Source organism: Phytophthora infestans, genomic scaffold, assembly GCF_000142945.1.
Source record: "Phytophthora infestans T30-4 supercont1.39 genomic scaffold, whole genome shotgun sequence".
Classification (NCBI taxonomy): domain Eukaryota; phylum Oomycota; class Peronosporomycetes; order Peronosporales; family Peronosporaceae; genus Phytophthora; species Phytophthora infestans.
In genome coordinates this window covers 606,512-674,775 of record NW_003303720.1, presented here as the reverse complement: position 1 = coordinate 674,775, position 68,264 = coordinate 606,512, and the positions used below count along the sequence as shown (strand labels likewise).

Here is a 68,264-nt window from a genome sequence, read left to right as displayed (position 1 = left end):
CACAGTTGCCCAGCACAGAGCCGCAGCCTTTGGCTACCTGCACTGCACGTGTGTTGTCCTCTTGAAGCAGCATGTAGAACGAGCATTTCTTCTTGTCGAACTGCACTATGGGGGTCTGTAGCACTAGTACTGGGTGCTCAGGCCCCGCTCCAATGGTGCATTCGCCGAGCTTAAGGTGTGACTGGATCTCATGTTTGCTCACACTATCGGTCTGCACGAGTGACACAGCGATATTAGGCTCCAGTTCGAGCTGACGACGCACAGCGTCCACCATTTCCTGTCCAGAGCTCGTCAGCGCAAACGGCAGCGTGAATTTGATGTGCTGCGTCTTAGACAGCGCGTAGAATGTGAAGAGCGGCACCGCAGCTACCAGGTCCGAGTGGACATAGGCATGTCCCCATGGAAACTCGACGTGTGCGAATCTCCGGCGCGCATTGGGGCTTGCATCCTCGGGTGACGCACTCTGTGGCTCATCGTCGTGCAGAGATCCGTAGCCGAAGGGTGTGGCCACGCGCTGCAGCGTAGGAGAACCCGGAGCTTGAGACGCCATCATCTTGAAGCAGTTGACTGTCAATACTGAAAATGCCGCTAGGTCGGAGTTCGCACTTATTCAGGAACATACTTTTCTGAAGATGAGTCAAAGACACGAAGCGACACACTGCTACACTTGATACTATTCCACACGCGCCGCTCCAACATCCCTCTTTTTCTAGTTTCGCGCCCTTGTTTATTTTATAACCTACTTTGCATCAGACATTGTTTAACAGCATACCCTTGTTGAAGTCGTCGCGTCTTGTTGAAGCTGCCAACCCTGTTCTCCTGAGCCCGCATTCACTCTGACAGAATCCTACGGCTAATGGGCGGCTCGTGCTGCAGGTGCCAGCACTTGGACGACCCGTTGCTGTCATTGCCCCGCGTGTCAGCCTCCGCTATGAGCGCCAACTACAACCAGTTCTACGTGCCTGCACCTCTGACTGCGTCGACTTCCGACTCTTCCTCCTCACTAGCTAACTACGTCGCCTTCCCCTTCCCATTCGTCTCTAAACCCAAGACTGGCACCCGCAACACACGTATTAAAAGCAGAAGCAAGAGTCACGACAAGAAATCGCACAACAAACAAAACGGACAGCACACAAAAGCCATTGCTCCTTACGTAGGTGAGCATTGGCGTAAGACTCCAAGGGGTAGATTCGCCCATCTTTCTCTGTTGGAGCTCAGTGTACGCAGTCTTAGTGCCCAACTATTAGTAGACCATCAAGATGCACTACGAGCTGGAGTTCTACCGCCTGAATTGGCCCTGAGTGTGTTACAATGGCTTAAACAGCACTATGTGCTGGACAAACCGCAGTTCCAGGCTTTAACGCCGCTCTTATTGCTAGAGTGGAACTTGGCAGACCACCAGGACGTAGAGGACTCGTGGTTCGATGATATCCCAGAGAAAACGCTCGAAAGTGTGAAGAGTATCGATGTCTCGGGGTGTATTCATCTGCAGCAGCTGGGATCCGAATGGGGGCGACATGTGAACAGACTGCCCGAGCTGCTAGTGGCGTCATTCCAGGGATGCACAGGACTGTCGAAGGAAACGATCGAGATGCTCAAGCTGTCGACGAAGTTGACGACGCTCAATCTTTCTGGCTGTGCTAATGTGGATGACAAGTGCGTGAAGTCGCTTCGCCAGCTGGAACACCTGAAATCGCTGCAACTGGTTGGGAAAATCTATGGACTGTACATGTTTTGGAGTTGATTGGTTGTTTACTGGACGAAATACACAGGTTGGCTGCCGCAGGTTGACGGATAAAGGGGTCAAGCGACTTTTTAAGCTGACAAAACTGGAAAAACTGCGTCTAGGGCGCTGTAGAAAACTAACGGACGACGCGTTCGGTGGATTTGTGGACTCGTTCCCGAAGCTGCGGGAGCTGGATGTTTCAAATTGTCGGTTGAGGTAAGTCTTGTTCTGGGACGTGGCTAGGAAACGCTGTTGACGACGGCAATGATGGCGAAACAGTGAGAGGGCGATGCAACATATTGGACAGGTCAAGAGCTTGGAAGTCCTGGTGATCCGTGGCTGTCAAGACATTTCTGACGTCGGCATGGCGTCGCTTGCTGAGCTGACGAATCTCAAGTATTTCGATGCACGCCACTGTGGCAAGATCCATTCCATCCCAACGGAGTGGACGCAGCTCGAGGTTCTCCTGCTTGGATACACTGCTTTTGCTGAGTCAGATGCAGCGGTCTTACAGTATCTGACCAAGCTGCAAGAACTGGAGCTCCGCAAGTGTCGAATTATGAAGAGGTAATTTCGAAAACCTACAAAGCGCTGGAATGTTCTAGCTAACGTGTGTTTGTTTGCTTTACCACAGAGGATTTCAATTTATTAGCCGACTAAAACACCTTGAACGCCTCGAGGTGGCAGAGACCGCCCTCACTGACTCTAGACTGCTGGAAATCTGCAATAATGCGATAAATCTGAAGGCACTTAACGTTTCCAACACTGAGATCAGCGATAGCGGGACAACAGGACTGACTAAACTCAAGGAGCTGCGTATTCTTGGCCTGGATACGTCGGGCATCACCAACAGAGCGTTGGCGAACTTGTCGTTTCTTCCGCAACTTGAAAGACTGGACCTGTTTGGCGCAAAGTGAGTGGTGTAGCTAGGATTAGCCGGGTGATGACTCGTTCTAACGACCTTTTCGGTGGGGTGGTGTTTGCAGCATCACAGATAATGGGCTCATGCACCTCATTCCATTGCACAAACTCCAGGAATTGGCGATATGTGGAGGCAACATCGGTGACCGCGGGGTGGGACTCATCTCGAAATTGACGTCGCTGACGTCTCTAAATCTGAGTCAAAACAGGTAAGTGCGCTGGGCTTTGGTCACCGTTTGCTCTCACACCGTACCGGCAATTCGAACAGAAATATCCGGACCAAGTCTCTGTTTTATCTGCGGTCGCTTACAAGTCTGCGATGCCTGAATCTGTCCAACACGGGGATCTCGGCGCTCTCACTTCGTCATCTATCTCGTTAGTTTGTGTTAGCCTTGTTTTGGTGGCCAAGTGTTGACAGACACTGATTTCGTAACTCGCGTAGCATTGAAGGAATTACAGTCTTTGTCCGTCTACGGGTGCTCGTTGTCACAAGGCCACATTGACGTCTTGAGAGGTGTGACACCTTATCATTGTCTTACACAAAATCTACTAACGATTTTATGTGCAGAGATCTTGCCCGAGTTGAAGTGTTTGCGGTGCTCCTGATGGGAACGATCTCTTGTGTGAAGTTGTCGTGACGATGCTTTTCTTCTTGGGTTCGAAAATGTGTGTGTGGACTCAGGTGTATTGTATATTGAGATAACTTTGGCGTGGAATGCATCATTGTGCCGTAGTGGTTTCGAGTTTTTTATTTTATTTTTGACGTGCTGCGTGAAGCGACGTAAGCCACGGTACCCCTACTGATGAACTGTGGTTACAATCACGTGATACTTCCGAGGTGAACTAGCAGCGGTGCGCTTGACGCCTGCAACGATGCAGGCCCGACAGGAGAATGTGCTCCGACGTATGGAGCAGGATTACGACAGCCGCATGGAGGAGCAGGTAGAAGATCTTCGTGACAAGATGCGACTCCTGCGTACGAGCCACTTCAACAACAATAGTTAAAAGTTGTGGCCTCTTGACTTACCATTGCAATATTTCGTCTTGTATGCAGAGGTGGATAGGAAAAGCAACATCGACGTACTCGAGTCCAGCAAGCAAACCAACAAGGATTACATTCGCCAACTGAAAAATGAGAACCGGGATCTGCGTAAAGCTCTCGCCGACATGAAGCGGTCTTCTTCGGCAGGTGCTGTTGGTTCACAGGGCTTAGGACTATCAGCATTAATTGGGATGACAGATGACTCGGATGAGATCGCGTCGGCAACGCAGCAGGTGAACAAAGTTCGCAAACAGCACGACGATCTGAGGCATCGTGTGCAGTCACAAACAGCGTTACTGGAGGAGTTAAAAGACGAAGTAAAAGACCTCGAGCTGGAGTCCAAGAAACCAAGTCTTGAAGATACACCGGAGACGCGCAAGATCCGGATGCTGGAGAATCGCCTGGACAAGGCCATGATCAAGTTCAACGAGGCTCAGAGTATTCGGAAAACGTACGAGCAGATCGTCAAGCGACTCAAAGATGAACGCATCGGGTTCGACAACCAACTGGCTGCTATTGAGCGCGCTCTAGCAGCCAAGCAACATGACTACGATGAACTTGTGTTGCTCTCAGCAGACGCCGCTCATGCGCGTGAAACGATCCTGCTGGAGCTGGAGAAGGCACGAAGTCAACACGAAGACGAGAAGCGACATCGCGAGAAGGAACTTCGAGAGAAGCAGCAGTACGTGAAGATTCGTCTGGAAATGGTCAACCGAGTGGACAAACGAGAGAAACACAAAAGCTCAGTCATCGCACGAGGTTCCGTAGACTTGAGTTACGAAGGTGAGAGTCAGCTGAAGGCCTCGTTGATGTCGACTATGATACAACAGGGCGTTGTAGGTGAGGAGAAGAAGGAGCATCGCAGTAAGATCGACATCTTTGAGAGCGCCTTCCGCAAGATCAAGGAAGCCACAGGTGTCAGTGATGTGAACGAAGTCATCCAGAAGATCACCAGCCAGGAGAGCACTACCGACAACTTGTTGAACTTATCAAAGGAGAATCAAGCGCGACTGGAGCGACTGCAAGCAGAACATTCAGTGCTTAAGGCTCGTGTCGAGGAACTCAAGTACAGCGGATCAGGTGGTGGTCACAGACGGAAACTCGTGGACGATCACGAGCAGAATTTGGTCTTGGCGAGCACGAAATTAGAGCGTGCTAAACTCAAATACGAGCGGTTGGCTAAGGTGCTGATTGGTGTCAAGGCTGGCGTCGAACATCTCGTGGACAAGATGGAGAGCGTCCGTGAAGACGATCAAGTTGTCGTCGTTACAGACGACACTATTGTGGAGGCCTTGCAGGAGAGTGAGATCACTTTGGCACATTTGCTAAGTCAGATCAAGCTCGCAGGAGCTGCATCTACGTCGTCGATGGAGCTGTCAGCTATACAACACAAGAAGATTGACAGCACACGTGTACCCGTGGCAGCGTTGAAGAATGCGATGGCAACAGGTAGTCTCATTCCTGAAGGACTGGGGCTGGATGCAGATGTTCTCGTCGCTCGACCATACAATCAACGTATCGCGTTACCAGGCACCGATGGTCTCACTGCAGAGGAACTAGAGATGGACGATATGGGTGCAAATGGAGGCATGTTACTGGACGACACTGAAGAAGCTTTGAGTCGCGATCGTGTCAAACGAGCGTCTTCTCAAGTGATCATGGCCCAAGATAAGAAGAAGCGCGTGCTTAAGAAGAAGTTCAAAGAAAGTGGTAACGATTCATCCGACGAAGAAGGTAGCGCTGTCGTCGCTAGTATCAACGGTAGTGCCACAAACCAGGTCGATAGTTCATCCAGAGGGCCACCTACACAACGCACATTACCCCCGAGGAAGAAATAAACACTCGACGAATTTCAAATCTGTTGTCTTCACATTTCTGTATTCCTTCATTATCTGCTTCTAGCGTATCTAAAAACGTACATTTGGAAACTGAAATTAGAAACTGAAATGCTGATCTGGTTTAAATCCCAGCTCCTCGAGCGCTGGGAGCACTGCGAACTTGAGCATCGGCGGAGGTCCGCACATGAAGATCTGGACATCCGGAGCTGCAGCAGGCAGGTGCTTCTTGATCATATCAGCCGTCACGAAGCCCGTCGAGTACTTCCAACCATCCGTGGCCTTGTCTACAGTGTACCAGAACTTGACGTTGGTGTGGTTGGCAGCCATACCTTCGATCTCCTCGCGGCACAGAATGTCGGCCTCGGTTTGATTGGCGAAGAGCAAGTAGAACTCCGTCTTGTCCTCGGGATCCTGCAGCGCTCGACGAATCACTTGCAACATGGGGGTAATACCGGTACCACCGGCAATCATACCGATCTTTGTAGCTTTACGAACCTCGGGCACCACGTCACGCACGCGGTGTCTGATGTGGATCTCGCCCTTGCCCATGTATGAGAGCTTGCCCTTAGGGCCGGACACCTCAATCGTGTCGCCAACAGCCAAGCTCTCAAGGTGCTGACTCATCTTGCCTCCATCTGGGAACTTCGGATGCACGTTTTTGAAGTAAACCTTAATCACTAGGTCAACGTAGCCCTTGGTGTCATCCGAACTTACTGGCGTGTACGAACGCATCACCAGTTTGCCCTCGTTGTCCTTGAAGCGTAGAGAGATGTGCTGACCCACAGGTAGTCCCAAAATGTGTTGCGGAGACGGGAGAGCGAAGCGAAAGCGACGCGTGTCGTGCGATAGCGAATGCTTTTCGACCAGTGGCAGATGCACGGTAGGGGGCAAGTCTCCCGGCTTCGCGGGAGCCTGCAACGTCACGGGCGTCATGTCACGTGGCTTGAGATTCGCGAGTAGCATCAGGATCGTCGTGCCTGCCACCAGCGCGATGCCCAGCAGCACGCGGAAATCCCCGTCCACTAGAGCCAATAGCGCGTCCATCCTCTTAACTGGGTCCGAGCTAGATTCCGAATGAGCATTGCGTCATTGCCATGCGGCAATCAAAATCTGTAGTTTGTGTGTTTGTACATAGCTGCAGAAATACTTGTCATATGGCGTACATGTATTGTATGATGTTGAATGGGCAATAATTCCTGTCCGCAGAAATGGTCATGAGCGTCCGCGTGCAAGTACTTGGAGGTTACCGCCGCTTGTTGCGGGCGAGTCGCCAGGCGTTCCGTGGCGATGCATTCGCGATGCAGCAGGCGCATGTGGCACTCCGCGACAACTTTATGGTCAACAGTCAGGTGACCGACAAGGAGCAGCTGGACGAGCTGGTCAAGGGCATCGACGAGGCCGAGGGTATGTTGCTGCACAACATTGTGCAGGGTCGTGCCAAGCAGGAAGAGGGGGATGTTGCACCGCGCTTCGAGGTGAAGCTCACAGACCCGCAGCGCCAAGCCATGCGGAAGGACGAGGAGATTATGCCCCTGACAGAGAAGTCGGCCAGTGAACCGCTCGTCATGAACTCGGGCAACGTCTGTCAGCGACCATCATAGACGAACGGGTACAAGAGAAGAATGTATACGTCAACCACCTTGGGAATTCTTATTCTCGCTACGACATTAGCGCACTGCACTACTGCTCTATCACTTCAGCCTTCTCCAAGCCACGCGTACATTCACTCATTTCTTGAACGCATATCTTTACATAAAAGTCATCTATTCTGTGAGCTCCGGCCCCGTCATGTCCTTCTGTCTCAAGATCGTGGTTGGATGGACTGTGCCGCTTGCTCAACTTGTTCAGTCAGCCTTAATAGCCGCCGTTCCCCGGCTGACTTTGTATGCGTCGTACAGGTACTTGCCGTTGAGCATGTCGACGAGAGTCCGGAAGGTCGACGGCTGCTTCTTGCCCTTGCCACTCTTCTCCTCCTCTCCGTCCTCTGTGAGTGCCGAGACCTCCTGGTCCGTCATAGCTTGTGACAGGCCAATCATGGCCACCAGCAGCGAAAGCAGCAGCAGAATGTAGCGGAGCGGGCACATCGTAGTCAGGTTGAGGGCGGAACAGCGTCAATTGCGAACTGGCAAATTATCACCGACGTAAACTGCTTTTCGATGTCCCACCCCATCGTGCAGGCTGTAAAACCTGGAATATCAAAGCGATATATCCCATACCTCCCAGAGACGATAGCACCGGTTTTGATAAAGCATCTATTTTGGAAAGCAAAAAGGTTTCAATAAACGAAGCCCGCCAGTACCGATACGAAAAAAAACAAGTAGGTTTAGAAAGTATGCACGGATTTCACCGGCTGAAAATCCAGACGCTGCCTCACGAAAATAAACATGTATGGCCAGACACACCCAAGCTGAACTGTTTGTACTGGGGCGAGTAGGAATCCTTCCGAAGGAAACGGTTATGAATACCTTAACTTACTTGCCTGAGCTCTCAGGCACTGACCAGATCCAAAGCAGAACTTACACGTTCCTATTATTCTTCCACTTTAATAGTATAAATCGTGTTCAGCTAACACCCGTTGGCGAAGATAACGTGCAGGATGGGTTCCCTGGGACACTGTTCATGTACAGTGTACATGTACAGTATGCCTGTTGCGTCCACAGTGGACACAACATGCTTGCGTAAGCTTTCGGCGACCGTACATGTAGTTTACGAATCACCCCCAAGCAGGGGCTATTAAGAATGGTAACCAAATATCATATGATATTTTTGATAATAATAGTACTATTTTTGATATTAAATATAAATAGTACTTCTGTACATGTACAGTATGCCTGTTGCGTCCACAGTGGACACAACATGCTTGCGTAAGCTTTCGGCGACCGTACATGTAGTTTACGAATCACCCCCAAGCAGGGGCTATTAAGAATGGTAACCAAATATCATATGATATTTTTGATAATAATAGTACTATTTTTGATATTAAATATAAATAGTACTTCATTTTTGCAAAATTTAACATAATATTTTAATATTAGCTCGGAGAACTGAAAAATATTAGATACTACATGATATTTTATGATATTTTCCCACTTAAGTACGTTTCTTGCCACCTTACCCTCTGTGAACCGAGCGGAGCCAAATAACTTTTTCGATCAGGTTCTAGAAAAGCAGTAGGTTTTAAGACTGACGAGTATTTGCACTAGTATTTCACTGTGACACAGACAAAGGCGGAAAACTGCAAACGCTTGCAGCTGTTTAACGTTGATAGAGCGAAATCAAGACATTTGTTCTTGTTCTCTACCGATCTCCTTATCCACATCGTGCGTATAATAAACCTGCTGCCTGTAGATTCATGCGCTGAGCAGTGCCAACACACGACGCCAACCTTGCCGTCACTCTCACAATTGTCCTTCCCTCACGGTTGATTAGTAATACTTCAGCTAGTCGAGCGTTAGCGACATCTGATTGGTGAATTTAGCCTAATTACGCAATCTTTTAAAAAAAACTTATCGTATTAACTAATATTAAGCTGATATTTAATAATATCATATTGTCTCAGAAGAAAATATTAGGTGATATTTTTTATATTAACTGGTCTACAGGTGATATTTTTACAATATTAACTTCACCGATTTTGGAGTTACCATTAACCCCTGCCCGGCCAAATTGTGCACGGGTTGTAGCGGACAAATTTGGGTCAGAATGGAAACCAACTCTTGGCCATGTGCACAGTCAAGTTCCGCTGGACCATTTACAAGGCGAGTTTGATACCTTTGTGAACATACCCGCGGAGAGACAAGTGACGCCAGAACAAAATGTATTCCTGACAGCAGAGATAACCGAGGAGGAGGTGCTAACGGCAGTCACAGCTCTCAACAGACACAAGGCAGCGGGACCGGATGGGTTGAACAATGACTTCTTCAAAGACGCCCAACCGGTACTCGTACCGACTAGGAAATGAATTGCTTAAAGGTGCAGAGCCGCCTCCTTCATTCCTTGAAGGACTCATCATCCCGTTGCGAAAGAAAGGAGATTCAACAGACGCGATGGACTTCCGACCGATATCCTTGCTGCAGACAGGATACAAAGTATTCATGAAAGTCATAGCCGCCAGGATGCAAACAGTATTAGGGAAACCTATTGGGGATTCCCAATAAGGTTTCGTGCACGGCCGTCAAATGATGAAGACGATCATGATGATGTTGGCTATTATTGCCACAGCGAAGAGCGAACCGGATCTAGCAGCACGGCTAAGCAAGGTCATTCTCCTGCTGGACTTTCGGAAGGCTTATGACACAGTTTGTCGAGAATTTCTTTTTCTAGCCGGGCTCAGATTTGGATTCTCGACAAACTTCGTTAATTTGCTACGACGGCTTCACGACGGAACCTCAGCGAGGTAAATGGAGAGCTATCGCGGGCTCAATCGGTAGTGTCAGGTATTCGCCAAGGATGTCCAGTAGCGCCTCTACTTTTTTATTATAGCAGCGGAGGTGCTAGCACTGGCCATACAGCAAGATCCAGCATTAGAAGGTATTCAGGTACCAGGAACAGGGAGGCAGCGGCACCTATTCTCAGCCTTCGTAGATGACTCTACAGTCTTCCTACAACAAGCTCAACAGATTCCCCGAGTAATGCATATCGTGGAACAATTTGGCAAATTGTCTGGCCTGCAAGTTCAACCAGCAAAAAGTCAGCTTATATTCCTCAACAAGGCGGTGGAAATGCTTCAGTTTAACGGACTACTCGTATTGAAGCATGGAGACACGGTGCGGTACCTGCGTTATCAAGTAGGATCTGGAGCTTTAACAGACGTGAACTGGGCAACTCGTATCCGTAACATCCAACGACGACTAGCCACAGCTACCAAGTTAGCGACTAGTGTGGCTCATCGAGTGTTGATCTTGAACGTCATCATGATGCCGTCCGTGCTGTTCACAGCGGCAGCATTCGAGATGCCCCTATGGGCTGAAGCCCAGATCCGGAATATCCAAAAGCAGTTCTTGTGTAGACATAGTACTGCAACGGATAAAGTCGTCATAAACTCAACCCGGGACTCGTATTTACACCGAAGCAAGCGGGGGGATTGGGTCTGGTATCGACCCCGATAGCATGCAAAACTCAGCGCGTAAGGCAGACAATTCTGTGGCTAGTACAGCGGAAGGACACCTACTGGTACGCCTGGAAGGAGTGAGTATTCAGGGGAACGAGCGAAGAGTGGGGTGAAGTAATCTCACCCACCCAAGTGACAGCACGAGAGACTAGCACACCCACAGGGAGACCAGGTGAGCGCATACAGCAACTAATCAGTAGTTGGATGCAGCCCGCGGAGGAACTTACAGCGGGCTCCATCCTGGCGTACCAGAAGAACATCGATAGACTGGAAGCGGAACCATTAAGTTGGACGGTAGCGGAGAGATGGATCATAGAGTTACCAACCAAGCTGGAGACACCGTGGCGAGCGATGACAACCGATGAAGCAATATTCTGGCCAGCCTTCATCTGGAATGCCAATCCGTGGATTCTTGACAAAAGAGGTCACACCCTGAGTCGAAAAAATTCGACAGGATACAAAGCTGCACGGTGGAAGCACTACATATCACACGTACCACTGACAATACCTACGAGTTCTCAATTCCCGTTGAGGGAGAAGCGAAACATCAACAAGCAAAGCTGCGCAGGTGGGGTCTAGCTATCCTACTCAGTGCGCCATCGATCGCAGTTGGGGCAGTACTCCAGGTGACGAACAAACTCACATTGCGGCATCCACCCACGCTCGTGAAGGGCTTTATCTGGCATAGCTTGCAGGACGGGAGAGCATGAGGATCGAGAGCTTCTGGTACAGAAGCCGAAACAACAACAATCACGTTGGAGCAGATGCCCAATGGCATAACATGGATACCAGTAACATCGAGTCCAGCGGAGACCCAGCCACAGAAGGAATGGAGAGAGCTAAAACGATTAGGAGAGACTGGTTGTTTAGTCTTCTTCGCGCACCCTAGGATTCACAGTTTTCCATGGACTGTTAAACCCAGCGTCGCAAACAAACATGTACTGGCAGTGTTGAAAATGCAACCCTTCAAGAAGTACAGAGGAGACACTGGCTAACTACGAGGGCACGTACAGCGCCTCCGAGAAATAGTAGCAACGAGCGGGTGGCAAAAGGCAGCAATGCAGCAAACGCCGACGCAAGTATGGTCCCACAAACATCAGCTCACTGAATACCAGGTACGGGTGAAATATCGTGTAGCAGTCCGGCAGCTTAACTTGTATCTTGAAGGCCGTCGTCAAGACAGCAGTTGGCCAAAGCTACAAGCATGTCAAGGGACAAAGGAGACAATAAAACATATCTTCTGGGAGTGTCCGTGCGCACAAGCCTGCTGGAGCAAGCTCCTGCAGCATTGGACAGGGGAATGCTGGCAACCAGGTAATATTGAGAGGTTTCAGACGCAATGCGCTAGCCGCAAGGCACCGCAGATATCACAACACGTCCAGAAGCAATTGTGGCTACAATTTCCAGATGCGGCGAAGGAGACTACGGCCATCTGGTTGAGAATATGGGAGATACTCTGTAGCATTTGTCTCACAAGCTTATGGATACAGAGAAACAGAGTGGTCTTCCAACAAGATCAGACCACCGAGGAAGCAAGTAGCCAGGAGTTTTGGGCGACAGCCACGAGACAACTTCAAGCACTGGGGAAGCGAGAAAGCCGACGTCCTGAATCTCAAGAGCAAGGAACGCGATTGCTATTATGCTTACGGGTACTAACAAAAATACCAAGAGAGCATCCCAGTCCTGGGGTGAGCCTCGTACAACCACCGGACCTAGAGGCACCGGCGTTGCTAACCAGGCTTAGGCAATACCAGACATCTAGTCGTCTATAAGACCAAATAGAATAGTCTGCGTCTCTCTCTCACAAATTGTGCACGGGTGGACTGTACAGTACAATCGAAGCACCATAAGAAATTTTCATAAAATGGTACCAAAAAGGGCGCCTTAAACATTGTTCACCCTTAATGTTTTATAATTTTTATATTTTAATGTTGCAAATTCTCACGTGGATTTTTAAATTCTTTAAAACTACCGATACATACAGTAAATATACCTTAAGTACGATTAATACTGGCCGTTGGATTTAAAGGGCAAAAATGAACTTCAGCTACAAAGTGCTTTGATGCACCCACGGATGCCCGCAGAAGTCCCGCGGTAAAGACCAGCGAAGTACTCCAAATCGCTATACTGGATGCAAGGCCCGGTTCACTGCTGCATCGTTGAATATCGCAGAAGAAGGGCAAACTGAAAAGTGGCGAATCTTTCTACGCAACTGAGTAAGATCTACATGTACGCCTTGCAGTTTATCCATTATCGGCGAATGATCAAGTAGATAACAATAAACGTTTAGTATAGACATGGACGCACAATCATCGCACGAATGCATCTATTTATGCCAGCTATTTCGGAGCTGGATCAAAACCAGTACATAGTATGGTGTACGATCAAGTCGGAGCTCTAACTGATGCCAACACTGGATCACATCACATCCAGGAGTTTTTGTCAGTGGCTCTGGAAAGGCATGTAACGCCCCAGCAAAACGCAACTGTGGTGTAGTAGAACACACAAATACCGTCAGATGTGGATTCCTTACACAAACCACAACGAATCGCCGAGTTAGGTCGGCGGTTGTATGGCCTGCGCAGAGGGTGGTCCCCTCGCGGTCCGGCCCTTCCGGGACAGACGAGTCTACGCGCGAAAGAAAGTCCCGCATACTCAGCGGGCCGGTACGTCGGATAGCCCGGGTGCCGTAACACTTCTAGCTGAGCATCCTCTGCGCTCGGTGACCTGTAAAAGCGCTCGCGCGCCGTCGTTCATCCTTTGGTGGAGGGCACAGGGTTGTGAACGAGCTCAGCCGAGCCAAACTCGGCGGAGCCTCGGAAGTGATCTGACTTGGTTAGTCGGAACCGAGTGGAAGCGAGCCACTCGACTTTGTCCTACCCGGACCGACCAAATCTCTTGGCGCTACCAATCAATACCCTACACGCTATGCATCTCGAGTATTGACGGCAGGCATAATCCAGCCCTATGCAGGGACTTACCGGAAAAGTGTACACATGTCTTGGACTAGGAAAATTCTGCTCTGTTATCTTCTGGGAGCCTTTTCGGCTCCTCCTATTTAATCCTATGCTTCTCATACAAATATCTAGTGAAATGTAGTCGTTTCGGATCTCTACCGACTCTTCAGGCGGCCGTTGAGCTTAGCGGCTATCCGGATAGCATATCCGGACAGATCGCCGAGTACTTATCGTGATCCTTGGCTCCTAAGCTCTGGGTTATCAGACCGAGCCGATTCTTGACCTAAAGCAGGTTGGCGTTTGGTCGAATCTGGAAATCCCTACACCACAACTGCCCCGGTTATGATACGAGCCGAGCTGGTGAGTGTCTTAATCCTTCATTTGGTTCTGCCACCGTTGGTCTATACTCGGCTGATGACGTCCCGCGGCTCTCTACCACCTTCTTCGGTACGTTTGTTGCTTCTGCTGTCACTCCCTTGGCAGCTCCTTACTCCTCGCTTGTTACTCAAGCACAACTCGCGGCACCATAATCCTTCTCCAACTCCTCGTCGAGGTGAAGGCGTGCCAGCTGAGTCGATTCTCCGACCCGTCGGTACTCGTGGGGTCAGCGACCGGACCGAGGCTCGGCTGGTTGACCTGACAGCTTCCCATAAGTCTGACGCGGAGTCGGCGGGGTCTTCTCGCGTGCGCCTTCCTGGTCCACCGAGCTTGCCGGGCGACACCACTTCCGGCGCCAACAGTCAGTCACGCTCAGCTGCCCCAGTGAGCCTTGATTCCCTCATGATCATGGTTACTCAGCAGGGATACGAGCGCCGGGAAGAATTGACCTTCTTGGCGAGGTTCATGGCCTACGGGTTCACCTCTCTTGGAGTCCGGATCGCTTTCTTTTTAATTTGTTTCTTCTTTCGACTGAGTATCGTTCATGACTCCATTTCGTAATTTTTCAGTATATGCAATTTCGACACAGTAGCATTCCATCTCAACTCGGCCTGTGTCGTCCGCCGAGTTGGTGTAACTTTTGGTGCAATAACTGTTAATCCTCATCTGCAACTTGCACCATTTGCAGACGGTTTTCACGCTTCTTCTGTCGTAGATAGTCAAACAGGAGACCTCCACATGACAAATTCGACAGTGGTTCCTGTGGTGTAGTAGAACACACAAATATCGTCAGATGTGGATTCCTTACACAAACCACAACGAATCGCCGAGTTAGGTCGGCGGTTGTATGGCCTGCGCAGAGGGTGGTCCCCTCGCGGTCCGGCCCTTCCGGGACAGACGAGTGGCTCGCTTCCACTCGGTTCCGACTAACCAAGTCAGATCACTTCCGAGGCTCCGCCGAGTTTGGCTCGGCTGAGCTCGTTCACAACCCTGTGCCCTCCACCAAAGGATGGACGACGGCGCGCGAGCGCTTTTACAGGTCAATGAGCGCAGAGGCAGCTCAGCTAGAAGTGTTACGGCACCCAGACTATCCGACGTACTGGCCCGCTGAGTATGCGGGACTTTCTTTCGCGCGTAGCGAGACTTTGTCCTACCCGGACCGACCTAATCTCTTGGCGCTACCAGTCAATACCCTACAAGCTATGCCTCTCGAGTATTGACGGCAGGCATAATCCAGCCCTATGCAGGGACTTACCGGAAAAGTGTACACATGTCTTGGACTAGGAAAATTCTGCTCTGTTATCTTCTGGGAGCCTTTTCGGCTCCTCCTATTTAATCCTATGCTTCTCATACAAATATCTAGTGAAATGTAGTCGTTTCGGATCTCTACCGACTCTTCAGGCGGCCGTTGAGCTCAGCGGCTATCCGGATAACATATCCGGACAGATCGCCGAGTACTTATCGTGATCCTTGGCTCCTAAGCTCTGGGTTATCAGACCGAGCCGATTCTTGACCTGAAGTAGGTCGGCGTATGGTCGAATCTGGAAATCCCTACACCACAACTGCCCCGGTTATGATACGAGCCGAGCTGGTGAGTGTCTTAATCCTTCATTTTGTTCTGCCACCGTTGGTCCGTACTCGGCTGATGACGTCTCGCGGCTCCCCACCACCTTCTTTGGTACGTTCGTTGCTTCCGCTGTCACTCACTTGGCAGCTCCTTACTCTTCGCATGTTGTTCTAGCACAACCCGTGGAACCATCCTTCTTCTCCAACTCCTCGTCGAGGTGAAGGCGTGCCAGCTGAGTCGATTCCTCGACCCGTCGGTACTCGTGGGGTCAGCGACCGGACCGAGGCTCGGCTGGTCGACTTGACAACTTCCCATGAGTCTGACGCGGAGTCGGCGGGGTCTTCTCGCGTGCACCTTCCTGGTCCACCGAGCTTGCCAGGCGACACCACTTCGGGCGCCACCAATCAGCCAAGCTCGGCTGCTCCAGTGAGTCTTGACTCCCTCATGGCCAGAATTAACGAGCAAGGGCATGATCGCCGAGAAGAATTGACCTTCTTGGCGAGGCTCATGGCTTACGGATTCACTCGTTCCGTGGAGCCCTCCGATCCTGTACAGCGGCGAGCAATTTTGCATGCTGCTTCCGCGGGGGAACTGTTGGATATCTTGAAAGGCAATTACGCCGCTCTTGATTACCCCAAGATCATCGGCGATCTCCAAGCTGACAACCAAGCTGTTCAGGAGGAGAACCGCGCATTGACTCGGCGACTGGACTCGCTTGCTCTCAGCAATGTCGACTTGTCAACTCAGCTCTCGTCGACTCAACAGCAAGTGTCTCGATTGGAGGCTGCTGCCAAGCAATCGGCTAATCTCCTCGCGTCGCTGCGGAAGGCTGTAGCTCTGAGTGAGGCGAAACTTGCTCGGGCCATCGCAGCTGAGCAGAGTAAGGTCGACGCTGCGTTGAGTCAGGCCCAGCTCCACCACCAGCAAGTCTTGGATCGGGACGCCGAGATCGACGTCCTTCTTCGATCCATTTCTGAGAGGGATGCGGCGTTCATCACTCTTCAGGGCATCGCTTCCAAACACTTCGAACAGCTGCAGGAGTCGGTGCGGTTGTACAGTTCCACCGGTACTCAACCCTTGCGACACGCTCAGTCGGTGATCGCTGAGCAGCGAGCGGTGATCTTGCGACAGAAGCGGCTCATCCGTCGGAATGGTATTATTCCGATGCACGATCCTCACATGGCTGCTGCTGCTGGTGGTGGCTTGCAAGTTCCTGGGCTTGATCCGTCCGACCTTCTCCTCAACGCCAGGCTGTGTCGTGTCTTGGAGTCTCGCTTTCCTGAGGTTCTCAACATTCCCGCTGGTGAAACTCGGCGGTTGGAGTTGATTGTCCATCCTCGCCGAGATGCTCCAGTGGCGAGTTCCGTTATTGGTCCTGGTGTGGCTCCCTCGGCTAGTCAAGCGTCTTCGACGACTTCATTGGCAGACTCGGCTGCGGCTCCAGTCAGCTCGGCGGCGGTAACCACTCAGGCTGAGCCGACTCTTGCTCAGCTTCACCGTACGCCTTTGGCAAACTTGACCTCGACTCAGCGGCTTCGGCGTTATGCCAACCCCAAGTCTCCCACAGCCGCAGGTCCTCGTCATCGTACGCCGGCGCCGCATCCGCCTCAACCGTACGCTTGTCCACTCCCCGGAGAGGATGGGCACGAGGCTATCAGTGCCCTTTTGCACTCAAGCTCGCCTCAAGCTACTGTATCCGATGGAGGAAGGCCTCGCTCTGGAAAGTCCCGTCGTCGGACTCGGCGGAAGAAGGTTCGTCACCTTCAGCTGAGTTCTGCTACTCAGCCCGCTGTCTCTGCTCGCTCTGAAGACGATGGTGACGCTTCGAGCGAAGCTGAGTTTGAGTTTGAGTTGCCTGAGCCGCCCGCCGACACCGTTCCTGCAGTCGCTTCGACGACTTCGGTGGGTTCTTCATCTTTTGGCCCTCCGGTGACTTCGTCGGTCGCGGCTACTCGCCCACCGCCGATATCTTCATCTGATGTCGTGGCCTCACTGCCTGTCCCGGCTACGAGCGTGGGTGCCCCAGGCTCGACTTCGCCCATCTCCGCTGGGTTGCCCCAGTCGAGCGCACCACTCAGCGTCGTGCTAACGGTGGCTGGACACTCCCAGTCGCCCTCTCGGGGTCTGAGCGTATCCACCACGCCGACTGACTTAGTGACTCCGGCCGTGAGTGTCCTCAGACCGTCTCTCCCTGTGACCACGGCCGTGTTGACGTCCCCATCTGGGCGTCCTATCCGGAGATCGGCTGCGACCGCCCGTACTGTGACTGCTCAGCTGCTTGAGGATCTCGACGCGTCGGACGACGAGGTGTTAGGGCCTGGTGATGGTTCTGTACCGTCCACCGTCTCGACAAATCCTGCCGTTGGGTCGCTCTTGAATCCCATTTCCTTATCAGAGCACTCGGCTGGCAGTCCTTCCGGTTCCGACTCAGCGACCGCAGATGCTCGTCGTTCCGCCCAAGCGAGAGGTCTTCATGCGGCGATCTTTGGTTCTGACGATGAGATGAGTGATGAGTCTTTGCCGCCGAGTGATCGCCCCTCCTCGCGGCCTTCATCGAAGGACTCTGGTGACGGGACGAGTTCTGCCTCTGCGCCGGCTTCGGGGAAGCAGCAGCATCGCAAGCGTCGTGCCTCGTCGAGTCCTACCGGTCATCGGTCGAAGCGATCCAAGAAGTACAAGAAGCACAAGAAGCATCACAAGACGCACCAACACCACAAGCATCGGCAGCTTCCGTCGACTCCTGATCCAGCTCCGGCTCAGTCCATTCCGGCTGCTCCTTCGCCGAGTAGGCTCCCGGTTATATCGATTCTCGCTCAGCCGATTTCGACTGCCTCACGTCCGGCTGTGGTCGCACTTCCCAGCGCTCTTACACTTCCGCTGGCGACGTTACGGACTCGAGCCTCGCAAGCGGTGTCCAAGGATTGTCGCCTGACTCTTCACATGGCTCAACTCCGCGAGGTACCATTCATGCATTTCGGCTCAACTCGTTGTTGGAATGCATTATTGGATACACTGAGCGGAGGGGTGCAGATGGAGCTCGTTGGGGCCAAGAGTCGTGTGCCGTCTACGCCGTGTTCTCTTGACGGCATTCGAGCTTTCATGGACGTTTTCGACCCGAGCCATCCATGTCAGCGTCTTCGGCGGATGCTCCCCGAGCTTCCTTTCTTCTTTTCTCCGTCGATACTGGAGGAAGCTCGGCGGTGTTTGGCTTCTTTGACCCGACCTCGAACTTTGATGCAAGTTCTTGGAGATATGTGGGTGAAGCTTCGCGGCGACAGTCCCTTGGACTCGGCGGGGAGGCCCATCCAGACTGACGGCCAAATGACTCGTTACTTCGTAGCTCTCTATGAGCGTCGTCATTGGATCGTCGAGTCGAGTGTGTTGATGGGTCTCCACCCTGACGTTAACCCGGCTGCCACGCCCGCTAAGCTCGCTGAGGTATACGAACTGTGGCTGGTGTACAAGCGCGAGCGCAAACGTCGTAGTGACACCTTGCGATCTCTGGTTGTTGCTGTCTACGACCAGCTTTACTCGGCGGTCACTCAGAAGCTCGGCGATGAACCTGCTCCTCTAGTGGACGCAGAAGTTTATTTCGATCCGTCCATCCCCCATTACTCTCCCGTTAACCTTTCGTGGGTTCCTTCCGGGAGAGATTGGGTCCAGTGTGCTCATGATGTGGATCTAGCCGAGCCCTGGCGAGCTTGGTGGCTTACTGACCCGGCGGTCCATCCGTACAATACTTGCTTCCGCGCTCGGAACGTGGACTTCTTGGTTTTCGCTCCGCGCGGTATGGATCCTCAGGTTGTTGACGACGCGATTGAAGAAGATTTTGATCTTGCTGAACCAGCGCCTCCTGCCTATACCCCGGGTGCTCCAACTCGGCTGAATCGTCAAGGCATCCATATCTTCACTGGGTCTTCGATCGGTGAGCTCGGCTCAGATGGCGAGAGTGCGTCTGATGACGACTCGGCGGACGATGGGTTGGGTTCTCCTAATCTCCGAGGCGCGTCTCCGAGTATGTCTCTGTTCGGCACCCCACTCCCCAGTGGAACGGATCCTCAGCCCACTTCCGCCGCGTCGGGTCCTGAGGCACTTGATTCGGCATCAGCTTCGTTGGCTAGCTCGGCGATGATACTTCTTGCCACTGCTGCGAATGTTGCATCTCCTTCCGCAAGTTTCCAAGGGGTGACGTCTGCTCCGACGCCACATCCCCAATCGTCGAGTTCGCTGAGCTCTTCCCAGTTGTCTCCGTCGGGTTCAACTCACTTGGAATCCGGATCGCCGACTTTTTAGTTTTCTTCCTTTGACTGGGCGTCCCGTAGGTATCGTTCAGGACTTCATTTCGTAATTATTCAGTATATGTAGTTTCGACACAGTAGCATTCCATCTCAACTCGGCCTGTGTCGTCCGCCGAGTTGGTGTAAGTTTTGGTGCAATAGCTGTTAATCCTCATCTGCAACTTGCACCATTTGCAGACGGTTTTCACGCTTCTTCTGTCGTAGATAGTCAAACAGGAGACCTCCGCATGACAAATTCGACAGTGGTTCCCAAGTAGGCTCATCGTAGCCGACCCACTTAACTTTAAACTTCCGTTGTGATCGTGACGTACTTGTGGATAATGGTAGCTCGTCGTCGAGAATTGCTTCGACTTCATACTGGTTTGTACTTGTGTCTGGTTCCCAGCTGTCTTCAGGCAGTAATTCTTCGTCAACGTCAAATCGCTGAGTCTCTTCGAGGTCAGCGATCAGCCTCGTCTTTGGTCTTCCGCCGAGTTCGGTGACTGCCTTCAGACGTGATACATGGACCACTGGGTAGAACCTATATCCACTCTTGTCGGGTAACTCCAATTCATAGGCGAATTCTTCCACCTTCTTCTTCACCCTGAATGGTCCATGTCATCGGTGGGCTAACTTCTTGGTGAGGCTCGACTTGACTCGCTCCATAAACAACCAGACTTGATCTCCTTTTTTGAACAAGGATTTGGTGGATTCATCGCCTGGTTCTGCAACTTTATCTTCGTCATCTGCTGTGTTGGGAATGGATCTTTTCTCCTTGCTCAACGCTTCGTTGTGCTCTCGAGCTCGTCGTGCTTTCTCTCGCACTTGGAGCTCAGCTGCTAATCGAAATGCCACTTCTCGTTGTCTGTTCGCTTCTCGGCGCCACTCGACTGCGTCCGCCGAGTTGACTGGGCGTCCCTGTCCACGTCGTATTGAACTCGTCATAGCCTTGAGTGTAGACTTGGCGTCCCAACCATACACCAGATAGAAAGGGGTTTCTCGCCGAGTCGAATCTCTTGAGTTGTTGATAGCGTGTACCATCTTCTCGGCGATGTCATCCCAGTCAGCTTGAAGTGGGTCTTCCACGTAGACCCGTATAGTCTGAACCATTGTCTTGACTGACCTCTCTTGTTGACCGTTAGCTTGTGGTCGGTAACTCAGCGTAGCTCTTGATCTCGACTGCATCATCTCGGAGAACTTTTGGAAAACTTCACTCATAAACCTTGGATCTCGGTCGTGCCGTATCAGGGACGGAGCCCCGAACTGCCTGAAGACGCATTCCTCAAATACCTTGGCCACTTCGAGTGCTCCGGTGTCATTCATAGCCTTAGCGATAACGAACCCCGTGAAGTGGTCCTGGAACAGCAGCAGTGCAGTATTGCCCCGCTGAGTTCGAGGAAGGGGAATAACGAAATCCATTGACACGACTTGGAATGGATGGTCTGACACCACATTTCCCGGCGAATAACCTCTCAACTGTGGCTTGCTCTTACTGGTATTGCAGTCTTCGCAGGCTCTAACATGTTTCACCACGTCGGCGTACAGACCAATCCAGTAGTAGTCGGCTTTGACTCGGTGATAAGTTCTGACGATGCCTTGATGCCCTCCTTCGATCGAGTTATGGCAGTTATGAAGTATTTCGTCGACCATGGTTGACGGTATCACCAATCTCAATGAGAGGCTCGGTTCGCCGAGTTCGCCTAGTCGGCGGGCTTCATCTCGGCGGTACAACAGGCCGTCTTCGCTGAGTACAAAGACTTCTGCGACTTTGCCGGCATTCTGAGCTCGACGGTGTGTAAGGTTCTCCACTTCACCTCTCAGGTACGCCTTCAGATCGGCCCACCTGAGTTCTTCATCTTGTGCCTTCGCGATTCGTCGTCTCCGCTCAGTCTGTACCGTCACTGGATCAATGTCGTTGGCATTCTGAGCTGTCTGGACTGACTCCATCTGCGACCTTGTTTCGACATTCGGGGTCGTGTGGTTAGTCCGCCGAGTCGACGCCCCGCTGACTTGTTCGAATTCATCTCCACTACTTTCAAACGCGGATTCTCCAGGATTTGTAGACATGGCTTCATGATCCTGACTTCCCCCTCTTGCTCTAGCCGAGTCTACATCCAGCTCGTCCTCAAAGTGAACTCGGCGTACTCGGCTACGAGTGACTGCCGTGACAATCGGTGTTTCCGCTGGGTTGCCTGTGACGTACAGTTCTTCGGCTACTCGGTTAATCATTCTCAGCTCTGCTTTCCTAGCCGCCCCGAGAATTACTCGTCCAGCTTTAGCTTCCAGTGCTTCTGTAGCGAGAGAATCAGCCGCTGCGTTATAGTGTCGCGCTATGTGTCGATACCGGACCGAGTTGAGTTGTTTCGTGAGATCCTTGTGTCGAGCTAGCTCCACTTGCAACGTTTCCTTCTTGCATGCTATCACCCCCATGGTTTGCTGGATTGCAAGCCGGGAGTCACCCACGATAATCAAATCAGTTATCCCTCGGTCAATCGCCGCCAAGACTCCATTGTTCATGCCGGTGTACTCGGCGATGTTGACTGTGGTGGACGACAGGTACGCACTCGCAGCGATCTCAATGTCCCAATTCGGAAGGCGCCACAGTATCCACGAACAACTTCCATACCCGCCGTATTTAGCTGTCTTCGCTGAGCCATCAAATGACAGCACGCATCCTGTAAAGTCAGCTGGTATTCGGGCATATAGCAGTGCTGGGTCCATTCGAACTGTCGCCGAGTTCTTGGAGGGAGGCGCCAGGTGCTTCAAGGAATCGTCGAGTCCGATAAACGGGGTTATCGACGCCTGGAGCAACTGGGCGAAGTCTACATCTCGCTCACGTACTCGCTTCACCTTCAAATCGTAGGGCGACAACATAACTGCGAAACTGACTGCGCGACCGTACAGCGACTTTGACTTAAACACCCACTCCAGCGTGGAGAAACGGGTGTAGACGTGAAGCGTCTTTCCCGCTAAGAGAGTGTAGCACACTTTTCAGCAATTGCAACAGCGCGACCACTTCTTTCTCAGCGGGATGATAGCCGAGTTCGTTCTCCTTTAGTACGCGTCCGCAAAAGCGAACTGGGTGCAGCTTGTCGTCGTGTGGTTGCATCAACGTACTGCTCAGCGCCCACTCATTGGCGTACAACATTATGTGGACTTCTTTCGTCGAGTCGAAATGACGCAGAATTGGAGCTTCTGCTACCCGTCTTTTGAGCTCGGCGAATGATGCTTTTGCTGACGCCAGGTCACCCCCAGGTCCAAAGTCCGTATCCTTTAGCTGATAGAGTACTGCTCCGTAAACAGCCAAGTTCTGGATGAATCGGCCGTAGTAGTTGAGGGCACCGAGGAACGCTTGCATTCCCTTCTTCGATTTCGGGAAGGCGAGCTCGGCGATCGCGGCTATCTTCTTCGCATCAGCGCGTATGCCACTTGGCGTAATCTCGTGCGATAGGAAATCAACCTTGGGTTGGACAAAGATACTCTTGGTGAAGCTGATGCTAATTCGACATTTTGTGAAGCGGGCTAGTAATCGGTCGAGTGTCTCCAAGCAGGCGTCGAACGTCTCCCCTCCAAAACAGATATCATCGACAAACGACCTCCGCTTGAACACCGGAATCAAGGAAGACTGGTCTGGTTCTCCATTAGCAAACATGTCGCCGTCCGGTCCGTTGACCAGGTCTTGGACCGGATCGCAGTCAGCTTGTAATTTGTGGTCAGCTTCAAACTTCGTCAGCTGACTCTCCGTTGAATTTCTGACTCCGCCGAGCTCAACTCGCCGAGTTCCTGACTCGGCTTCAGCAACAGCCATTCGTTCGGCAAACAACTGCCATCCTCCCTTTGGTTGAACGTAACCCCATAGAGCGTTGTCGATCAGTCGTTGGTAAATCATAGGCGCATTTTTTAATCCAAATGGCATTCGTAACCATTCAAAGTGTCCAAGTGCACATACGAACGCTGAGATCTGCCGAGCTCGGCGTGTCATCAAGACTGCCCAGAATCCACTCGCAGCATCGAGCGAGCAAAACCACAAGTAACTTTCCAATTCGGTAAGCAGGTCATCAACCAGTGGCATAGCGTATTCCATCGGCGTAGTAACCGCATTAACCAGTTTATAATCGATGCATAGCCGAATATCCACACCATTTTTCTTGAGCACTATCACCACTGGCGAGGCCCAAGGGCTGCCCGAGAATGATATCAACCCAGCTCGAAGAAGCCCCTTCAGCAACTCGTAAAGTTTGCTCAAGTGGCGGAGAGGTATCCGCCGAGCTCTCTGCTTAATGGGTTCGTGTCCTTGAACGTCGATGTCGCACAATGCTCCGTACGCTGGAGGCGGTAGAGCATTACCACTTGAAATCATTATCCCTTCGTGCTTTTGTAGTTCTGCCACCAATTTAGCCGACTGTGCCGGCGTATGACTACTCGACTTGACGTTTGCAGCGCCATAGTCGAGTTCGGTAGGCTCAACTTCAGTGAGGTCGGGAAGGAAGGCCAGCTCGTGAGCGTAGTCCGTCAATTCCAGATCTGTCCCACTACGCTCAAAGGCGTTGGTCGTGCCATCGTCAACATCATCCTCTTGCTCGTCTTCGGTCGCAGCGATAGCCAAGTAGTGTTGTCTCAGGGTCTCGGTCGGGTCTCTCGTCGAGTTGCATTCATCGTCTTCAGCTCGTCCTAAGCCATAGTCAATTCCGCCGGGGTCAAACACCGTCGCCGCTGAGTTCATTACTCCGACCTCAGCTATAGTACTTTCCAACAATGATACCTCTGGTACTTCATAGTTGTCGTCCGCGTCAAGGCTCGCATTCGCTGAGTTCACTGTGACGGACGATCTTACTCCTTCGTGTTCAAACTTGTCCCCGAGGTTGATGGTATCGTCGTCATGCTGTCTAACCACTTCCGAACCGGTTTCAGCCTCCACAGTTTCCAACGCCGAGTCCGCCGTAGCTGGGTCGTCGTTCGGCTTTATTCCTTCAGGTAGTAATACCTCCCAACTATCATATTCCTTGGTCGCGTCGGAGTGCTCATCCGCTGAGTCGGTTATGACGGCAGAGCTGACTTCCGGGCGTGTAAACGCGCCTTCAGTATAGCTGACATCCTGACGACATGCTGTGACCACGTCCGAGGCACTCTCAGTGTTTAGATCTTCTGACGTCGAGTCTGCCGCCGCCGACTGGATAATGCAGGCTTCCGGTGTACCCATCGCTGAGTTCACCACGGCTGCAGAACTTGGTCCTATTATCCCGTACTTGGCTCGGTTGTCAGCAACGGGTTCAACGTCACATAGGGCTTGTTCCGAGCGTTCTTCAAGGCCTCCTGCCGTTATAGCTGAGTCGTCAGTCGCCGACGCGTCTCCCGTGGCCCTTACTTCACTTGTTCCTTCGACCGCTGAGTTCGTTTTGACGTCAGAAATGGCGCCATCGTCTTCAAACTTGGACAGCTGATAGGAGACATCTTGGCCATCGTGTAGCACCGACGTATGGTCCGCTCGGACATCTTTCCAGCTTGAACGCTGAGTTTATAGCCGGGTCACTCCTTGTCACACCTGAAGTCGATATGACGTCTGCGTTACCGCGACGCTTCTTCGTAGTCGCCGGCTTCAGTGTCGGCTTCGATCCTTCTCCAGCGTCCGGCGCATGTTAACTCTGGTCCACTCTCCACTGGAGATCGTCTTTCCACCGCCGTCGGAGTTGGGTATTTTCTTCTTTCTACAGCTGGCGGCTGGTGTGACAGCCAGTCGTCGTACAGTCGTTGTTCTTTATGCAGCAAATCTTTATCCATCGCCGACTCAAAGGCCAATATCTGCCAGTCACGGTACTTCGCCGAGTTCACGCGGACATATCCCTCGTTGGCCAGCACTCCGTGTGGTTGCCATTTTATCACATAAAAGTGAGGTGGGCACCAGACTGACGTCTGTCGTACGTTCGTAATCAGGACATGGGTTGGTCGTCCTCGGCGATTAAAAACAACCGTTGGAATCCAGCCCTTCGTCCGTCGCACCCATAGGTCATGCGTCGACTCACTGGGTTGTCGCCTGGGTAATTTGAACTCAGCGGTCATTCGACTTTCGATCGTCAACCCGTCTGGTGGCCCGCATGGTACATTTGGTCCGAACTCGGTCTTGGTCGGTGCATTACTTGACCGGATGAGTGGTATCACCATCTCATCGGGTAGCTTGACCGCCGAGTTGTACAGATCCAGACGTATTCCAGCTGGGATCATAAAGTCGGTGCCGAGAATCAAATCGACTCCGGCATGATGAGGCATTATCCATACTTCAAACTCGTATGCCACTTCCCAGCCGAGTGTCACCTTCACCACTGCTCTTGACGTTGTCATCATCCTGTCTTTACTTATTTCTTGTATGTCAATTCGCTTATCTCGGCTGGCCACTCTCTTGAGACGCAGTTTCCTCGCGAAGTACTCACTGATCGCCGAGACATTTGCTCCGGTATCCAATAATATCTTGGTCCTTCGGTCGTTCACTGCACCCAATACGAGGGCTCTCATTCTAACTCGGCGATCAAACGTCTGTGCTGACCACCATCCCAGCCGCTCTCCCGGAAGCAGCTTCATTATCCTGGTACGATGCACAGCCTGGTCTGACTGCCGAGTTACACTTGCAATCGCTCGGTTGTTATCATCTAACTCACCGAGCTCACGTTCAATTCCGTCGATTTCACACATCCAATTGCCATCCCCGCTTCTTCCCTCGGGTCGTCCTGCTTCGCCTACGAAGGCAAACAAGAAGTTCGCCTCAACTGCAGGTTCAGCTGACTGTGGCAGCCCGGCATATTCCAACCCAGTCAGTGTTGGCGGGCCGCCGAGTTTAAATCACTCGGCGCGTAAAGGTTTTGCAGGTCTTCTGGCACTTGCGACTTGTCGACAGAGTTCTTCACGAACGCAGCCAGCTTCTCATATTGACGGAACAGCTCACACTGGCCGCCTTCATGGACTTGTCTGCAGAATTTGCAGCGTCGTCGACAGTAGTGAGCCGAGTGCCCCATTCTTCCACAAGCTGCACAAGGTCCTCGTTGGGTGTTGTCGCGTGATCCATCTCCACGATTCGACTGTTCTCGTTGGTTGTACGGTCGCGGAGGTCGGTTCGCTGAGTTTCCCCAGCTTCGGTTCGAGCCTTTCTGGTCTCCCGCCGAGTTCTCTCGGCGGTCCGGTGTATTTCCTTTATCATTGGAAACGCCGGCGTCAATGTAGTCGTCGTCTTCCGCTGAGTCGTGTCCTCCGGACTGGTACTCATCATCCCATTCGTCTTCGGAGTTGTACGGACTCGCCGGGTTCTGATCGATGAGTTCCTCTCCGTCGGAGTCAGCGTCAACGACAGTGACTCGGCGGTCGCGGTTTTCTTCCTTGCGACTGCGCTTCTCATCTCGGCGGCTCTGATCCTTCCGCTTGTCATCTCGGCTTCGTGCGGTCACGAGTCGGTCGCGTTGCTTCTTACGCTTCTCGCCGAGGATCCGACGATTGATTATCTGTTCCACCTTACTGATGTCTTCCAACTGCAAGGGGTACATTAAATCCATCACATCGTCATCACCACAATGCAGCAAGAAGTGTTCGACATGGTCAGCTGCGTCGGCGCCACCCCTCTCGTACTGGATCTTGGCTGTCCGAGCGTACCCGTTGAGTCGGATCAGGAAGTCGCAGATCGGTTCGTTGACTTTACGTCTCGCCGAGTAGTAACGAGTGCGGGCGGATTGGTCAAACTGTGAGCAGTAATAATCCAGGAACGCCTCGCTGAGTAGTTTTCAACGTCGCTGAGTCTTCTTCGGCAGCTGCCTGTACCAACTCTTCGCCGCGCGTCCCAAGCATAGCGAGAAAGGATCGCACCCAGCCCGTTCTTGTGGGGGCCCCCGCGGGGGCCTTCCCCTCTCCCAAAGGAAACCCTTGGAACCCTGGGAGAGGAACCGCCCAAACGGTAAGGCTTTCTCTTCCAAACTCGGGAATTTTGTTCCAGGAGGGGGGGGGGTTCCGAAATCTCAGGAAGGGCTCCGAGTTCCTCTTCCACGCGTTCAAATTCAGTTTCAAAGTAGTCTTCACGGTTTCTTCACGGTTGCCTCTCACGTCGAAGGCGTCGCCGTCTTCTTCATCCTCCTCGTAAGCCTCAGCCTCATCTGCAGCGTCATACAATTCACGATAACGACCTACATTTCGCTGCCCACGACTCGGCGCTCGCTGAGTCGGGTTTAGCTTTAATGGAGTCAGCATGTGAGAGTCTTCGAAGTACGGAGTCCCTTGCGTAGCGCGGAACACTTCACGTCTCTTCGTCTCCGGGGTTTTCGGCAAAGGAATCTTGCTCGGGTCCTCGTCGAGTGGTTTGAACTCGGCTACTCGGCTGTACACCTTCTTCGTTCCGCCAGGGGCCTTCTCCAATCCAAACGCCACTCTGAGCTTCTTCTTCCATTGCCAGAGCTCGGCTCCGCCACGGGTCAGACTCCAGTCGGACAGAATGAGGCTGTTTGGACGGCTGTTGCACCGATAGCCCATCGCCTTCAACAGCAACACAGTTTCTTCCACCAACTGATTGATGTTGGCTGCACGCACCGGCTGAGTTAGCTCGGGACCCAACATCGGCCACTTCGCCTGCGCCATCGCCACAGGCGCGAACATCATCATCCATTCCGATCTCGTTCTCATCTCCTCGCCGAGTCGAGCCAACACTTTATTGGCGCTCGGCGTATCGGCGTTCCTCGTCGCTTTTGGAATAAGGGGCGGACGGTCCCCTTGAGCAACGCCATGGTCTTCTTCATCTTCTTCATCGTCCGCACCTTCGTCGAGCTCGGCGGATAAATTGCGCTCGACAGGACGTGGGGCTCCCATGCGTCCCACCTGCAGCGTCAACTTTTCCACCTCGCCAAGTAGCTCGGCGGTAGTCTTCGTTTCTCCGAGCTCAGCGGTCTCGGCCTTCTCTTCATACTCTCCTTCACTTGCGTCTCCGTTCTCGCTCTCCTGGCCTTGGCCATCCTCGTCGAACTGGACGGTTCGTCCCACCTCCATCGTCATGGCGATGAGTCGTTGATCCGCCGGGTCCGACCCCACGAGAGGCGATCCTCCAGCCGTCGCTGGGCTTCCGTCGCTCGGAGTTGCTGATCCCTTGACCATCTTCACTCTTCTCTTTCTCTTCTTTTCCTCTTAACTTGGTCAGCTGGCACCTATAAAAACAAGCACACACTCCTGTTCCCGGGTCGCGGCACCAGTTGTGGTGTAGTAGAACACACAAATATCGTCAGATGTGGATTCCTTACACAAACCACAACGAATCGCCGAGTTAGGTCGGCGGTTTGTACGGCCTGCGCAGAGGGTGGTCCCCTCGCGGTCCGGCCCTTCCGGGACAGACGAGTGGCTCGCTTCCACCCGGTTCCGACTAACCAAGTCAGATCACTTCCGAGGCTCCGCCGAGTTTGGCTCGGCTGAGCTCGTTCACAACCCTGTGCCCTCCACCAAAGGATGGACGACGGCGCGCGAGCGCTTTTACAGGTCACCGAGCGCAGAGGCAGCTCAGCTAGAAGTGTTACGGCACCCGGACTATCCGACGTACCGGCCCGCTGAGTATGCGGGACTTTCTTTCGCGCGTAGCGAGACTTTGTCCTACCCGGACCGACCTAATCTCTTGGCGCTACCAGTCAATACCCTACAAGCTATGCCTCTCGAGTATTGACGGCAGGCATAATCCAGCCCTATGCAGGGACTTACCGGAAAAGTGTACACGTGTCTTGGACTAGGAAAATTCTGCTGTGTTATCTTCTGGGAGCCTTTTCGGCTCCTCCTATTTAATCCTATGCTTCTCATACAAATATCTAGTGAAATGTAGTCGTTTCGGATCTCTACCGACTCTTCAGGCGGCCGTTGAGCTCAGCGGCTATCCGGATAGCATATCCGGACAGATCGCCGAGTACTTATCGTGATCCTTGGCTCCTAAGCTCTGGGTTATCAGACCGAGCCGATTCTTGACCTAAAGTAGGTCGGCGTATGGTCGAATCTGGAAATCCCTACACCACATTCCCAAGTAGGCTCATCGTAGCCGACCCACCTAACTTTAAACTTCCGTTGTGACCGGGACGTACTCGTGGGTAATGGTAGCTCGTCGTCGAGGATTGCTTCGACTTCATACTGGTTCGTACTTGCGTCTGGTTCCCAGCTATCTTCGGGTAGTAATTCTTCGTCAAAGTCAAATCGCTGAGTTTCTTCGAGGTCGGCGATTAGCCTCGTCTTTGGTCTTCCGCCGAGTTCGGTGACTGCCTTCAGACGTGATACATGGACCACTGGGTAAAACCTGTATCCACTCTTGTCGGGTAACTCCAATTCATAGGCGAATTCTTCCACCTTCTTCTTCACCCTGAATGGTCCATGTCATCGGTGGGCTAACTTCTTGGTGAGGCTCGACTTGACTCGCTCCATAAACAACCAGACTTGATCTCCTTTTTTGAACAAGGATTTGGTGGATTCATCGCCTGGTTCTGCAACTTTATCTTCGTCATCTGCTGTGTTGGGAATGGATCTTTTCTCCTTGCTCAACGCTTCGTTGTGCTCTCGAGCTCGTCGTGCTTTCTCTCGCACTTGGAGCTCAGCTGCTAATCGAAATGCCACTTCTCGTTGTCTGTTCGCTTCTCGGCGCCACTCGACTGCGTCCGCCGAGTTGACTGGGCGTCTCTGTCCTCGTGGTATTGAACTCGTCATAGCCTTGAGTGTAGACTTGGCGTCCCAACCATGCACCAGATAGAAAGGGGTTTCTCGCCGAGTCGAATCTCTTGAGTTGTTTATAGCGTGTACCATCTTCTCGGCGATGTCATCCCAGTCGGCTTGAAGTGGGTCTTCCACGTAGACCCGTATAGTCTGAACCATTGTCTTGACTGACCTCTCTTGTTGACCGTTGGCTTGTGGTCGGTAACTCAGCGTAGCTCTTGATCTCGACTGCATCATCTCGGAGAACTTTTGGAAAACTTCACTCATAAACCTTGGATCTCGGTCGTGCCGTATCAGGGACGGAGCCCCGAACTGCCTGAAGACGCATTCCTCAAATACCTTGGCCACTTCGAGTGCTCCGGTGTCATTCATAGCCTTAGCGATAACGAACCCCGTGAAGTGGTCCTGGAACAGCAGCAGTGCAGTATTGCCCCGCTGAGTTCGAGGAAGGGGAATAACGAAATCCATTGACACGACTTGGAATGGATGGTCTGACACCACATTTCCCGGCGAATAACCTCTCAACTGTGGCTTGCTCTTACTGGTATTGCAGTCTTCGCAGGCTCTAACATGTTTCACCACGTCGGCGTACAGACCAATCCAGTAGTAGTCGGCTTTGACTCGGTGATAAGTTCTGACGATGCCTTGATGCCCTCCTTCGATCGAGTTATGGCAGTTATGAAGTATTTCGTCGACCATGGTTGACGGTATCACCAATCTCAATGAGAGGTTCGGTTCGCCGAGTTCGCCTAGTCGGCGGGCTTCATCTCGGCGGTACAACAGGCCGTCTTCGCTGAGTACAAAGACTTCTGCGACTTTGCCGGCATTCTGAGCTCGCCGGTGTGTAAGGTTCTCCACTTCACCTCTCAGGTACGCCTTCAGATCGGCCCACCTGAGTTCTTCATCTTGTGCCTTCGCGATTCGTCGTCCCCGCTCAGTCTGTACTGTCACTGGATCAATGTCGTTGGCATTCCTAGCTGTCTGGGCTGACTCCATCTGCGACCCTGTTTCGACATTCGGGGTCGTGTGGTTAGTCCGCCGAGCCGACGCCCTGCTGACTTGTTCGAATTCATCTCCACTGCTTTCAAACGCAGATTCTCCAGGATTTGTTGACATGGCTTCGTGATCCTGACTTCCTCCTCTTGCTCTAGCCGAGTCTTTATCCAGCTCGTCCTCAAAGTGAGCTCGGCGTACTCGACTACGAGTGACTGCCGTGACAATCGGGGTTTCCGCTGGGTTGTCTGTGGCGTACAGTTCTTCGGCTACCCGGTTAATCATTCTCAGTTCTGCTTTCCTATCCATCCCGAGAATTACTCGTCCAGCTTTAGCTTCCAGTGCTTCTGTAGCGAGAGAATCAGCCGCTGCGTTATAGTGTCGCGCTATATGTCGATACCGGACCGAGTTGAGTTGCTTCGTCAGATCCTTGTGTCGAGCTAGCTCCACATGCAATGTTTCCTTCTTGCATGCTATCACCTCCATGGATTGCTTTTTTTTTGGATTGCAAGCCGTGAGTCACCCACGATAATCAGATCGGTTATCCCTCGGTCAATCACCGCCAAGACTCCATTGTTCATGCCGGTGTACTCGGCGATGTTGACTGTGGTGGACGACAGGTACGCACTCGCAGCAATCTCAATGTCCCAATTCGGAAGGCGCCACAGTATCCACGAACAACTGCCATACCCGCCGTATTTAGCCGTCTTCGCTGAGCCATCAAATGACAGCACACATCCTGCAAAGCCAGCTGGTATTCGGGCGTATAGCAGCGTTGGGTCCATTCGAACTGTCGCCGAGTTCTTGGAGGGAGGCGCAAGGTGCTTCAAGGAATCGTCGAGTCCGATAAACGGGGTTATCGACGCCTGGAGCAACTGGGCGAAGTCTACATCTCGTTCACGTACTCGCTTCACCTTCAAATCGTAGGGCGACAACATAACTGCGAAACTGACTGCGCGGCCGTACAGCGACTTTGACTTAAACACCCACTCCAGCGTGGAGAAACGGGTGTAGACGTGTAGCGTCTTTCCCGCCAAGAGAGTATAGCACACTTTCAGCAATTGTAACAGCGCGACTACTTCTTTCTCAGCGGGATGATAGCCGAGTTCATTCTCCTTCAGTACGCGCCCGCAGAAGCGAACTGGGTGCAGCTTGTCGTCGTGCGGTTGCATCAATGTACTGCTCAGTGCCCACTCATTGGCGTACAACATTATATGTACTTCTTTCGCCGAGTCGAAATGACGCAGAATTGGAGCTTCTGCTACCCGTCTTTTGAGCTCGGCGAATGACACTTTTGCTGACGCCAAGTCACCCCCAGAACCAAAGTCCGTATCCTTGAGCTGATATAGTACTGCTTCGTAAACAGTCGTTTTCTGGATGAATCGGCCGTAATAGTTCAGGGCACCGAGGAAAGCTTGCATCCCTTTCTTTGATTTCGGGAAGGCGAGCTCGGCGATCGCGTCTATCTTCTTCGCATCAGCGCGTATGCCACTCGGCGTAATCTCGTGCGATAGGAAATCAACCTTGGGTTGGACAAAGATACTCTTGGTGAAGCTGATGCTAATTCGACATTTTGTGAAGCGGGCTAGTAATCGGTCGAGTGTCTCCAAGCAGGCGTCGAACGTCTCCCCTCCAAAACAGATATCATCGACAAACGACCTCCGCTTGAACACCGGAATCAAGGAAGACTGGTCTGGTTCTCCATTAGCAAACATGTCGCCGTCCGGTCCGTTGACCAGGTCTTGGACCGGATCGCAGTCAGCTTGTGATTGGTGGTCAGCTTCAAACTTCGTCAGCTGACTCTGCGTTGAATCGCTGACTCCGCCGAGCTCGACTCGCCGAGTACCCGACTCGGCTTCAGCAATAGCCATTCGTTCGGCAAACAGCTGCCATCCTCCCTTTGGTTGAACGTATCCCCATAGAGCGTTGTCGATCAGTCGCTGGTAAATTATAGGCGCATTCTTCAATCCAAACGGCATGCGTAACCATTCAAAGTGTCCAAGTGCACAGACGAACGCTGAGATCTGCCGAGCTCGGCGTGTCATCAAGACTGCCCAGAATCCACTCGCAGCATCGAGCGAGCAAAACCACAAGTAACTCTCCAATTCGGTAAGCAGGTCATCGACTAGTGGCATAGCGTATTCCATCGGTGTCGTAACTGCATTAACTAATTTATAGTCAATGCATAGCCGAATATCCACACCATTTTTCTTGAGCACTATCACCACTGGCGAGGCCCAAGGGCTGCCCAAGAATGATATCAACCCAGGTCGAAGCAGCCCCTTCAACAACTTGTAAAGTTTGCTCAAGTGGCGGAGAGGTATCCGCCGAGCTCGCTGCTTAATGGGTTCGTGTCCTTGTACGTCGATGTCGCACAATGCTCCGTACGCTGGAGGCGGCAGGGCATTACCACTTGAAATCAATATCCCTTCGTGCTTTTGTAGCTCTGCCACCAATTTAGCCGACTGTGCTGGCGTATGACTACTCGACTTGACGTTTGCAGCGCCATAGTCGAGTTCGGTAGGTTCAACTTCAGTGAGGTCGGGAAGGAAGGCCAGCTCGTGAGTGTAGTCCGTCAATTCCAGATCTGTTCCACTACGCTCAAAGGCGTTGGTCTTACCATCGTCAACATCATCCTCTTGCTCGTCTTCGGTCGCGGCGATAGCCAAGGTAGTGTTGTCTTAGGGTTTCCGTTGGGTCTCTCATTGAGTTGCACTCGTCATCTCCAGCTTGTCCTAAACCGTAGTCAATTCCACAGGGGTCGAACACCGTCACCGCTGAGTTCGTCACTCCGACCTCAGCTATAGTACCTTCCAACAGTGATACCTCTGGTAATTCATGGTTGTCGGCTGCGTCAGGGCCCGTATTCGCTGTGTTCACTGCGATGGTCGATCTGACTCCTGCGTTTTCAAACTTGGCTCCGAGGTAGATGGTATCATCGTCACGCTGTCTAACCTCTTCCGGACCGGTCGTAGTCTCCATAGTCTCCAACGCTGAGTTCGCCGTAGCTGGGTCGTCGTTCGGCTTTATTCCTTCAGGCGGTAATACCTCCCGACTATCATAGTCCTTGGTCGCGTCGGGGTGATCAACCGCTGAGTTGGTTGTGACGGCAGGACTAACTTCCGTGCATGAAACGCGTCCTCGGTATAGCCGACATCATGACAACATGTTGTGGCCACGTCCGAGGCACTCTCAGTGTTTAGATCTGCTGACGCCGAGTCCACTGCCCCCGACTGGATAATGCAGGCTTCCGGTGTACCCATCGCTGAGTTCACCACGGCTGCAGAACCTGGTCTAATGACTCCAAACTTGGCTCGGTTGTCAGCAACGGGTTGGGCGTCACTTAGGGCGCGTTCCGAGCGTTCTTCAAGATCTCCTTCCGTTATAGCTGAGTCTTCAGTCGCCGACACGTCATCCTTGGCCCTTACTTCAATTGTTCCTTCAACCGCTGAATTCGTGTTGACGTCAGAAATGGCGCCATCGTCTTCAAACTTGGACAGCTGATAGGAGACATCTTGGCCATCGTGTAGCACCGGCGTACGATCCGCTCGGACGTCTTCCAGCTTGAACGCTGAGTTTATAGCCGGGTCACCCTTTGTCACCCCTGAAGTCGATATGACGTCTGCGTTACCGCGACGCCTCTCGTCGTCGCCGGCTTCAGTATCAGCTTCGATCCTTCTCCAGCGTTCGGCGCATGTTAATTCTGGTCCACTTTCCACTGGAGGAGGTCGTCGTTCCACCGCCGTCGGAGTTGGGTATTTTCGTCTTTCCACAGCTGGCGGCTGGTGTGACAACCCGTCTTCGTACAGTCGTTGTTCTTTCTGCAGCAAATCTTTATCCATCGCCGGCTCAAATGCCAATATCTGCCAGTCACGGTATTTCGCCGAGCTCACGCGGACATATCTCTCATCGGCCAGTACTCCGTGTGGTTGCCATTTTATCACATAAAAGTGAGGTGGGCACCAGACTGACGTCGGTCGTACGTTCGTAATCAGGACATGGGTTGGTCTTCCTCGGCGATTAAAAACAACCGTTGGAATCCAACCCTTCGTCCGTCGCACCCACAAGTCATGCGTCGACTCACTGGGCTGTCGCTTGGGCAATTTGAACTCAGCGGTCATTCGACTTTCGATTGTTAGCCCGTCTGGGGGCCCGCATGGGACATTTGGTCCGAACTCGGTCTTGGTCGGCGCATTACTTGATTGGATGAGTGGGATCACCATCTCATCGGGTAGCTTGACCGCCGAGTTGTACAGATCCAGACGGATCCCAGCTGGGATCATAAAGTCGGTGCCGAGAATCAAATCGACTCCGGCATGATGAGGCATTATCCATACTTCAAACTCGTATGCCACTTCCCAGCCGAGTGTCACCTTCACCACTGCTCTTGACGTTGTCACCATCCTGTCTTTACTTATTCCTTGTATGTCAATTCGCTTATCTCGGCTGGCCACTCTCTTGAGACGCAGTTTCCTCGCGAAGTACTCACTGATCGCCGAGACATTTGCTCCGGTATCCAATAATATCTTGGTCCTTCGGTCGTTCACTGCACCCAATACGAGAGCTCTCATTCTAACTCGGCGATCAAACGTCTGTGCTGACCACCATCCCAGCCGTTCTCCTGGAAGCAGCTTCATGATTCTGGTACGATGCACAGCCTGGTCTGACTGCCGAGTTACACTTGCAATCGCTCGGTTGTTATCCTCTAACTCACCGAGCTCACGTTCAATTCCGTCGATTTCACACATCCAATTGCCATCCCCGCTTCTTCCCTCGGGCCGTCCTGCTTCGCCTACGAAGGCAAACAAGAAGTTCGCCTCAACTGCAGGTTCAGCTGACTGTGGCAGCTCGGCATATTCCAACCCAGTCAGTGTTGGCGGGCCGCCGAGTTTAAATCACTCGGCGCCTAAAGGTTTTGCAGGTCTTCTGGCACTTGCGACTTGTCGACAGAGTTTTTTTACGAACGCAGCCAGCTTCTCGTATTGACGAAACAGCTCGCACTGGCCGCCTGCATGGACTTGTCTGCAGAATTTGCAGCGTCGTCGACAGTAGTGAGCCGAGTGCCCCATTCGTCCACAAGCTGCACAAGGTCCACGTTGGGTGTTGTCGCGTGATCCATCTCCACGGTTCGACTGTTCTCGTTGGTTGTACGGTCGCGGAGGTCGGTTCGCTGAGTTTCCCCAACTTCGATTTGAGCCATTCCGGTCTCCGGCCAAGTTCTCTCGGCGGTCCGGTGTATTTCCTTTATCATTGGAAACGCCGGCGTCTATGTAGTCGTCGTCTTCCGCTGAGTCGTGTCCTCCGGACTAGTCCACATCATCCCATTCGTCTTCGGAGTTGTACGGACTCGGCGGGTTCTGATCGATGAGTTCCTCCCCGTCGGAGTCAGCGTCAACGACAGTGACTCGGAGGTCGCGGTTTTCTTCCTTGCGACTGCGGCTCTCATCTCGACGTCCATCTCGGCGTTCAACTCGGCGCCTCTGATCCTTCCGCTTGTCATCTCGGCCTCGTGCGATCACGAGTCGGTAGCGTTGCTTCTTGCGCTTCTCGCCGAGGATCCGACGATTGATTATCTGTTCTACCTTACTGATGTCTTCCAGCTGCAAGGGGTACATCAAATCCATCACATCGTCATCACCACAATGCAGCAAGAAGTGTTCGACATGGTCAGCCGCGTCGGATCCACCCTTCTCGTACTGGATCTTGGCTGTCCGAGCATACCCGTTGAGTCGGATCAGGAAGTCGCAGATCGGTTCGTTGACTTTACGTCTCGCCGAGTAGTAACGAGTGCGGGCGGATTGGTCAAACTGTGAGCAATAATAATCCAGGAACGCCTCGCTGAGTAGTTTTCAACGTCGCTGAGTCTTCTTCGGCAGCTGCCTGTACCAACTCTTCGCCGCGCGTCCCAAGCATAGCGAGAAAGGCTCGCACCATGCACTTTGGGGCATCCTGGTGCTCTTCATCTCGTAGATGAACCGCTTGAGCCACTGGAGCGACGCGTCAGAGCGGTAGCGCTTTCCTTCGAACTCGGCGATTTTGTCGAGCGAGGCGTGGGTTCGGACTTCTAGGTACTGCGTCGAGTCCTCTTCAGCCGCGTCAAAGCTCAAGTTTCGAATGTAGTCTTTCACGGTTTCTTCACGGTTGCCTCTCACGTCGAAGGCGTCGCCGTCTTCTTCATCCTCCTCGTAAGCCTCAGCCTCATCTGCAGCGTCATACAATTCACGGTAGCGACCAACATTCCGCTGCCCACGACCCGGCGCTCGCTGAGTCGGGTTTAGCTTCATTGGAGTCAGCACGTGGGAGTCTTCGAAGTACGGAGTCCCTTGCGTAGCGCGGAACACGTCACGTCTCTTCGTCTCCGGGGTTTTCGGCAAAGGAATCTTGCTTGGGTCTTCGCCGAGTGGTTTGAACTCGGCTGTACACCTTCTTCGTTCCACCAGGGGCCTTCTCCAATCCAAACGCCACTCTCAACTTCTTTTTCCATTGCCAGAGCTCAGCTCCGCCACGGGTCAGACTCCAGTCGGACAGGATGAGGCTGTTCGGTCGGCTGTTGCACCGATAGCCCATCGCCTTCAGCAACAACACAGTTTCTTCCACCAACTAGTTGATGTTGGCTGCACGTACCGGCTGAGTTAGCTCGGGACCCAACATCGGCCACTTCGCCTGCGCCATCGCCACAGGCGCGAACATCATCATCCATTCCGATCTCGTTCTCATCTCCTCGCCGAGTCGAGCCAACACTTGATTGGCGCTCGGCGTATCGGCGTTCCTCGTCGCTTTCGGAATAAGGGGCGGACGGTCCCCTTGAGCAACGCCATGTTCTTCTTCATCTTCTTCATCGTCCGCACCTTCGTCGAGCTCGGCGGATAAGTTGCGCTCGACAGGACGTGGGGCTCCCATGCGTCCCACCTGCAGCGTCAACTCTTCCACCTCGCCAAGTAGCTCGGCGGTAGTCTTCATTTCTCCAAGCTCAGCGGTCTCGGCCTTCTCTTCATACTCTCCTTCACTTGCATCTCCGTTCTCGCTCTCCTGGTCTTGGCCATCCTCGTCAAACTGGACGGTTCGTCCCACCTCCATCGTCATGGCGATGAGTCGTTGATCCGCCGGGTCCGACCCCGCGAGAGGCGATCCTCCAGCCGTCGCTGGGCTTCCGTAGCTCGGAGTTGCTGATCCCTTGACCATCTTCACTCTTCTCTTTCTCTTAACTTGGTTAGCTGGCACCTATAAAAACAAGCACACACTCCTGTTCCCGGGTCGCGGCACCAGTTGTGGTGTAGTAGAACACACAAATACCGTCAGATGTGGATTCCTTACACAAACCACAACGAATCGCCGAGTTAGGTCGGCGGTTGTACGGCCTGCGCAGAGGGTGGCCCCCTCGCGGTCCGGCCCTTCCGGGACAGACGAGTGGCTCGCTTCCACTCGGTTCCGACTAACCAAGTCAGATCACTTCCGAGGCTCCGCCGAGTTTGGCTCGGCTGAGCTCGTTCACAACCCTGTGCCCTTCACCAAAGGATGAACGACGGCGCGCGAGCGCTTTTACAGGTCACCGAGCGCGGAGGCTGCTCAGCTAGAAGTGTTACGGCACCCGGGCTATCCGACGTACCGGCCCGCTGAGTATGCGGGATTTTCTCTCGCGCGTAGCGAGACTTTGTCCTACCCGGACCGACCTAATCTCTTGGCGCTACCAATCAATACCCTACAAGCTATGCCTCTCGAGTATTGACGGCAGGCATAATCCAGCCCTATGCAGGGACTTACCGGAAAGGTGTACACGTGTCTTGGACTAGATAAATTCTGCTCTGTTATCTTCTGGAAGCCCTTTCGGCTCCCCTATTTAATCCTATGCTTCTCATACAAATATCTAGTGAAATGTAGTCGTTTCGGATCTCTACCGACCCTTCAGCTGAGTTCCGGCGACCGTTGAGCTCAGCGGCTATCCGGATAACATATCCGGACAGATCGCCGAGTACTTACCGTGATCCTTTGCTCCTAAGCTCTGGGTTATCAGACCGAGCCGATTCTTGACCTAAAGCAGGTTGGCGTTTGGTCGAATCTGGAAATCCCTACACCACACAACATAGTGCGAAAGGTTCTGAAAGAGCATGTCTGCGAATAAGAAGCTGTCTACTATGCTGGAAACACTGTCGATCTTCGATGATTACGCTGTGCTCGTTCTTCGACATCAAATGACATTACGAGTGGAGCGGTGATAAAGACAGCTGTGCAGAAGTTAGCTTTCGAGCTGTGGGGCGAGATGCTTTGTATGGATTGGACGTACGGAGCGAACAACGTGGGGTTTCATCTTGGTAAGTACGTTTTGTTGATGCGCCCTTATCGCAGGTGGTGCAACCTTATCTTTAGTATTACAGTATTCTTAAAGCTATTACCTGCCGTTTTGTTTGTAGGAAGTCTTCTTGTCACTAGTGTAACAGGACGTGGTGTACAAGTTCTTGTTTTTATTGCACTCGATGAAAAGATAGAGACGATGGAGATGATCTTGGAGTATTTCAAGAGAAAGAACTCGCAGTGATCTGCGATCGAGACTTTTGTGATTGACAAGGAATTTAAAGAGGGGAGAGCTCTGCAGAAATGCTTTCTCGACGCAACAGTGCTATTGTGTCAGATCCACACTCTAGCAAATTGAAAAAAAAGTCGTAAAGCGCGCCAAGTATGGCTCAATGGATCTCAGAGGGACGAGTTCGAGCTCTCAGTGAAGCATATGATGTACAGTTCGACCACGGAGGCTTTCAATCGATCAAGAGACGGGTTTGAAAACATTTAAAAGGGCGAGTGTCCTGACATCTACCAGAAGTCCTGCCCAAATATTTTTTCAGTATTTCGAAGATAATTGGGAGTGGTGTAGTGTGATGGGGTACAACCATGGGCGTGGCAGCTACTTTACGGCTAGAAATACGACCTTTAACAGAATCGAGAGCAATTGGAATCAATAGTAGCGACTTCTTGGCAGAAAAACAAGATTTGATCGGACAATTGCTTTTTTTTCTTCACAGAACCAGTTTAATGTTGTGTACCATTTGCTGACATATCTTCGCAAGTTCTCAAGCCAATCTCGGTGAGTCGGATCCGTCTCACCTTTTTTGCATCTTGTTGCAGCCCGCTTATCGAGCAACAGTCTCGAGAAGGTTTCGGCACAGTGGGATGTGTTCAAAGGGCGAAGCTAAATGTGTGCTGGTCGGTCTTTCGCAATCTGATTGGAAGGTGCAGCTACCTGGACAAGAAGCAAAGGTAGATGACCTCACGTGGTCATGCAGCTGTCTGTTCTACAAGAGTCGTCGCCTGCCATGCCAACATTTTATGATGGTCGCTCGCAAAGCTCACGGATTCAAACAACTTCCAGCCATTGCAAGTCGGTGGAGTATGGCACAAGCCAAAGAAATGTACGATTCTCTTACAAAGCGTTTATAGCCCCTACGGCGAGTAATTAATGTGGTGAAAGCAAGACAAGATCCTGTTATGCACCCCAAGCCGATGCAGCACCATTAGCGCCCGATTTTTCTCTAATATGGAAAATTGTGTGGCGTTTGTGCGCCTACGGAGAGAGGAACACGCGGGTATATTTGTATTATCGGATGCTGAGAAATACGCAAGAGCTCAAGCTCTATTTCAACCGCTTATTGATAAATTGATTAAGCTATCTACCGTCGAGTTTTATGAAGAAATGAACAAATGGAAGAGCGTTGTTTACACCGAATCTGGGGACACTAGTGGTGAGAGTTCCTCTATTGACGACGGATCCAGTGGAATAGAGACGGACAGCGATCCCGATAGCTTCTTCGACCAGCTCGATTACGCTGCCGTAATTACGGATCTGGAGGCGGACCAAGCGCTGGCTATGAAGACCAAGCGATTCTGGATTTGTGCGCGAAATCAATGTTGGTGAGCGAGATGATGAAAGTCTAGAAAGCATGGAGTCTCTTTCTCAGCCCGAGTCCGACGCGGTCGATCGGGTGAGATCATCCAAAGCTGAGCTCCAAAGATGCGAAGGGAAAGGTTAATACCAAGTCGATGATCACTCTGCTGTCATGAGTGTTGCGAAGATTTTTCTTACTGTTCAAGATGAGACTAACCAAATTTGTTTGAAGTACTTCGACTACCCCTTCCAAAACCCAGGACAAAAAAGAAGACCAAGCAAGGGTGGAGCACGGAACAGCCCAAGTTTGCTGCTGTTTTGGTCTCCGCCGATGTCACGACTACGCTGACTCAAATCATCCAATGGGCGAATTACTGCCCAAATATGGAGAAGGTATCGAATGTTCTTGATCAGTACGCTGTGCGGATGACAGACGAGTTTATTTTAGCCCGTACGGCTGCGTGCTAAGTCGCCAAAGTAGCAAGCGACAGCAAATTCATTGACCATACCTTCGTCATACCAGACGTCCTTTTGAAAAAGACCGATGCTGCCATGGTGCAAAAGAGAGAGAGAGAGATGCTGGCGCAAGATGATGAAGCCGCGCCGTGGCGATTATTGGTTTCATTCGGGTCAAACTATCTCGTTCTGCACAGGTACGCGGAAAACTCGCGAAGATCTAGAATGATTCATGAGAGTTATGGGTGCTGTATATGTATCCCTATATTTGAGTGTAGTTATTAACCATGCCTGTATGGGTGTGTACTAGTTTTTACCTGCACAAAATCATGCAGATCTACGTACTCAAAGCAAAAGCGAGAGGTGCAATGGAGATATGAAGTGGCTAAAGCAAGAATGGCGCCTAGTACAAGCCCACCCCGTCGAACCCTTTTCACTGGAGGGTAAAACTAGTGGATTGATCTACTCTGCAGCTGCAAAAGCATACGAAAACCTGGTCGAGGCAGTGCGAACGAAGTATTCCGGGCTCTCGTTAATGACAATGTTAAAGATCTAATCCGTTTCTTCTTTTATCAACTTTATCGATATTACGACTGGTATTGCTCGCGATGTCATGGTGAGCGATGCGGTTATCGACATCTCAATTAACATGATCGCAGATACATTGGCGGTTTGTGTCGCGCTGTCGTCCTTAATGCGGTGACCCACGGCACCCAAGAAGTGGCTTTCTGAGACGCCATTTGTGAATATACCGATGCATCTCAGCAGAACTCACTAGGGAGTCATTATTGTGGAAGTTTCCTACTCTGCGGGTACATTTCTTCGAGCCACTACACCATCAAATCAATCGGAAACAAATCAAGAGCACATGGAGGGACAAGCTTTGGCCTTACCTGGAAAAGTGGCATTCGGAAAGTGGAGCAAAGGAGCCATTTCCAAATAAGATTGTTAAAAACTGGATTAATGAGCCAACCCAGTCTGACGGCACCAGTTGTGGACTTATTATTGTTGGTATGGCTAACGCTTTTGTGCGCAACGCACACCGATTCAAGCGACACCGCATCACGGAGGCGTACATGCGCGTTATGTGGTTGAGACTGATGTGGCTGCTACTGTGTGCGACAAAGCGGACCCAACCCAGTGACGGAAGCGTAGCCGACATGCAGAGGACGAGCCAAGAAAGTAGCAAGCTGCTCAACAAAATAATGAGCAAGACAACTGCATATAGCACTGTGTATCAATGTTGTCAGCGTCAATAAAAAAATAAAAAGCTGCTTTACTCATCAGCATTGTCCACATGTGCACACTTTCGCTTGCTGAAAGATTCAACGTTAGGCTACCACATCACTTGTTTCTTGATTCGTGCAGTAGGATCCTGATAACTTGTCCCATTAACGCTCCATACGACGGAGTACAGCCACTTGACCTAGGGACAGCGTCGACACGTGCACTTAACTCGTCTATGACCTCGGTTTCGCGTAAAAGCATTGCTTCAAACTCCTCGCGAGCATACTGCAGCTCATTTAGTGCCTCAACCACCATACACAACTTGTCTTGCATCTCCTGAAGCTCTTGGGCTCTGGAACGTAGCAGCTGGAGCGCCAAGACTTGGAGATCCATCGTCCTTGGTCTTTGCTTAATAAAAAAAGCACGTGAATCCGAGAACTGAGAAAGGCACGGGAATCAGATAACAGACTTTGTAAATTTGTCATTATAGCTGTCCTTATCGTGAAACTTCGCCTCTGTCCACTGGTCATTTATTCCCTTGTTTAAGGGTGCTCTTCAGATAAAATGGTGCAGGAGTCATACTGTATAAGGGTGCTTGTACGCTGTTGTATTGTTGTAGCCTATGGTGCTCTAACGCCATTCGTGTACAGTACTGCACCCCGTTTTCGCGGGGTGGGCCATATAGGATTTGCAAATAAACGAAATTGAAGCTTAGAAACTATAGTTCATTTGGATTCAGGATCATCACATCCGGAAGTTTATCAAAGGTCCAAGGGCGCGAAAACGGGGTGCAGTACTGTACATGTTTAATACCCTAAATAAATGTACATCACGCGTCTTGAAACTAAATGTTTGTATTAATACTGTGAATTCCGACAGATTTGCTCTTCCGAAAGTAAATTTCCTGTTAATTTCGAGGCGGATTTTTAAATACGATCTAGGCCGATTTTAAAAAAGTGCTAGTATTTTTGTTTTAGTAATACCATTTTAACAGTAAGTTAAAATCATTAGCAAGGACTCATTTAAATACCAAGCTCCTAAATAAAAACATATTCTTATAAAAAACATGGCAGCCTTTCATCTTTGTAATTACAAGCAAACCAATGGCGGGCAAGACTGCAGCCAAGGCTCCGACGTCTGCGCCTCCCGCCAAGAAGCGCAAGGCTTCTTCATCCTCTTCCGTCCCTCTCCTGATTCAAAAGGACATATCCGCGGATGAAGTCGTAGATGCTCACGAACTCGTGTCTCAAATCGACGTCCATAGCGCAACGAAAGCCCGACTGCTACTCACCTGGTTACTGTACCCTGTTACCCCTGAGGAGTTCTACGAGAACTATTGGGAGCAGCGTCCATTGGCCATCAAACGCAACTTTCCCAGCTATTACGACGGCTGGTTCAGTAAACAGGAGATCGACCGCATTCTCAAGACACACACGCTCGAGTACGGCACTGATGTGGACTTGACCAAGTACGTGGACGACACCCGCCACACACTCAACCCGCCAGGCTCTGCAACGGCCAAACAGGTGTGGAAACACTACGATGATGGATGCTCTGTCCGTCTCCTGTGCCCTCAGAAGTTTTCGGACGATGTCTGGAAGCTGCTGGCCACTCTGGAGGACGAATGGGGCTGTATGGCTGGTGCCAATACTTACTTGACCCCGAAGAATACTCAAGGGTTTGCACCCCATTTCGACGACATTGAGGCCTTCTTGTTGCAAACAGAAGGATGCAAGCACTGGAAAGTGTACAAACCGTTGAATGAGAGTGACGTGTTGGCGAGATATCCTAGTGGAAATTTCAAGGCGGAAGACCTTGGCAAACCCACGCTTGAAGTGGATTTGGAACAAGGAGACCTGCTGTATTTCCCACGTGGGTTTATTCACCAAGCACGTGCACACAAGGAGAAACACTCGTTGCACTTGACCGTGTCGACTGGTCAGCAGAATACAATGGGGAACTTCCTCGAGGTGTTGCTCCCTCAAGCATTGGCAGGTGCTATCAACACTAACGTGGAACTACGGCGATCGCTGCCTCGTGACTATTTGGAGTACATGGGTGTCATGCACTCAGACCGTAAAGGCGACCCGGAGAGACAGGCCTTCGCTAACAAGCTCAAAGGGGCGCTTAAGACTGTGCTTGGTGAAGCAATGGGAATGTTAGACGCTGCCTCCGACCAGATGGCCAAGAACTTTCTACTTGACCGCCTGCCTCCTGCTCTTGAGGATGAAGAGGAGAACTGCACGAGCGACAATAGCCCGCTGCAGAAGATTACGGTAAACACCCAGCTCAAGCTAGTCCGTCATGGCGTTGCGCGTCTTGTGATCGAGGATGGTAAAGCTGTGCTGTATCACTGCCGCGAGAACTCCCGCATGCATCACGAGGTGCCTATCTCTCCGCTTGAGTTTGAGTTGGATGATGCCGAAAGTATCGAGTTTATTCTCAACAGCTACCCCGACTACTTCCGTGTTGGCGACATGCCCCATGAAGACCCTCAGGACCAGACAGAGCTTGCGAAAGCATTGTACAAGGAAGGTATTCTCATGTTTCAGAAATCTTAGCTCTGTTACACTTAGAACAGACTCTGTTTCGTTGAGTATACATTTCAACTGTGCCAGCATGCATCCTCACTTTTACGGAGGTTTTACGGATTCTTGCCTCTGGAAAATGCCATACAAGACGAACTGAGCCCGAGCTTGGTCTCCCGCTATCTTCGAGGGCTCCCTTCCAAGAGTACCGGTACAGTAGTTTTAAAAGAGCCCACGATGAAAAATACTTTCTAAAAATCTCTAGGATTGGCTAAAACCTCAAACGGTAAGAACGACCAACATTCTTGTTTTCTCTTCCACGTCTTTTTTTCAAAAGATGTTCATCGGTTGCGTAGCTCACCAGTTTCGCATCATCCGCCGCAGCCTCACGTCGCGCTTGTTCCTCACGTCTCCAAGTTTCGTCATGGCCGACAACCAGGTCGACAACAACATCAGCAGACCACAGAGTGTCGCCACCTTCGCTGCCGGCTGCTTCTGGGGCGTCCAGCTAGCTTTCGACCGTATCCCAGGAGTGCTGGAGACCTCAGTGGGCTACACTCAGGGCAACGTGGGAAGTCCCTCGTACCGTCAGGTGTGTACAGGCCGCACCAACCACGCAGAAGCCATCCGCATTGTGTTCGACGAGTCTCAGACGAGTTACGAGTCGCTATTGAACAAGTTTTGGGCCATCCACGACCCCACGACTCTTAACCGCCAGAAGAATGACAAGGGTACGCAATACCGATCCGGTATCTATTACCACAGCGAGGACCAGCGTAAGTCTGCATTGGCATCCAAGGAGGAGCACCAGAAAACGCTGAGCAAACCTATCGTGACGGAAATCATGGAGGCCAAACAGTTCTGGGACGCCGAAGACAATCACCAGAAGTACCTGGAGAAGGGAGGACAATGTGCAGACAAGGGCTGTGATGTGGCCATCCGCTGCTATGGCTAAACTGAAGGGAGGTGGTGCACAATGCTGCTCTGAGTGACAATGCTTTTTACGGTTAATATTTTTTCCAAGTAAAAAGGACAATATCCACGCAAAAAGTTCTTGTCGATGATATTTATTTGCGATTACTGCCGAAAAGTGTCGATAATCTTCTTTAAGCCTTTTGTAGTGGCACGTTTGCCAGCAGATAGAACGCGGTCGGAGAGTTTTTCTTCATGCCAATCTTTCCAGACGCCGTACTGCATAACTTGAGCGTGCTTCTGGGCTGTCTCAAGTTTCTTAAGACGCTGAGCGAGATACGATATTCCAGATTCCCTGGAAGGATAAGCCAGGAATAAAATAAGTGTTGAGATCTAGCCAGCATGCGCATGAGAGAATTCCTTACGATCCGTTGTCGTAGTTTTCAAGATTTTCGGGAATGCACTCGGCATAGCCATGGGAAACTAGCTCGTGAGCAAAATCTTTTCCCAAGGGCCACTGCAGTGACATCAACAGATCCTTTAGTCAGTTTATCCAAATGTGATCATCCTTTCAAGAACTAAAAGGTGCAACAAACCCTCCGTAATGCGATATTACACGTTGCCACCCTCTCACTTCCTTCGACACTAATTCTATCGACGCAAACAAAAAAATTAATTGCCACATACCAAAGCACCAAAGCTTGCCATGCCAAACTCACCGTTGCAGCAGCTGAATCGTCAAATACCGATGTGACGACACAAAGTTGAACCATACCCACTCCTCCGAGGTCTCATCCACTTGTACGCCAAACAGTCGAACTGCGAGCAGGTCGCTCTCCTTCTTCCCACTTACACTTACTGCCAAACTCTGTGGTAGCACGTCTTGCAGCACCACACGACGAAAGAACGGCGTATGATAGACGTAGAAGATGCTCGGGTCTTGGCGCGACTGGCGAATCAAGCGCACGCGCAGCTTCTTGCGCCTCGCGAACTGCCACAACGGAATATCCTCCACCTTATTGACGCGATTGAGCAAGCCGCTGAGCTTGACGCATGCCCCAACCGAAGCGGCGACCATCACCATGAGCCCCACGCGGAAGAGCGTCAGGTGCGAGTCGATGGTCTGCTGTGTATCAGCCACAATTTGTCCAACTTGGCGGCGCAGATTTTCATCGTTATTCGCACTGCGATCATTGGAACTTGGCGACAGCTTTGTATGTGTGTTATTTATAGCTGTCGGGTGCACTGCTTTATTCTGTGATTCATCACCAGGCTGACTCACGAAAGAAGAAGAAGGCGAAGTAGAATCGTTGATTGACGCCATTTATTCTTGTTGTCCACGTCGAAACTGTGGTGAAATGCATCACTAAGACGGGGCTCAAATTCAGTTTAGTGACTGAGTTGAAGTCGGTTTTTGCTGGTTTTGAACACTACCAAGCTGCTTATAGTTCCGCTTTAGAAGAACTTCGTTGCTGCATGGTGCCAACGCACGCTCGCATTTGATCGCACACCATCTCATTCGCCATTCTGCCGTGGGAGAAACCAGTGGCCGGAGAAACTTTGATCAAAGCATGAGGAAATACGAAGACACTTGGGTGGTGGATCGCACCATGTTCGAATACGTCAACCAGGTTTCTAAAACAATGAAAACATCTACTTCCGCAAGAAATACTGAGTCTCGTATTGCAGGGAGGCTGTAGCTGCTGTGGCGTGACGCACACAATTATGAACTTAGCGGAGTTCGCCAGCAAATGCTCGGACTGGGGTACGAAGTGCTTTCGAAGTGATTGACCCATTCAGGATGTTTGTTCTTACTATAGAGGGGGAATGGTGGCGTAGAGACCGACGATGAAAACAAGGAACAATTTTCACCCTGGCCAACATTCATTCACGAGGAGATTCTGACGGAGCGAGCTCGCTTGCGGGTGGCGATGAAAGCTGACATGAACAAGTACAAAGACTTTGTCGATACCCACATGAAGGGCTTTATGGATTGGTGGTCTCGACTGGGAGAAAACGCAAAGGCGAGGCAAGTTAGGACTACGTATGACTTCGCGCTGTGGGTGCGGAGTACTGATTGGTATAACATGTTGATAAAGATTTTTCCTGCTGCCGACCGAAGAAGTGCTAAGTTACTTTCGTGTCCAAACCAAGGTGAAAGGGTCCTATGAGATTGTACGTAGTTGAAGGCCTATTGCACGTGCGAAAGATTGCTAACTTAAGCTTGGAATTGTACAGCTGCTCTGTGCCATCTTGGAGCAGATCCGCCACTTCCAGGAGACAGGATACACCGATGGCCGAGTGGCAGCGGAGCTCTTCTTCGAGAAAAACCTTGTGGTGCGTAGAAGCTGAAGGCTTGCACACTTTTAAGAAATCATACAAAGCTCACCTCGAGGATCTGACCGCACAGCACCAACGTGAGAGCTTTGTGCTCGACTCTCAGTACATTGCGAATGAAGCCGGCGACAAGAACTTCTTCGAAATGCTGAAGATTCTTGGCGGACCCAAATTGCTCCCTGTTCGGACGGGTAAGTTCAACATTTCTAGAGAATGGCAGCTTCGAAATCACTTTGCGAACTCTCAACGTGTATGAAATTAACTGCAGCACGTAACCCAAACGAAAATACCGAAGCAGAGGCAGAGCAAGCAAAGAGCGAAAACAACGTGCAGAGCTTCCGCTCGGATCGACGCTTGGTTCGTCTGGTACGGCCACCCTCTCTTTGGACGATAAGACGTTGCTCACATGCGTTATACACTTCTTCATAATGCAGGTGTTGTTCCGTATTTTCGCTGACATGGCGATACGGAAGTACACGCGCGAAGTCGTGAACGCTGAGTCGATCAACTGACAAGATCCGTAAAACCCAGAATTTCTGTTCTCAGATGAAGGGAGCGATTCCAGCAGGAGGAACCCGCCTGATAACAACAAATGAGTACATTTGAGTTAGAATGAGCCTACGGATTCCTCTTGATTAAACCTCTTCTTGACAGTACTATCAATATCACCACTCTAAGTAGCGGTAACAGTGACTCCCTTCTCTTTTGTGGCATAGTATTTGCGGCTCTCTTCATAGTATCCGTTGGGGTGGTTGATAAGGACGTCAGGGTCGCTACCAGGGTGAGTAGCTTCGAAGTATTTTTTGCAGGCGATCTGGTAGTGGTGGTTCTCTGCGAGAGACAAGATCTCCTGTTTGTCTCCTTCTGACACGCCTTGCAGCGCCTTACGCAGGTGTTCTTGCTCAAAATGACGGAACGGACAACCGTGATACTCGCCGTTCTTGGGCGGATCGCCAGTAATGATGCGCATGCAGTTGGAAGGCGCGTAGTCCTTGCGTTTACCTTCTTTACCGTAGTTGTGACGAATGTTGTAGGCGTATTTCTTGTTGAAATCATCGACCGACATCTTCTTGCAGAACTCCTGCTTCCAGTACGCGATAGCATCATCCAGCTGAAGTCCAATACCCTTGAGGAACAGGCCATATTGCTGACGTCCTGCGAACTTGAGATGGTGGTTAAGCTTCAGTCCCTTGTGCAGTGAGCGCATGCAAAGTGGCATGGAGGTGGCAGCAAGACCATCGATCATATCTGGTCTGATCGCATTCTCCGATCCAGGCACAGGTGTGGAAGAGTAGTCGGCGTCGATGTGGTGCTTAGCAAGGTTCGATAATACAGGCGCAAGGCGCTCGTCCTTGCTGACCAACGAGCGATTGTACTTGCGGAAAGCTCCCGATAGTTCCTTCGACAGCTGCGGCAGTAGAAATTGTTAGAATAAGCTGAAAAACTATTGCTGATAGAACCGTACATTGGCACGGAAGGCAGCAAACAGGATGGACACGACGTGCTCAAACGGCACAAAAGCTGTACCAGCCTCAATGTACACTCGTCGAGTAGCAACCAGGTCCAGAGCTTCTGTGAAGGGAACCTTGAAGTATGCAGGCAGTGGTTGGCCGCGCACCTTGAAGTCATTGGAGTCCCTCACAGCCTTCAACTTGCTCTGCCTCGCTTCAATCTCCTTCATCGTTGCCTGTACAGCGTAAGCCAGTCAGCTCCTACTTTCTTTGAATATATTATCATCTTCTCTTACCTCTTCGTACGACAGTCCGTTCTGCTTCATAAACTGGATCTTCTCCTCCCGCGTCAGTTTATCCAGGCGATAACTGCGTCAAAGATCGTATCAAACCGTCAGCAGAAGCATTTTTTAAAGAGGCTGCAATTGACAATCTACCGGAAGAGTGTGCTCTCTTGTGTGAGGAACCACCGACGCAGCTCCTCAGTTTGGCAAAAGGCCATGCGCAGGAAGAAATGTGACAGCACATCCTTGGCCGTGTCGTCATCTGCTTGACCCGTGCGTCTAGGGGCAGCCGAGCGCAGCGGCATATGCTTGTTAAGCGTCTTCTCCAGACGTCCCTCACGGTCTTTCATCTGCACACTGCGCAGGCGATAGTTCTCCACCGCCTTCAGTACATGCAGTCGATCGATGGCGAACTCCTCAAACTGTTCCAGAGACACCTCCACCAACGGTGCCTCGTTGTACAGCGACAGCATTGACAATCCATGGCGAGGCAGCTGCTCGCGCCGCCGACTATTACCCACGTTCTGCATCGCGCTCTTACTCTACGTACCCGTGTGTCAAACTACGAAATGGCATCCCCACCAGCATTTCCCGCCAAAAAACGACCGTACCCCTTCAGTGTAACCCTGTGTGTGAACCACTTCATATTGTGTAAGTGGTGTACATGTTGAAGCGACGCCGCATTCCGCAACGGTCATGAGCGCGGCGACGGGGACGACGCCGACGTCTGTGGCCAAGCTGCATGATGTAGACCTGCGTAAGGTGGTGCAGGATAAGGTCCTTCTCCAAATAGTCAAGCACGTGACACAACTGACCCGCGGATGGGTCGTAATGGTCGTGGACGATGAGGCTACACACAGCTTGACGCAAGTTGCACGCATGAGCGAGCTCACGGACTGCGGCGTATCGCTTCTGGAACGCATGGAGCTCGATCGTCAGCCATTCCCAGAGATGAATGTCGTGTATTTTATCGCTCCCACAGCTGCCAACGTGCGTCGTCTGGCGAGAGACTTCGAAGACCCCAACAAGCCGAAATACAACGACGTGTATCTTTACTTCCTATACCATGCAGGTGAAGATGCTCTCAGTGAGCTAAAGCATGCCCCTCAAGCTTTATTACAAAGACTGAAAGCTTTGCAGGAAGTCAATGTGGACTTCTTAGCTGTTGAGAAATGTGCGTTCTCTTTCGGAATGCACGAAGCTTTCCATACTCTGTACTCTCCTGCTACCAAGAAGAGTGAGAGTGAGATGCTCATGCAGAAAATTAGCAGTAAGCTGGTGTCGGTCTGTGCTACACTTGAGGAGTACCCTTATGTAAGGTTCCAGACTGGACATACTCGCATGGAGACACTGGCCCAAATGTTCCAGAACAAGATGAACGACTACTTGGCTCAGAACTCGACGTTTTCGTATGCTCCAAAGCGAGGCACTTTGTTGTTTATTGACCGTGGACAAGATATGGTCACGCCACTGATGCACGAGAGCACATTCCAGGCCATGACGTACGACTTGCTGGGCGTGAAGGGCGATCAGATCGCGTATGAAGCGGAAACCAATTCAGGTACGACGACGAAGACGGCATTTCTGAACGAAAACGACAAACAGTGGGTAGAGTTCCGCCACACACATATAGCTAAAGTCAGTACGGAAATTGGCAAGCGAATGACTGCGTTGTCGGCATCGAATGCAGGTACTTCTCTTGGTCGAGGCAAAAGCACAGATCTGCAGGCTATGGCTGCCGGATTGCGTGAGTTGCCTGAGTACCGTGAAATGCTGGGGAAATTATCACAGCACTTGTTCTTGGCGGGTAAAGCCATGGAGATTTTCACCTCTACGGGCTTACTTGAAGCCTCCAACATCGAACAGACCCTGGCCACGGGTGTTGAAGAGTCTGGGAAGAAACTGAAGCACTCGATAGTGGCCAAGCAGCTTGAAGATGTGTTCAAGGACCCGAAATTGACAGAGAACGATCGCTTCCGCGTTGCAGCAGTTTTTGCATTAACTCAAGACACGATGAAGGAAGCAGAGCGCAACAAGGTCATCCAAGCCGCGAAACTTTCCAAGAAGCACGAGGCTATTCTCGAAAATATGGTGCTGGTAGCTGGTACCGGGCTGTACAAGCAGAATGGCAACTCGCTGATTTCGAACGAGGAACTGAAGCTGGCTACGAAGAAGGCCGAGGCGGTGGAATATTCAAACGCACGTTATGACCCCAAGATCAAGTCTATTGTGGCAAGTGCGCTCAAACGTACTCTAAGTGAATCCGAGTACCCATATATTATCACGCCACCACCCGAAAGTCCGACTGCCTGTGATTCCAAGAAGGCTGGTCCGGTTTCTTTACGAAAGTACGTATGCCGCTCATACAACCTTAACTGCGGTTTGTCAACTAGTTTGCTCTCCACTTATATCGTAGGAAAATGGCTGGAAAAGGCAAGGCTCAGGAAACCGCGGCGGTAAGTAGATATATTTTCCTTTGCTAAATGCGCTAACACCAAGCACGAAAGTAATCTTCTGCAATTTATTTAGGAGAGTGAGCACTTTTCTGGTGAGAAAATGATCGTCTTCGTGAGCGGTGGAGCCACGTATTCGGAGGTAAAATTCTTTCTCTTTCGTTTTGCAGATTATTGCCTGACTTGCGCTGTCCAATGTCAAAAAGCTTCGCAGTATCTACGAGATTCGTAGTGAAGAGAAGCGTGACGTATTTCTAGGAACGACGTCCTTCGTGGCACCACAGACGTTTATTGAGTCACTCGCGACACTCAAGGATGCCAACCCAACACTATCATCTCCCCCCATCAGGTTCGCCTATCTATCCAATGCACTACAATTACTTTTGCCGACATTCCTCCATTTTTATGCCTAGTGGCCAAGGCGCCGAAGTGATGCCCCTGACGGGCGGCGAGATCCACCTTCAAGTTGAAGCGCAACAGCTGGGAAAGCCGGCATCAACGCTGTGATCTGATGAACACTTGATCGTCTACATTGCACTCAATCAACCATAAAACATCTACAACCAACAAGCTTTCTACCAAATAGGATGGTTCCCTATAGATCGCAGACTGCGTGTCGCCCACCATCCTTCCCTCTCATAGGACAAAACACTTCCTCTACTTGTCCAATCACATCACGTTATCCAAGTTCACCTCCATTTTGTATGCCCAACATTGCAGTCCAAAAAAGCTCACATCTCATTTCATCCGTACCCCCCAAAGGATCACTAAGACTCACTCGTATATCAATGCGTGTAGCTCGCTGGACGCTGCTCGTCGCGGCGCTGGCCGTCTCCGTGTGCGCCAAAGACGCCGCTCCAGTTAAAACCGACGGAGAGTGCACAGCGCCATCCGTTGTTGCCTCTTTCGAGTCAAAGATCGCAGACTTGGAGCAATCCAAGTCCGAGCTGCAGCTCCAAGTGGATGCCCACGGCAAGGAGAAGACGAAGTTGCTAGCAGATGTGGCTAAGGAGCATGAAGCAATCGTATTGAAGCTACAGGACGAGATTGCCACGCTCGAGAAGGACGTGGCCATCGAGAAACATGCCGTGGAGAAGGCCGAAGCCGAGCTCAAGAGCGCGCTGGACAAGCTTAAGAGCGAGAGCAAGCGAGCTATCTCTCGTGACAGTGACGTCATTAGACTAGAGGAAGATCTGGCGAAGGAGCGAACAGCAGCTGCTGAAAGAGACGCCGAGCTGAAGGCGGCGCTGGCCAAACTGGCAGAGCAGGCGAAGAAGACAACGCAGCTGGAGAAGAGCAAAGACAGCTTTGAGAAGAAGAATAAGGCGTTGCTCAAAGATCTGGGCGAGGCTAAGGCCGTGGAGCTCTCTATGGCCGCTCTACTGTCAATGTACTACGATGACGCGCTGGTGCTGGCAGAGCAAGCTGTGGTTTATGCCCAGGAGAAGCTGAACGAGCAGTCGGACACATTGGAACAAGTACAGGGGCATTTTGAGAATGCCAAGAAGACAGCAAGTGACACCACCAGCAAGTTCTACCAGGAGAACCTGGCAGCCACGCTAGATCCGATTCTTGTGGACGTACAGAAGACGGTGGATCCGATTTGGGCGGACGTACACAAGACTGTGAACGAGAGATACCTGCCGCTTGTGCAAGACGAAGCTGCTAAGGTCAAGGAGCAGGTTGTAGTCTACTCGCAGGAGGCTCTGCGTCGTGCCAAGCTTGCGCGTAATGAAGCGATCACGTTGTTGGAGCAGAACGACTACGTGGCGCACCACGCTCAGAAAGTTATTGATGGAGTGCTGATCCTTCTGGCGATCCCGCTGGTTCTGTTCCAGATCCGTCTCGCCCTGCGTCTAGTGTGGTGGCTGCTCACCACGACGCTGTGTACGCTCACGTGTGGCTTGTGCTGCGGATCCCGCAAGCGCAGCTCCAAGACGAAGCGCGTGAAGAAGACGGCTAGTGTCAATCAAAGCTTAAATGCACCTCTGAACGGCCCTGCCAAGAAGACGACCACAAAGACGACGTCGACCTCTCAGAAGCGCAAGAAGGGCAAGAACTAAGTTGGCAATATTGGCTATGTGGTCGCAGCGCGCTGCAAATGATACGTTTTCTGTACCAAACGGAGGTTTAACAGGAAGTAAACTGTATTCTGTTTGAATGAACAAGAGACCACAGAGAGTCTGTCATTCGGTAAATAACATGGAGGTCAGTTCACATTAAATGTGAACTTTTTAAAAAAAGTTAGTTTAACTTTTGTTCTTAGAGATGTACTGTGTAAACGCAGATCCATTAGCACATGAACAGTCTTTGATGTTCTCTACTCCCGGATAGCTTTAATTGTCGCATCTCGTTCTTTGTGTTTACCAACACCCTTTTGATGGTCTCATCTGGACCTCTCTTTTGCAAGCCCGAATCCGAACCGGCTGAACAGCATGTTCCGGTGAGTTCGCGACTCCCTCACCTTTGGATCTGAATGATCGGCTGGCCTCAAAATCTTGCAAAATATGAAAATGGGATACTAACGAGCCCTCGTCGCCTTCGTAATAGCTGAAACCAGGAAGTCTAGTTAGATAGGCACATAGAATTCCACCCCGTTCAATACCCACGTACATAATGAGCTGGATATCGGCGCCGAGGAGGTTCATCTTGGTGACAAAACTGTTTACTTCGGTTTTAATCCATGGCCGCAGTCTCGACTCGTACTGATACGGTGTCACGTGCACGAATAATCTGAGTTGCCTGTTTGAGGAATCAAAGTAATAGCAGCTTAATATCACGTATTAAAAAGAAATCTGAAAAATTCTGTGAGCTTACTCGTATCGCGAGAGCACAGCCAAGGCTGTCTCTTCCGTTGGCATTGCTCCTTCTAGGGAGCCATTGCCAGTGTCTAACCAATGAATCGAGTTGATCTGCTCAAAGAGTAAAAACCCATCACAGTCGATTAAGACATCAAAATACACGCCTTCCCTTGTCTACATGTAGAAGCAAAAACGATGTCACCTACCGCGGCGAAGAACTGTCGGGTGCTCGCAAACACAGAGCCCTGCCGAACTTGACCACTGTTGGAGCGTTTCTTATTAAACGAGTACCGCACCAGCTCGGTTACGAGTTGATTTAACACGATGCCACCCTTGCTAAAACCCAGTAGGTGCATCGGAAGCGCAGTCGACACATTTACTACAAATAAGAAAAACACGTTAGTAGCCGAGAATATCTTTAGCGATAAAAAGATCTGTACCTCCTTGTCGTCTTAGCGCCGTCTGCGTATTCTGCATCAGTGATGATAAATGTTTAGTGGCATAAGCGCTCGGATCATCTGCATCAGCCACCGTTATTAAAAAAATCATTGGTCATCAGTTTTTCCACCATCACCACGTACATTGAGTTGCTGCTCCGTATTCATTGGTCGTCACGAAGTTATCGAAGCTACTGTACGCTCCGTGCTTGAAGCGACTTGGTCGCACCACCCACACGTTACAAGTGCCTCCAAACTTCTCACTCAGCAGCTCTGCCACAGCTTCGTAGGCGAAGTCGCTATAGTCTGCAAAGGGGCTTGTTGCCATGGCTGCTTTGAAGTCCTGCACATCCCCAGGGAAGAAAATGACATTGCAACTTGCCGTGGCACGCTTAGGTATCGACATAAACAACTCGTTCTCTCTACACATTGTAAAAGGAAAAGTAGAGCACAATATGGGTTGCTAAGTTTATCACATTGTGGTCTTGTACGTCCGTACCTGTCGAGCCACCCGCGGCAGCGCAAGCGAAAAGACGAGCGCTCTGCATCGCTGTCCTGATTGCTCGGAGAAGCACGCAAGGAGAGTGGGTCCTCTCTGGAGTTCAGCACACCGAGCGCCGACGCCATGTAACTCCACATTGCCGAATTCAGAAATGGCGAGAAGGTCGGACCATGTGGTGGTTGAACCTGCGGTACTACAGCTCACGCAAATCACATGCTTTCTAAAAACGTATTGGATCCCTTTCATTTTTAAGCCTAAAATTGCTGCTAGATTAAATGCATTCCAGCACTGCATTTTGTATTTCTCAGCATGGTTTTACTGGAAGAAATGCGCTGGAACTTAGGGATTGGACAAAAAGGACTCCAATGATATGTTCTGCACGCCAAAAGCATCTCGAAAATAGAATCCTTTTGGAAGTTTTCAGTGCATTTTAAGAGGGGAAAGCTGGTCTAGGAATCGATGCGAGAATTGGATCACCTCTGGAGCGCGGTGATGGAGACGAACGTATTTGTGTCACTGATAAAGCGGCCTTTGACGCGTTGGCGCTTGGCGGCGCTGGCGCGTCTCGTGTTGGAGAGCGTCGGGTCGGGCTGTTTGGTCGAGAACGACCGTGTCTTCCGCTTGGACTTCCAGCGACCGACGCGTTCCTCGCGGGACGCGGCGGGCGGGCCAGCCAATAAGACGCCAGGCGGACCTACAAGCAGATGGCTGCTGGGGCCAACTACTGGCCGACGTTCTCCTGGTCGCTGACCGCCCTCGATTCGCACAGAGAACTTGGGCACGAAGATCCGCGAGTCCATTGTGACCGATGTGGGTGCTGCCGTCTGCGTCTTCTCTGCCTGCTCCAGCTCGGAGAACAACGAAGCCACGTTGTCCACCTCCAAGGCATCAATCCAATCCTGCGTCGTCGATTTGTCTGCTACTTCCACTTCTTGGCCAACTTCATTGCTCTCCTCAAGCGAGGTGAACAGCTCTGCCACCAAACCTACATTCTTGGCGTCCTCATAGTCGGCGACCGAATACGTCGGTGGCAATTCAACTACCGGCTCAGCTGCGTCCTTGTCCTCCAACGTTGCAGAGAAAATCTCCGACAACATGGCAACATTCTCCGCGTCTGCATCTTCCTCTTCGAGTCTAGCTACGACGTCGCCAAATGGACTGCAAAGCTCCAGCGACGTCTTCACATTTTCTTCCATCTCGAACTCCAGCTGTTTCGTGTCAACAACATCCACAGGGGACGACGTCGTCAGCTCCAAGTCGTCAGTACTGCACGCCTTGCTGTTATCAAAGCTTGAGAGCATCTGATTAATCTCCTCCACGTTAACATCATCCGCTTCTTCGATGAACACACTAAAATCCACACCAGACGTCTCCTCTCGCTCTACACACGAGAACAAGTCGCTGATTTCGTCCACATTGAGCGAGTCCTCCACTTGCTCCGCGTCTTCCTCCTTAGTCTTCTCCCTCTCTCCTTCCTGCACCACAAAATCCCTCCTCTTATTCAGCTTGTCCACGACCAAGTCCCGACAAGCTGTCGCCACCTCCAACGCGCTCTCAGGCAGCAGCGACAGACCATCATTCTCGTCCAAATCCAGGAGCGAGTCTGCGGCTTGCCACGGCGCCGAGAGCACGTCAGGAGGCGGCTTCCCGGCGCCTACGCGCCGAGAAAAAGACGCCGTTGAGACGGCGGCGTCATGGTTGTCCCGAACATCCCGGGCAGATGCTCGGGGCGAGTAGTAGAGACGGCTGAGGCGGCGCTCATATTGAGAACGCCCGTTAACGGAAGTAAGTCGGGCGAGCGAAGGGTGCAGAGTCTAGCTCGGTCGGGAGGCGACGCGAGCGGGTGGAGAAGCGACGGAGGGGCGGTCAGAGAACGAGCAAAGACAGCCACACACGCGTTGGCTTCTTCTCTCTCGACAGGCGGCGGCTCGAAGCAGACGTTCAGACGTCGGGTCCAAAAGGGGAAATGAGGAACAAACTCCTGCGGGGTCCGCAGCGGTGAAATCGTAGAATCACCTGTATAATATAGTAAAGGGCAAGCTTACACTAAAAGTCAAATTGAAAATGCAGCCAATTGAACCAAGAAAATGATTTTCAAATTTAGTACTCAAGCTTTTACGTAAAATAACGACACTTGAAACATCGTGAGTGATGGTCGTTTCAGGCTGATTTCGCAACGTCAGTGACGTTACGTTACTGCAACGTCGAAGCCTCGTTGCTGTACTTCAGAAGCACCGCGCCGCCGCGAGCTTCCGGTGTCGGATGCAGAGTCCACCCTTGCGCGCGGCCTGGAAGCATTCGGGCGCGGCGCAGCGCTTACCACCTCCGTGACTGTAGCAGAACCCACCGGCCTGTGCGCTCTTGTTGCAGGCCTTAGAGGAGCAGCGTTTACCGCCGCCGTGCGAGATGCAGAAGCCGCCGCCGTGCGCGCACTTACCACAGTTATCGACTTTGCACTGCTGACGTCCGCCGTGCGTCATACAGAAGCCTTTGCGGCGCGCCACAGAGCCACATCCCGGCACTTTGCACTTACTGCCGCCTCCGTGGGCTTTGCACCGCCCACCACTCTGTGCCACAGTCTGACAGCCCTCGAAGTTGCAGCGCTTACCGCCACCGTGTCGGATGCAGAACCCGCCAGTCAGAGCGTACTTTTGGCAGTCGGCAATACCACATTGACGCCGGTGGTGGACGTTAGTGCAGCGTTGTGTTGATGGAGTGGACGTTGTCTCGGTGGACAGAAGGTCATGCAGGGACAGCGGGCGCCGAGTCTTCGAACTGATGGATACAGACGTAGCAGAGGTGGAGTCACTCTGGCAGATTGGTCCGACCGGTGTCATGCCGGGGCTGGTCGGAGAGCCCACGACGGGTTTGGCTGGACTGGTGACGGGAGACTGGTGGTGGCCGATAGGAGTGCCGAGGTTGATAAGACCGACGGCGCATTGCAGCGGCGGTAGAACCGCAGCGATAGCATGTGCGGCGTCGACAGTGAAGAGTGAATGGATGCTGGGTAACCGTGTCGGATTGGGTCTGTGTCGCCCGGGGAGTGCCGGGGTGGCGTGTGTCGACAAGTGAGTCAAGATCGTGGCCGTGACCTTGAGGCTGTGCATGTTGCGGTAGTCGCCGTTGTTGGTGTACTGCGTGCGGACAGTCATACTGCTAAGGTGGGGCTGTAAACAGATTGGTGTTGCAAGTATTGCCGGGGAAGCAAATGGAGGAATGAGACCTGCTGTCGGACCTGACGGAGGAGGTTGGGCGCCCGTGTCCTAGCGGTGGTCTGTACTACAGACTCTGTAGACGGGCAGCGCGCGAGCATCTCGACGCAGAGAGGAGGAGCAGGATCTTTGCCGCGACGAAAGGCTCCGTCGCTCCTCGCGCGATCTTGCTGCCAAGCGAAGCTGCACCGTATCCTCGGAAACGGAGTCAGCGTATCAAAGCCAACTTCGACGTCGAAGCCTGACCGCCGAGCATTGTGGACACCATATAGTCGGTTTGGGCGTTTGTCGATGGCGCCACGTCTCGAGAGCTGTCCGCCGAATAAAGCCACTCGCGTGGTGGCCTTACAGAGCGGGATATATGGCGCTTCGGCGGCAGCGGAAGATGAGCTTACAAGGATGCGCCGGCTGTAATTACTGGAGCTCAAAGCTCGGGCTAATAGTCAGCCGCACAAATACCTGGTTGCTGCGGGGGGCTCATCTTTCCGCGCCTTAGTGGGCCGACCTGTGCAAATCAATGACAAGTTGAAGTTGACTGACGTCGTCGACTGAGCCCCGCGTTGAAAGACCTGCAAGAGCAAATACCGGCCTGTCTGTCTCAGTCTCTGACAGTGGGCCTGGGAACACTTCTGGGAAGGCGGGCGGCTTTACAAATTGTAAAGCACAATTGCCAGCACGGCCATGCCAGACTCGGTTGTCGTCAAGATGTGGCGCATCGCTTTTGAGCGGACAGTCATCACCGTGTACCCGGTAGATCTTCAAGCGGATTGGTCCACCGAAATGGTGAATCACAAATTGTGATTGCATGGGCGTATGTGCTTCAGCTCGAACAGAGCCCTGGTCACTAAAGTTCGTAATAGGCTGCGGCGGGCGAGCTTCGATGCATTCGTCGACAGCACGTCTTTGCATGCATGGTTTGGTTCGACGCTTCTTCAAACGCCGCAAGTGCCAATGTCCGCGTGCACATTTGCTCGTCACTGTGGGCTTTTTGACCAGCGAAGCGGCGCCTGATACTGGCGTGTCGAGCGTCCTGAATCACCTGATATTGCTATTACATGTGCCGTAAGGATCCTCACTTCTGTAACGGGGAGGCGCATGGCATTGCGGTTGCAGCTGTCAGCTTATTTAGCTCAACAAACCCCAGGGCGGCAACGGAGACCACAGTCGCCCACTTCACTCTTTCCCAGCTTGCAGTATAGGCGGCCCTCCTCGACACGGGGGCAATGGGCAACGAGCTCTGCGAGCTCACTCTGAATGCCATCCGTTTGAAGTGGCCGTTGGTATTGTGCTTTTTAACTTGAATAAATTAAAGATCAAGTTGAAGCTGAGGCGTGTCTTTTTCTTTCATCTCGGCAAATTTTGAGCGAGAAGGATTGAGCACTATATTTAAGCCTTAACTCGATGAGACGGAAGGTTGACTGCCTGGTCAGGCGCGGCGTGGGGCCAGAAAGCTTCGGACTGGCGTAAATCCGAATTGCTTTCGAGCCGTCACTACAAAGTGATCAGCGCCCAACGCCTGACCCGATCGAGTGCCGCAACGTTGACGAAGCAGAAACGCACCGCGCGTGCCAGCGAGGAAAATCTGGCTCAGTCTCGACTAAAACGATAGTGGAGTCCGTCCTCATCCTTTATCTTCGAACCGCCTCGAGTGTTAGTGCCTTGTTCGAATGGCCGCGTACGCGTGTTTCCAGGGGCAGTTATACCTGCTGCCATGACATTTGGAAGGTATCCGATGTGAGCCATTCATATTAGTCTTGTAGTGGCACTCTCAAAATCCATTATCGCCAATACGCGTTTAAAGTGTAGTACATCTCCGATTATGTATTGCCCACGGAGAAGGTCACACACGTTCCATAGTGTTTGGGTCGGAGGCCAAAGCGTCGTAGGGTACAAGACGCTCGGCCTCTTGAAAATCCACGTGTGCTACACACGCTGGTGACAGGCTCGAGATTTTGCTGTGTTAGCACCCCGATGCTCTGGTCACCAAAACAATCCCCCGTTTGATTTTCTTAGAAACCTCTGTAATTGCCAAAATATATATAAAACAAATCCCCCTTTAAGCGGAGGGGTATTTACAATATAAAACAAATCCCCCTTTAAGCGGAGGGGTATTTACAATATAAAACAAATCCCCCTTTAAGCGGAGGGGTATTTACAATATAAAACAAATCCCCCTTTGAGCGGAGGGGTATTTACACTGTAAATACCCCTCTACACTGTAAATACCCCTCCGCTTAAAGGGGGATTTGTTTTATATTTTTTTTTGTTACAATTTTCTATGTCGTGTCATTTCGTAATCATTAAACAGTACTGTATTCTGCTTGAATAGTGAATGTAACGGGGTAGCCCTAAGTGTACCCTGGTTACATGAAGTGTGACACGTCACACTTCAATTGGTACAAAGTACCATTGGTTGATGACATTGCATTTCTATAGGTGACTTATAGTTTGTATTAAACCCAAACTTCACCTACCTATAAATATACTTAGTTTACAATCTACCTTATTTAGGTCACTTCGCTCTCTTTAATCAAAGAGGGGACCTGTGAACTGCCGTTCACTGAGAGTTTGTATACTCTCGGAAGATAACTTCCTCTAGCGCAAGGTGCTGTGTGACCCCGTCACACTTGGTAGCACTCGTAGTCAATCCACGCCACCGCGGGTAGACCACCTGAACCTCTCCGAAGTTTGTTGCCATGGATAGGAACGACTTCTCCCATATGAACGACTCTCAGTTCGAGTCGGTTCGGAAGATGGCTGGCATCTTCGGGATGGAGGCCCTGCAGAGCCTGGTGGTGTCAACACCGGCTGAGCAGCTCGAGCGCGTCAATGCATTCGACGCGTACGAGCAGGGCCTCATCGCGCATGTGCGGGAGAACCTGCAGGCTCCGGCGGCGGAAGCAAATCCGCCTCACCCGAAGCCAATCCGGCTGAAGGTTAAGCCGTATGAAGGGAAGGAAGGCGAGAACCTTCACTTCTGGGTCCGAGAAGTATAGCTCGCGATGGACGCGGCTCTGATCTCGACCGAGCAACTTCGTGTTGCTTTTGCACTCTCCAACCTTAGCGGCCGTGCTAGGAGCTGGGTGTACACACGGGAAGCAACATCCCCTGAAGGTTTCACATCCTGGGCTCAGCTGTGTGAACAGCTCCGAGCCGCGTTTTTCCCGGCTAACTACGAGTACCGCCAGAGTTCGCGCTTCCTCTCGTGTAAACAAGGGAGGCGCGAACTGCACGAGTACGTGCAAGAGATACGGGAGCTCACGGCGTCCCTAGTGGGAAAACCACTCAACGAACACATCAAGATGACTGTGTTCATGGACGGCCTCCGAGTGGGCCCCGCACGCACTCAGCTGTTCCAGGTGCAGCCAATCACCCTTGAAGAGGCAATTCAAGTGGCTCTTCAAGAAGAGTACAGCCATCGCCAGGCGCGTACGCCGGCCACAGCATGGCCTGGGAGTTCCTTGTCGGCTCCCGGTCGAACGAGCCCCAACGGACCCGTTCCCATGGAACTCGGGTCTGCCGAACAGCGTGACATCCGCTGCTTCGGCTGCGGGAAGATGGGCCACTTCAAGCGCAACTGCCCCGCGGAAAGACTCCGCAGACGGTCCCTTCCCAAGCCCGTCCTCAAGGGTCGCTGGTAGAAGCCAGGATCCCGGGGACAGGGGAACGCAGGGAACCAGTTGGGGCGGGGCGCCCTACTGGGGAAGAACTAAGTCTTCGTGATGGGTGCGCGGGTGGCGCGTACCACGGGGACTTAGCCCCTGAGAGTCTTCGCACTCTCGAATCGGCGAAGAGCAGCGGCGGGTTGCTCGTAGTACACGGATGTGTACGGGGATACGATCATCCCTTTAGAATCTTGATCGATTCTGGGGCGTCGAAGAACTTCGCACACCACCAGACAGTTGCTCGTAACAGCAACAAGCTGTCCGATGCTTTGAGAGAAAGCAAGGGCAACGGGACGGTGTCAGTGCAACTGGCCGACGGGAAGGTCGTCACTGTCCCCAACGTCCAAGTGGATCTGGCCGTCAAGTTTGAAGACTTTGACAGCCTCGAACAGTTCACTGTTCTCGATATGGATCCATATGATATGATCCTGGGCATGCCCTGGCTTGAGAAGCACGAGCCCTGGATCGACTGGCGAGGCAAAGCAATCGGTGCCAGCCGCCCAGACCGACAGAGCATTGGTGAGTCATGTTCCCACCTCTGTCAGGACCCGGGGCGCCCGCAAGGGCTGCCAGGGTACCAAAGCATCCGGCAGATGCTTGGGAGTCGTCGACGTATATGACGACTCCGAGGATGTTTTGATGGTGGCAGCGCCCAGAAGAGGCGCTGGCCAAGTGAGTAATTTAGGTCTACAGGCGGGTAACTTAGTTCCGCAGACTGCTGCAGCTGTCACGAACACTGAGAACAGCGTGTTCAGAGTGGGTAACAGAGTTCCACTCACGGTCGCCCAGACCTTAACTGAAGAGGAAGACGTCGGATACGCTCCCTGTGTGGGTAACACAGTGCCACACGCGGTCGCCCAGACCTTAACTGAAGAGGAAGGCGCTGAACACGCTTCCTGTGTGGGTACCATAGTACCACACGAGGCCACGAATGCCTCGGATGTCGTAGCGCCGACATCCCTAGACGTGGGCAGCAAAGCTCCACGTCACGGTTGCCGTCGTCAACGACGCCGCCGCCGCCTCAAGTCGGATCCGAACTTCCTTCAGATCGACGTCGCTTCAAGCGACTCGGAGTCCAGGGACCGGGCTCCTCCGGCAAGGCCGAAGGAAGAGTGTCATCACATCGTCGATGGCGAGACCGGTTTACCCGTCAAGGCATCTGGTGTTCACTTGGAGCCGTTGCCAGAGGTTGCGGAGATACTGAACCTCGAGGAATGACGGTTGAGTCTTTCCTGTCCAACCTCAAGGCTGGAGAGATTGCTGAGATGGTGCTCATGAGACCTGAGACCACTCGGGAGGAGCTGAAATCCTACTCTGTCTTGGACGAGAACGTCCTGGAAGACCTAAACAAGTAGCGTCAGGCGCGCTTGGGTTCTGAGATCCTTAAGAACCCCAAGAATCCGGTGTATCCTTTGATGGCGGAGTATGCGGACGTGGTGAACAAACACCCACCGACCCAAATCCCACCGAATCGAGGTGTACGGCATGAGATTGATATCGTGCCTGGCACAAAGTAGTGTGTCACGAGGCAATGGCCTCTCCCGCGCGAACAGTGCGAGGTCATTGATGCCTTCTTCGCCGCGAAAGCGAAGTCGGGCATGGTGCGGGAGTCGAGATTCCCGCACTCGACGCCGACTTTCTGCGTTCGGAAGCCGAACGGAAAGTGGTGTCTAGTTCATGCTTACAACAAGCTGAACAACGCGACGGTGCCGGTTCAAACACCAATCCCACGAAAGGATGTGTTGTTAAACAACATGGCCGGGAGCGCACTGTACAGTGCGCTGGATTTGGTAGACGGATACTACCAAATCCTGATGCGAGAGAGAGACATCCCGCTCACCGCGGTGAGCACTCCAAGCGGCATGCTTTGGGAGTGGCTCGTCATGCCACAGGGCTTGTCTAACGCCCCGGCGACGTTCAATCGCCTGGTGACGCAATTGTTCCGCCCTTTGCGTACCTTCGTACAAACGTACTTTGACGACATATTCGTCCATAGCCGTGCCGAGGGAGGCAAGACGGCCATGGAGGTGCATCGAGGACACCTTCGTCGAGTGTTGGACGTAATGCGAGCAACCAAGCTCTACGCCAACATCGACAAGTGCGTTTTCACGTCACCAGAGATCAAAGTTCTCGGTTGCTTCGTAAGCAGCGTGGGCGTTCGGGCTGACCCAGACAAGGTCAAGGCCATAGCAGCATGGCCGACGCCCCGATCCCAAAAGGATCTTCGAAAGTGGCTGGGCTTGGCCAACTACCTTCACAAGTACAGCGCAGGGTACGCGGGTTTCGCTAAGCCCTTGTCGAGCCTCCTTCAGAAGGACGTCGACTGGCGCTGGGAGCAAGAGCACCAGGATGCTTTTGACAGCATCAAGGCCAGTCTCCAAGAGGCCCCTGTACTGGCCCTGCCGGATGAGATGAAGCCGTTTAGCGTCGTCTGCGATGCATCCGATTACGCCATCGGTTGTGTATTGCTGCAGGCCGACACGGCTAGACACGAACGAGTCATCTCATTCCAGTCCAGGCAGCTCAAAGACGCCGAGCGGAACTACCCTGGCGACGACAGGGAGCTCCTGGCAATGTAATATGCCCTTGTGAAGTTTTGTGCTCACCTTCTGGGCTCTCGGCCCCTCGTGATCTACACAGACCACGCATCCTTAAGGACGGCGACTAACTCGCCTCACCTCTCCCAAAGGATGGCGAGGTGACTGTCCTTCTTCGCGGAGTACAACTTCCGCTTCGAATACAAGCCGGGCAAACTCAACATGCTTGCGGACGCCCTCTCTCGGCGTCCTGACTACGAGTTGGCCCACATCACGCGGGTGACAACGGATCTATATGATCGGATACGGATGGCGTATCGGGACGATGAGGCTGTCGCGCCCATCGTCAAGTTCCTTATGGCAGGAACGAGCGCGAAGTCCGACTGGCTCTCGTCGCGACAGCACTCACGGCTCCACCGATATGAGTTGAAGGATGGCCTCCTCTATTACCGGGTGGAGCCCAGTGAACCTCCACGGGTGGTCATACCCAACGACGAGGATCTGAAGTTCGATATCCCCGCGGAGGCGCACGACGTGCCCTCCAGCGGCCACTTGGGCCGCGAGAAGACCTTTTTGTCGGTCTCTCAGTCCTTCTGGTGGACCACATGTACAAGTGGGTCGCTCGGTACGCTAAGACATGCGAAACATGTCAGCGGGTCAAACCCGCAGGGCACTCTTCGGCTCCACTCCAGAGCCTGCCCGTACCGGCTGACTGTTGGAAGTCGATGAGTCTTGACTTCATCTTTGGGCTTCCCGCCGACGGACACGGCAACACCAGAATTTTGGTGCTCGTGTGTCGGCTGAGCAAGATGGTACATCTAGATGGTACATCTTGCTCCGGTTCCCGTCACTGTTACGGGCGAACAAACCGCAAGGTTGTTCGTTGCTGGCGTGTTTAGCTATCACGGTCTCCCGGAGACGATTGTCTCGGACCGAGACCCGCGGTTCACGGCTGCGTTTTGGAAAACGCTGTTCCCTTTGCTGGGAACTCGTCTGCAGATGTCCACGGCGGACCATCCGCAGACTAACGGCCATACAGAGCGCGTCAATCGAGTGCTCGAGGACACTCTGCGCAGTGTGTGTGCGGCAGCAATACGTACGTGGTCGACGCAGCTTCGTGTTGTTGAGTTTGCGCTCAACAACGCGGGCACGCGTCCACAGGGTTCACGCCGTTCTACTTGAACGGCTTCCGTCACCCCAGCGTGCCTCTCAACCTTCGAGGAGACACTGACTCCTCTATTCTAAGTGGGGGAGAGGCTCGAAAAGCCCTTTCCTCCCAGGTCTCGGATGTGAGACCAGTTTCGCTGCGGAAACAAGTGGAATCCTTTATGGATACCAAGCTGAGCGCTGTCAGCAGGGTCCGCGATGCCATGGCAGCGGCCCAAGATAAACAAAAGGAGTACTTCGACAAATATGGAAGAGGAAACTTAAGTATATTTAAGGTGGGGGACTTAGTGTTGCTAGACACGAGGAACCTACCTCTTGACACTGTCAGCTCTGTCGGCAGCAACAAGCTGAAGCACCGCTTCATCGGACCATTTGCAGTCCTGGCCAGACATAATGCGTCGTACACCATCGACCTGCCAAAGTCAATGACGACGCACCCGACGTTCTATGTTGGACGTCTTAAGCGGTACTTTGATCCGCAGGGGGTTGCTGACTCGCAGACCCACCTTGACCCAGCTCCTCGAAGCGAGGACCGGTCACAGACGTCGACGAGGGCGTCGGAGCAGGCACCCAAGCCTCAGTCGGAACGGCAAGGCTGCGATCAAGACCGTACGCCGGAGGGGCTCCATACGAACGGACCCCGGCGCCATACGCCGAGTACGCTGAGTACGCCGGGTACGCACCATGCGCGGACGTCTGGGAGTGTGCCGCAGGCGGCTCCGGACGTGGCAACAGAGCCTCGATCCGTCGGATCATGCGAAAGGCCTCGTCCAGATCGGACGAAGAGGCCCGGCGATCCACCCGCAGGTGCAGGCTCGCGACCTCTCGCTCCAACAGGTCCAGGCGGCCCACAAGACGAGCGAGCTCGCCCTGAATCCCGGTATGGGCGGCAGCATCACCGCCAGTCCCAAGGCCAA

General features: G+C 52.1%; 15 protein-coding genes across 15 annotated transcripts in view; 7 read left to right on the top strand and 8 right to left on the bottom strand.

Moving 5' to 3' along the window:
• PITG_15876 (uncharacterized protein) overlaps window positions 1-570 on the bottom strand; it is a gene marked incomplete at both ends in the record, with an annotated part of 953 nt that extends 383 nt beyond the window's left edge. Inside the window, one exon of the mRNA XM_002898067.1 lies at window positions 1-570. This exon is cut by the window's left edge and continues 383 nt beyond it. Within this exon, the coding sequence (XP_002898113.1) occupies window positions 1-553 (553 nt within the window).
• Window positions 571-856: 286 nt separating this feature from the next.
• Window positions 857-3,253, top strand: PITG_15875 (uncharacterized protein; the record flags this gene model as incomplete). Its single annotated transcript, XM_002898066.1, has 8 exons — window positions 857-1,705; window positions 1,773-1,942; window positions 2,006-2,293; window positions 2,361-2,639; window positions 2,713-2,856; window positions 2,916-3,022; window positions 3,090-3,161; window positions 3,216-3,253. 8 exons carry the CDS (start codon window positions 857-859, stop codon window positions 3,251-3,253), a joined length of 1,947 nt encoding a protein of 648 aa, XP_002898112.1.
• A 267-nt stretch (window positions 3,254-3,520) lies between these two features.
• Window positions 3,521-5,527, top strand: PITG_15874 (uncharacterized protein; the record flags this gene model as incomplete). Its single annotated transcript, XM_002898065.1, has 3 exons — window positions 3,521-3,623; window positions 3,702-3,841; window positions 3,920-5,527. 3 exons carry the CDS (start codon window positions 3,521-3,523, stop codon window positions 5,525-5,527), a joined length of 1,851 nt encoding a protein of 616 aa, XP_002898111.1.
• Window positions 5,528-5,548: 21 nt separating this feature from the next.
• On the bottom strand, window positions 5,549-6,591 carry PITG_15873 (NADH-cytochrome b5 reductase; the record flags this gene model as incomplete). Its single annotated transcript, XM_002898064.1, has 1 exon — window positions 5,549-6,591. One exon carries the CDS (start codon window positions 6,569-6,571, stop codon window positions 5,624-5,626), a length of 948 nt encoding a protein of 315 aa, XP_002898110.1.
• Window positions 6,592-6,725: 134 nt separating this feature from the next.
• Window positions 6,726-7,623, top strand: PITG_15872 (uncharacterized protein; the record flags this gene model as incomplete). Its single annotated transcript, XM_002898063.1, has 1 exon — window positions 6,726-7,623. The coding sequence occupies one exon, from the start codon at window positions 6,742-6,744 to the stop codon at window positions 7,126-7,128; it is 387 nt and encodes a 128-aa protein (XP_002898109.1).
• A 36,541-nt stretch (window positions 7,624-44,164) lies between these two features.
• On the top strand, window positions 44,165-46,581 carry PITG_15871 (nucleolar protein, putative; the record flags this gene model as incomplete). The annotated part of the gene is made up of 2 exons (XM_002898062.1): window positions 44,165-45,596; window positions 45,946-46,581. The coding sequence occupies 2 exons, from the start codon at window positions 44,165-44,167 to the stop codon at window positions 46,542-46,544; spliced, it is 2,031 nt and encodes a 676-aa protein (XP_002898108.1).
• A 341-nt stretch (window positions 46,582-46,922) lies between these two features.
• On the bottom strand, window positions 46,923-47,825 carry PITG_15870 (uncharacterized protein; the record flags this gene model as incomplete). Its single annotated transcript, XM_002898061.1, has 4 exons — window positions 46,923-47,018; window positions 47,098-47,152; window positions 47,221-47,711; window positions 47,784-47,825. 4 exons carry the CDS (start codon window positions 47,823-47,825, stop codon window positions 46,923-46,925), a joined length of 684 nt encoding a protein of 227 aa, XP_002898107.1.
• A 247-nt stretch (window positions 47,826-48,072) lies between these two features.
• On the top strand, window positions 48,073-49,459 carry PITG_15869 (uncharacterized protein; the record flags this gene model as incomplete). Its single annotated transcript, XM_002898060.1, has 8 exons — window positions 48,073-48,132; window positions 48,191-48,266; window positions 48,341-48,560; window positions 48,634-48,676; window positions 48,740-48,835; window positions 48,912-49,029; window positions 49,107-49,204; window positions 49,273-49,459. The coding sequence occupies 8 exons, from the start codon at window positions 48,073-48,075 to the stop codon at window positions 49,348-49,350; spliced, it is 789 nt and encodes a 262-aa protein (XP_002898106.1).
• A 52-nt stretch (window positions 49,460-49,511) lies between these two features.
• On the bottom strand, window positions 49,512-51,128 carry PITG_15868 (DNA primase, putative; the record flags this gene model as incomplete). The annotated part of the gene is made up of 4 exons (XM_002898059.1): window positions 49,512-50,246; window positions 50,304-50,525; window positions 50,586-50,658; window positions 50,727-51,128. The coding sequence occupies 4 exons, from the start codon at window positions 51,101-51,103 to the stop codon at window positions 49,512-49,514; spliced, it is 1,407 nt and encodes a 468-aa protein (XP_002898105.1).
• Window positions 51,129-51,404: 276 nt separating this feature from the next.
• Window positions 51,405-53,533, top strand: PITG_15867 (syntaxin-binding protein, putative; the record flags this gene model as incomplete). The annotated part of the gene is made up of 5 exons (XM_002898058.1): window positions 51,405-52,921; window positions 52,990-53,029; window positions 53,103-53,168; window positions 53,233-53,375; window positions 53,440-53,533. The coding sequence occupies 5 exons, from the start codon at window positions 51,405-51,407 to the stop codon at window positions 53,531-53,533; spliced, it is 1,860 nt and encodes a 619-aa protein (XP_002898104.1).
• Window positions 53,534-53,783: 250 nt separating this feature from the next.
• On the top strand, window positions 53,784-55,146 carry PITG_15866 (uncharacterized protein; the record flags this gene model as incomplete). The annotated part of the gene is made up of 1 exon (XM_002898057.1): window positions 53,784-55,146. One exon carries the CDS (start codon window positions 53,815-53,817, stop codon window positions 55,087-55,089), a length of 1,275 nt encoding a protein of 424 aa, XP_002898103.1.
• Window positions 55,147-55,256: 110 nt separating this feature from the next.
• PITG_15865 (uncharacterized protein) lies at window positions 55,257-56,304 on the bottom strand (the record flags this gene model as incomplete). Its single annotated transcript, XM_002898056.1, has 5 exons — window positions 55,257-55,576; window positions 55,640-55,768; window positions 55,844-55,938; window positions 56,034-56,206; window positions 56,268-56,304. The coding sequence occupies 5 exons, from the start codon at window positions 56,302-56,304 to the stop codon at window positions 55,390-55,392; spliced, it is 621 nt and encodes a 206-aa protein (XP_002898102.1).
• Window positions 56,305-56,397: 93 nt separating this feature from the next.
• Window positions 56,398-56,903, bottom strand: PITG_15864 (uncharacterized protein; the record flags this gene model as incomplete). Its single annotated transcript, XM_002898055.1, has 3 exons — window positions 56,398-56,686; window positions 56,764-56,819; window positions 56,874-56,903. 3 exons carry the CDS (start codon window positions 56,901-56,903, stop codon window positions 56,398-56,400), a joined length of 375 nt encoding a protein of 124 aa, XP_002898101.1.
• A 263-nt stretch (window positions 56,904-57,166) lies between these two features.
• Window positions 57,167-58,722, bottom strand: PITG_15863 (uncharacterized protein; the record flags this gene model as incomplete). Its single annotated transcript, XM_002898054.1, has 1 exon — window positions 57,167-58,722. One exon carries the CDS (start codon window positions 57,564-57,566, stop codon window positions 57,240-57,242), a length of 327 nt encoding a protein of 108 aa, XP_002898100.1.
• Window positions 58,723-58,991: 269 nt separating this feature from the next.
• On the bottom strand, window positions 58,992-59,918 carry PITG_15862 (uncharacterized protein; the record flags this gene model as incomplete). The annotated part of the gene is made up of 1 exon (XM_002898053.1): window positions 58,992-59,918. One exon carries the CDS (start codon window positions 59,916-59,918, stop codon window positions 58,992-58,994), a length of 927 nt encoding a protein of 308 aa, XP_002898099.1.
• Window positions 59,919-68,264: the final 8,346 nt, after the last annotated feature.